This window comes from Aegilops tauschii, chromosome 7, assembly GCF_002575655.3.
Source record: "Aegilops tauschii subsp. strangulata cultivar AL8/78 chromosome 7, Aet v6.0, whole genome shotgun sequence".
Classification (NCBI taxonomy): Eukaryota; Viridiplantae; Streptophyta; class Magnoliopsida; order Poales; family Poaceae; genus Aegilops; species Aegilops tauschii.
The window spans coordinates 5,867,687-5,939,461 of record NC_053041.3 but is presented as its reverse complement, the minus strand read 5'-3'; the positions used below and the strand labels follow the sequence as shown (position 1 = coordinate 5,939,461).

The 71,775-nt window shown below is 45.4% G+C and overlaps 3 protein-coding genes and 1 long non-coding RNA gene across 4 annotated transcripts; 2 read left to right on the top strand and 2 right to left on the bottom strand.

Moving 5' to 3' along the window:
* Nucleotides 1–4,336: 4,336 nt before the first annotated feature.
* LOC120968075 (uncharacterized) lies at nt 4,337–7,431 on the bottom strand. The gene is made up of 5 exons (XM_040394515.3): nt 7,178–7,431; nt 6,640–6,713; nt 6,413–6,533; nt 5,930–6,004; nt 4,337–5,116 (listed from the first exon to the last, which is right to left on the bottom strand). Exons 1-5 carry the CDS (start codon nt 7,307–7,309, stop codon nt 4,970–4,972), a joined length of 549 nt encoding a protein of 182 aa, XP_040250449.2. The 5' UTR covers nt 7,310–7,431; the 3' UTR covers nt 4,337–4,969.
* Nucleotides 7,432–29,235: 21,804 nt separating this feature from the next.
* LOC120969781 (uncharacterized) lies at nt 29,236–30,840 on the top strand. The gene is made up of 3 exons (XM_040397045.3): nt 29,236–29,532; nt 30,164–30,273; nt 30,342–30,840. The coding sequence occupies exons 1-3, from the start codon at nt 29,251–29,253 to the stop codon at nt 30,481–30,483; spliced, it is 534 nt and encodes a 177-aa protein (XP_040252979.2). The 5' UTR covers nt 29,236–29,250; the 3' UTR covers nt 30,484–30,840.
* A 2,926-nt stretch (nt 30,841–33,766) lies between these two features.
* On the top strand, nt 33,767–35,993 carry LOC120969964 (uncharacterized). The gene is made up of 2 exons (XR_005764646.2): nt 33,767–35,446; nt 35,550–35,993. It is a non-coding gene; the product is annotated as an uncharacterized lncRNA (long non-coding RNA).
* A 5,613-nt stretch (nt 35,994–41,606) lies between these two features.
* Nucleotides 41,607–43,629, bottom strand: LOC120967923 (uncharacterized). The gene is made up of 3 exons (XM_040394215.3): nt 43,448–43,629; nt 42,130–42,212; nt 41,607–42,055 (listed from the first exon to the last, which is right to left on the bottom strand). The coding sequence occupies exons 1-3, from the start codon at nt 43,559–43,561 to the stop codon at nt 41,950–41,952; spliced, it is 303 nt and encodes a 100-aa protein (XP_040250149.1). The 5' UTR covers nt 43,562–43,629; the 3' UTR covers nt 41,607–41,949.
* Between the last annotated feature and the right edge of the window lie 28,146 nt (nt 43,630–71,775).

Genomic DNA, 71,775 nt, shown 5'->3' with positions numbered 1-71,775 from the left:
AAATGACAGTCCAAGATTTGAAAACAAGACTGATATGGGACCTGGTGGTGATTTATGGAGATGCTCAACCAGAAAGGAAAGCAATTTTTCTGGCTGAGTTATCCAGAATTTTTCAAAAATGTACTAATCCTATTTTGACTGGGGGTGACTTCAACATCTAGAAAAGTCGGTGAAAAAAACAAACCAGGGTCTCCTGGACACTGGAGTTTTTTGTTTAATGCCATTCTAGAACAGGCTGGGGTGAGAGAGCTTGAGATGAATGGGAGACAATTTACATGGGGGAATAATTTACCTATCCCCACCTTCGAAAAACTAGATAGAATTCTATGTAGTACAGAATGGGAGGAGGCTTACCCTTTAACCCAGGTTACAGCTTTGACTAGAGAGAAATCTGATCATACCCCTCTTTTCTTAGACTCTGGGGATATACAAAAAACTGATCCAATTTTCAGATTTGAAAATGCTTGGTTTCTGAGGGAAGGGATTGATAAAATTGTCCAGGAGGTTTGGAATGATCCAAGTGTCAATGGTGACAATATAGACAGACTGCTAGGTAAATTTAGGTTGCTTAGACCTAAACTCAAAGGATGGAACAGGAATATGAATGCCTGGTATATAGAGTTAAAAAAGATATTCTGATGAAACTAGATATTATTGATAAACATTGTGAATTGAATGGTCTTACAGCTGCTGATAGAAAAGAACAAATGGAGCTGAGAGCACAACTTGATAGACTTCTTCAACAAGAAGAGGCTAAATGGAGACAGAGAGCTAAGATAGATGAAATATTAGAGGGGGATAGTAACACAAAATTCTTCCATGCTAAAGCTAATGGGAGACTTAGAAGAAATAGAATCAATAGACTGGAACAGGATGAGGGGACTATTGAGGGAGAGAAAAATCTGATAGATTACATCACTGCTTTCTACAAAAACTTGTTTGGTCCCCCTGATGACTCTTCAGTCTCTCTTAACATTCATAACCCAAACAAGATACAAGATAGATATAGAGATATTCTGACTGAGGAATTCTCTTTGGAAGAAATTAAGAAGGTGGTCTTTAAAATGGCACATAACAAATCACTTGGCCCAGATGGATTTACAGCTGAATTCTATCAGCACTACTGGGAACTGGTGAAGTATGACCTCAAAGCCTTATTGGATGATTTTGTAAATAGGAAAATTGATATTAGCAGATTGAACTATGGGATTATAACTCAAGTCCCTAAAGGTAAGGATGCCAACAAAATACAAAAATTTAGGCCTATATGCCTACTGAATGTCTGCTTTAAAATTATTACAAAAGTATTGATGAATATACTAAATTTAGTGGTTGTTGATGTTATGTCCCCTGTCCAGACTGCTTTTGTCAAAGGCAGATATATTATGGAAGGGGTCCTAATTCTACATGAAGCTCTGAACAACATTAAAAAGAAGAAGCAAAGTGCTCTCTTATTGAAAATCGATTTTGAAAAGGCTTATGATAAAATCAAATGGTCTTTTCTTTTTCAAATGCTTAGATTAAAAGGATTCCCTAATAAATGGATAGACTGGGTGATGGAAACCATTAGAGGGGGGAAAGTTTGTGTGAAGGTTAATGAAGATTTAGGAAAATATTTTCTTACCCACAAAGGGCTGAGGCAGGGGGACTCTTTGTCACCTCTCAATTTTGATCTGGCTGCTGATGCACTAGCTATTATGTTAGATAATGCTAGGAAAAATGGTCTGGTTAAAGGGGTACTAAATGAAAATGTTCCAAATGGGGTCAACATGTTACAGTATGCAGATGATACTGTTTTCTTATTGCAAGATGATCTAGATAGTGATCATAATTTGAAATATATCTTATGCCTCTTTGAGCAAATGTCTGGTCTGAAGATCAATTTTCATAAGAGTGAGTTATTTCTATTTGGGGAGGCCATTGATAAAAAAAGATGAATATGCAAAAATCTTTACATGTCCAGTAGGTGCTTTGCCTATGAAATATTTAAAACTACCAATTGATAAAAATAGAATTGGTAATAAACATTGGAAACCTCCTGAGAGAAAAATGGAGAGAAAATGTGAAACTTGGCAAGGCAGATTACTTGCCAGTGCGGGGAGGGTTACCTTAATCCAATCTTCTTTGACAAGCATACCTTATTTTATGAGGTCGTTTTATGGGCTACCCATTGGGGTGAACGTATGGATTTTTTCAGAGCCAGAATTTTATGGCAGGAGAATGATCAAAATAAAAAATATCATTTAGTCAAACGGTCTGAGGTGTGTAGGCCGAAAGATATGGGGGGTTTAGGGATCCAAAACCTTACCCATATGAATAAAGCTTTGCTATGTAAATGGTGGTGGAAACTATACACAACAGAGGGGTTGTGGCAGGATATCATTTTGAAAAAATATATAGGGAATAAAAATTGGAGGGAGATCCTGAAACATAGAGATCATTTTACTTCTTTGTGTAAATTTACAGTGGGAAATGGGCAAAAAATTCGATTTTGGGAAGACTGGTGGATTGGATCTGCTCCCCTTAGCAAAAGCTTCCCTAGGTTATATAATATGTGTTTTGATAAGAAGAAAACAGTCAAGGAGATTTTGGATAATGGGATAGAAAATATGCATTTTAGGAGAACATTGACAGGGGACTCAAGAGAACTCTGGGAACACATCAAGGAAGCTTGCAGCTCGGTGACTTTGAATGAGGATAAAGATAAAGTGAAAAGGACACAAACTAAAAAAGGGATTTATACTGTAAAATCCTTTTACAAGCATTTGATAGAAAATGGTATCAAATACCCACACCTGTACATGTGGAAAACTAAAATGCCACCTAGAGTTAAAGTCTTTATGTGGTTGGCTCTTAGAAATAGCATTCTTACAAAGATAATTTGCTTCGCAGTGGATGGAAAGGTGATGAAAAATGTCCCTTCTGTGGGCATAAAGAAAGTATAAACCACCTCTTCCTTTCCTGCTCTGTTGCTAGGTTATTATGGAACATTTTAAAATGTGCTTTCAGTTTAAATGACATTCCAGAAGATCTTGACCTGGTAATGAGAACCTGGGTAAAGACTTTTGGAAAAGATGAAAGGGGCTTGGTTATGATAGGAATCTCAACGATATGCTGGACTATTTGGAAATTAAGAAATAGTGTTGTATTTGATAACAACAAGGTAAATGACCCATGTGTACCTGTTAATCTGCTTCTCAAAAATTTGCATGATTGGAATGTTTTGCAGAAAAACCCCGCAAGAAGTGAGATGATGGAGGCAGGAGTGAAACAAGTCGGCGAGGTGGCTGGAGAAGTGTTTAAAGCAGCACATGGATGGCGCCTGGAGACTAGGAGAATTCCGGGGTGACCAGTTTCAAACTCTTCGGGGATCACTCTCTGGTGCTGCAAAAAGATAGACGCTTCAACAAGCTGCATCAACTTACCTTCTGTTTCATCCTCCTCTTTGGTCTTTTGTTTCTTGGGGCAGAAATAAATGTATGGTATCTCAAAAAAAATGTATGGTGATGGATACCTGTGTTAGAGGGGGCTGTCTGTGTTGCCTCTTTGAACTACTTTGTGCTTCTAAAAACTTGCTTTAAGCCGGGTGCTGGGATCTGTTTAAGCCCAGGCCTTAGATCTCTTGTGGGTGCTGCTTTGGGGACCAAAGGGGGGGGGGGGGAAGGGATGGCTTTCCCCCTCCCTCAATAGTCTAGCGCGCACAGAGATATGCTGTAGTAGCTTTCTGTTTCTTTTACTTTCTCTGTAAGACATGGTGATTTCTCTTAATGGAAATCGGAGAGAGAGCTCTCTTTTATTAAAAAAAAGGACAATTATGATTTCGTTGAATTATCCAGTTGAAAATTCTGTTGAGAAAATCTTGAGTCTCAAAATATCACATGTGTATGTGGATATGATATTTCAGACTTTGGGAGCTATTTTCAAAGACATTAGATTCAGCTTCAGTTTAGCAGCGTATGGTGCTAAGCTGGCACATGTGAGACTTGGCGGTAGCTGGAGATTTATCCAGCTCTTAAAAAAATGAAGAGAGACTTCAGCTCTTTCTCTAAAATGAACTGAAAAGAGGCTTTGGCACGATGGCAACCTGGTGCACCGGAGTCCTCTGTTTCAAAGTGAGTGATCTTATTGTGATTCTCAATCCAATGTTCACGCTCTGATGAAGAACGAGCAAAGCATGTGTCTGGTAGATTTCCTTGAGAGGTTGCATGCTCAGGGATGAAGCACGCAAGGGTGTTTCATCTTCCAAATGGCCTTCCACATATATTCTTGATGACCCTGAAACTTGGTCAAAAGATGTTGTGTACATGCCAATAATGAACAGCAGAGGGTGAAGAAATAATCAGTAACATCATTCATGCAATCAACAGCATATGACCCAGTTCAATCTCCTCCCTCAAGTTTGTTTATCTAAAGATTATACACAAGTCAATGCCCTCAGGTTGACATCCGTCCAACAACACAAAGAAAGACATAGGCATAGGCATCAAACAGGTGAGGTGAGGCCAAGAAGCAAACAGATCCATTCGGTTTTGCAGCAGAAAACAATAAAGGGACCCTAGCTCATCTCCCAAGGAGTTTAATGTTCCCGATCTGCCAATGCATCAGCTTTGCAGCAAAAATAGAACCCTTTGTGCAACAATATGGCTACTTCTTGGCCGGAGCTTCGCTGTTCTCCGCCACCTGCTTCTTCTTGCTCCACTCAGCCTGCCATTCAAACTTCTCTCCAAGCCATGACCAGATAGTATACAGATAGCCTTTGTAAAGGGCCAACGTAATCTCCGGAGTGGCCACTCACATCCTCCACCACCCCCTTGACGAAGACATAGAAGTAGAACAATGCCAATCCTATCGCACCTACCACGCCCGCAGTCGTCCAGCCGAGTAATGCCACCTTATCAACAACCATCCGAACGTCCTCGTTGATGCGGCTAAACCTCTTCCTGTTGCTCTCTTCCATCCTCTTGACCGTCTAATTGAAGATCATGCTTGTCAGATTTGCCACACGACGCCCTTCCGGAGAGAGCTGATCGTACATGGCAGCTGCTGTCTTGTTGTCCAGCGGCTGGAATGGCATCTGGGCAACGCCCCTCCGCTGCTGCCCAGGCCCAAAGCGGGTCTGCACACATCATTACAGAGCAAAAAATTAAGTTAGCACGTCATCAGCAGTGGCGGAGTACGTGTGACAAGCAATTAAGGGGGGCAATTTTTGAAGTGAAAGCAAAATATGCATGAAAACAGATGTGAATCATACAAATTACATGGTAATCGAGCATATCTTGCTTCTTCCATCCTTTGGCAATCAGGCTCATTAATTGTTGGTTGCCGACCCGTCGTATTCCATGCATATGCAGTAGCAAGCAGACGGAAAATCTTTCTAATGCCAGCAGATACAACAAGTAGAGGGCGAATCCATCAAATGAACTACTCCCTCCGTTCCTAAATATAAGTCTTTTTAGAAATTTCAACAAGGACTACATACGGATGTACATTTGACATATTTTAGAGTGTAGATTCACTCATTTTGCTCCGTATGTAGTCTGCATTGGAATCTCTAAAAAGACTTATATTTAGGAACGGAGGGAGTAGCAAGCAAGCAGTCCGATGCAGCAACAAGCATGAAGCTTCTCGTACAACAATCGATCAAGCTGCTTGTGCTAACTAGCTATAGCTGTACATATGGAATTATGGAGTAGGGACTACACAAGTTAATCGGATTAAAAGGTAGTTAATCACCGATGGCCGGGCTGAAACACTTAATATGTATTACCTCATATATACGTATAGTAAAACAAATGCAGTTTTGGAAGGGGGGTCACGACCCCGTTTGGCCTCCACAAGGCTCCGCCGGTGGTCATCAGCATCCCATTGAGACTTTACAGGAAGAGAAAGCAAAATATGTAGTGCAGCTGGGAACACGCTCATTACTAACCAGTCCATAAGCAGTGGTGGCCGGACGCGACAAGCGGCGTGCCATAGGAGGAGCAGGCACACCAAAAGACATGACCTACAAGAAGAATGCGTATTTACTTACACATGAGTGAATGGACCAATAAGAAAAGATACTGCAAACTATTCAATTCTTGACATCAAATGCATTATTGAAATGGGAGGCTGTATCATCTGCTGCTAGCAGTATGGCTACCATTATTGCAATCAAACAAAGCATAATTTTATTTTATTTTTGAAAGGAACACAATGTATTCCATTATGTGCGCCAGCAACAACATTCAGTACAAAGCCTGAAAGGAGGTTGTGTATTCTGGGGTGGGCGAAATCAAAGGAAGAAAATCAAGTTCTGCAAGACATACTTCTTTAACATGGCAATCACTACAACACTCGAGGGACTAACTAGATGCAGCCAGTACAAATCCGACAGGGACTAAAGCACTCATGGTAAGAAGTGAGGACTGACCTGCGAAGACATCCTCCAGCAAAACATGGGCTGACCACCGGCCAGTGGGGTTGTGCGGGGCGCAGGTGGCGGCACACGCGGAGCAGAGGCATACCTGACAGCCCCATCCTCCTTGACATTCCTTCAGAAAAACAAAACAGGAAAAAGAAAAAGAAAAAAACCATATGTTGAGAAACATGGCGATCCAGATACGATAAGCAGGAAAAACAGACTGTAAATAAACTTACATCCACTTGGACTCACACAGGAGGTCAATTGGCCTCGCAGGGTACAAGTCAACTCCGTTGATCTGCTGCGCACCCTACGAATGCAGCATCGAACATAAATAGCGAGCTTGGACTGTAGGTGTTGCAAGCATCATCAAAAGAGCTTGGACTGTAGGCATTACAAATCTTAAGAAAGTAGCAAGCTTTCCTTAGTTTAACCTCAATTACTGTGTACAAGTTCTCCAGTTTCTGCATTTAAGTGGTATAATAAGAGAGACAGACAGACAGAGATGGAGGGTAAAATCACTAGCACCCAAGCTGTGTTCACTGCTCTGAGCACAATCATATAAGGCAAAATCCAGTCCTATTACCACAAAATCCGCCAATCTCCATAACAAATAGGCCAATCAATCAACTCCTACTAGTTGGAGCAACTAAAAATGGAAGATGGACACCCCTGGAACTAGATGCGACCGATACAAAGGGACTTCTGCCGAAACCAAAGCATAAGAGGTCTCGCTGGGAAGGATGGGAGAGGGAGAGGGAGGGGGAGACGGACCTGCACGGGCTTGCTGCTGTAGGTCATCGGGCGAGCGCAGGGGCAGGGTGCCGGCGGCGAGGTGCGGGGAGCCGCAGCCCGCACCTGGAGACCCGAGCCACGCACCCTGGAGGCAAGGCTGCGAAGAGCCATCCCTCGCGGAGGTCGTGGACGGCGGCGGCGTCGGCGGGGCGGCGGGGCGGCGGCGGCGGCGGCGACTAGGGTTGGGACTTGGGACAGGTTGGTGCTCGCTCGATTTCTCCCCACTTTCTGGAGAAAGGATCGGGCGCTCTCCCTGTATACTAAATAAACTAAGCGTCACCTCTCCATTCGGTTGATAAAACTCGGTTTGATTCTTATCTTTTTTAATATAAGTTTTTTTTTAGACATTTTAATACGGACTAAAATATAAATTTTGCTTCGTATGTAGTCTATATTAGAGAATTGGAAAAGACGTCAGCCAGAACCGACCAAGAGTTTTTCCCAAAACCTAAAGACGCTCTGGCAGCGACCAAGACGATTTAGGGTTTGTCGTGGAACCTGACGGCGCCCGTCCAATCTCGTTGGCGGGGTGATCTCGATCCTTGGGAGAAGATGGCAACGTCTGCTCACGGCAAGGATGCACCGGCAGCAGCCGGCTTCTCAAGCGAGGCTAGGGCTCGGCTGGAAGAAGCATTAGGAAAACTAGGCTTCATTGATGAGGAGGCTACTCCTCCGATCATTGATGATCGCGACGAAGGTGCTCCGGCGAAGTGCCTGATTGCAGGGAAGGTACTGTACCGGCATTTGTTCCATACAAACTATTACAAGCGCCCTTCGACCGGCCTGGGGTAATTCTCGCGGACTGCAATTCCGTTCCATGGGGAAGAAAATGTTTGTGGTGGAGTTTGAATCTCAGAGAGATCGCGATCGTATCTGGGAGGGTTCACCGTGGCACATAAGCAAGCATGCTGTGATATTGGCAAATTTTGAAGAACATATGTGGCCTGATGAGGTGAATTTCGACCGGCTCCATCTTTGGGGGTCTTGAACTTGCCCTATAATCTGAGAGATAATTCTTGGGGTAAAAAGATTGCAAAACAACTTGATAAAGATGTTAGCTCGGTGCAGTTTGACCATGTTGGTGTATACCTGCGTGCGCGAGTTATAATTGATATGGCGAAACCTCTTAGGAGGTGGATTCTTATTGATTCGGCAAAGAGGAAGACACAAGATGCTTATGATATTCAGTACGAAAATGTCCCTCACTTTTGCTTTTCCTGTGGACGACTAGGACATGCTGATTTGCTATGCCCAACTCCAGGGTCACGTGACAAGAATGGTGAACTCCCATTTGGTCCTAAGTTGCGGGCTCCGGATGATCACAAGAAATGCATCTGGTGATAGTTCTAGCAAAGAGCAATTTTCACCCCGGAGCTGTGCCGCGTCGTTTGGCCTGTCAAGTTCAAGCCAGACCTGCCTCCTCGCTACGACGGCACTCCTAACCCCGTAGAGTTCCTCCAGCTCTATGAGGCATCGAGGCGGCAAACGATAATGACAAGGTCATGGCGAACTAGTTTCCCATGGCCCTCAAGGATGGCGCGCGTTCTTGGCTCCTGAACCTCCCGGCGGGCTCGATCTCTTCATGGGACGAGTTGCGTGAGCACTTCATCGCCAACTTCCAGGGCACTCGCGACCGCGCTCCTGCAGCAGGCGACCTGCAGCGCATCAAGCAGCAGCCGGGCGAGACCTTGCACAAGTACATACATCATTTCACCAACGTTCACCTCAAGATCCCGAAGGTGTCGGACAAGGCAATCATCTCGGCGTTCTCCAATGGTGTCCGGGATGTCAAGATGAAAGAGGAGCTCGCCATCCATGAGGACTTGTGCTCGGCCCTAGAGATGTTCAACATGACCGGCAGATGCGCGAGGGCGGAGGAAGGACGCCTCTCCCTCCAGGAGCCTCCGGAGGTTGATCCAGAGGACAAGAAGGCCAAGGCTAAGGACGTGAAGCGCAAGGGCCCAGCCGTGCTCGCAGCTGAGCCTGACATGAAGCGCGGTTGCGACCACGCCGAATCCTCCAAGGGCAGCCGCCCGTTCTGCATCTTCCACAACATCCACAGCCACAACACCAATGACTGCCAGGAGCTCAGGGCAATCCACGACGGGCGCATTGGCCGCCGGCCCGACCACAACGACCGTGGCTACGGTCGCGGAGGAGGCCGTGGTGGCGGCCGCTAGGACAACCGCGACCACCGCCAGGACTGGCGCGATCAGCCTCGTGAGGACCGTTGGCAGGGCCAACCTCGCGACGGCCCCTGGTGTGACCAGCCTCGCGAGGATCGTCCTCACGCAAACACTGGCCTCCCTCCGCTGTCGCCGCCTCTAAGGAGGAACGACGACCATCGCCAAGATGAGGGGGCTGGGGGCTTCCAAGAGCCCCGTGCCATTGCTTGCATCTTGGGTGGTGCTCGGGCTCCTACGTCTCATCGCATCTTCAAGCAGTTCACTCGTGAGGTGAACGCGGCCCTCCCCAAGCTTGAGGCGTCGCGTCCCCTCAGGTGGTCCAAGTATGCCATCACCTTCGACTCTACAGACCAGCTCAAGTGTGCGGCCGCCGCCGGTGCGCTCCCAATGCTCTGCTCACCAACCATCAGCAATGTCCTCGTCACCAAGACTCTCGACGACGGTGGCGCGGGGCTCAACTTCCTCTCCATCGAAACATTCGACACGCTCCAGGTGCCATATGACCAGCTTCAGCCCACCAAGCCTTTCTCAGGGGTGACCGATGGCTCCACCGTCCCCATAGGGCAGATCCGTCTCCCTGTCACCTTCGGCAAGCACGACAACTATCGCACTGAGCTCATTGACTTCGACGTCGCCCACATTCGCCTCCCATACAATGCCATCCTCGGGTATCCGACCCTCGCCAAGTTCATGGCAGCAACTCACCACGGCTACAACATCCTCAAGATGCCGGGAAGTGGCGGCATCATCAGGGTCGCCTGCGATGAGAGGGACCGGTGTGCTCCCTCGAGCGCACTTACCAGGCCGCAGCAGTCGAGAACTCCGATGGCGAGGGTGCCGCCCTGCCTCCTGAGGCCACACCCAAGAAGAAGCAGATCCGCTCCAAGGGACTTCAGGGGGCTGGGGCACCCGGTGATCGTGCCTCAGGCCCCGCGCCCACTGCTGAGGCGCCTTCCCTCTCGCATAGGGAGGCGCGCCCGGCGCCCTCTCAGGACAGGCTCGGGGGCTCTCGTCAGGAGGGCCTCTGACCTGACCAGCGACACAAGGGAGGCGTTCGGGCACCATGTGGAGGCGTGGTCCGACGCTTGCTTTCGCGAGCAAGGCGCAAGGCGCCAAGCGCCAGGCGCTTAGGGGTTCATTACCAAGGCGATCAAGGAGCTTCAGGGGGCGCGAGCCATGCGTGGCGAGCGTCGCCCCACATCATCCAGTGCAGTTGCCGCCCCTGACGTAGGTAGCGAGCCGCGTGTCTACGTCAACATCCCAGGACTCAACAGAGCTGCTTCTCAGGAGCTCCTCTGGCCGTCCCGCGTCGGCCGGTGTGGGGGTCCCCCACACAGCTACGTCTGCATGCCTTTCGGTCTACCGAGCGTGGCTCCCTTGCACCAGCACTACATGCGGGGCATCCTGGCAGCTCATGACGCCAGGCGCCAGGCAATCCTGACAGAGGAGGTCTCGGAACCTCGTGAGCCCCCCGGACGTCCGAAGTCTCACGGGACTTCGGAGCTGGCTGGCCCGTGAGGAGCGACTTCTGCGGTGCGCATCTTCAGCTACTCCAACGCTTCTACAACGACGGTAACAGGTGACTCTTTGGTTTGCTCAGTTGAGGACACCCCTCGGGCTGCATTATCCTCAAGCTGTTAGGGCCCGCCCCTGCAGCCTGTATCGTTTTGCACATGTATCAGAACTGGCTTTGCCTTCGGTGAATTTCCTTAAACATTTAAACCTGCCTGTTCGGTGTTTTGACACCTAGAGTGTCGCCGCGCCCTAACTAGTGAGTCAGGGCGCGCAATCCGGTTCCTTTCTTGCGGTATGGGACGCCTCCGCGGGAACCGTGTGCCGGGGGCTCCTCCCGCGGTTTGTTGCATGAAGAAGCCTAAGCACGACGTCTGTGCTCGGGTCCGTCCCTGCAGCGTCGATAAACCCAAGGAACCGAGCTCTGTCTGGCGAGCCAGCCCCGTTCACGACATCTCCTGAGGTCCTTGGTGCTCAACCTTCTCATGCAATGGCCTCCGGAGGTTCATTTCGGCGCAGGTTACAGCAGTTACACAAAGAGCTAGAAGACCAGGCGCAACCCGCCTTGAGGTAGGGCCTCGTGAGTCCCGCGCTGGCTCACGGGTGCCCATAACACCTCATGTTGGGTTGTACACGCCCAGAGTAATCCCCCAGAGGGACCTCCCACCCACGCAGCCAGTGGAAACCCCATGCTCCGCGCTGGCGGACCACACGGTCGAGGAGCGGCTATGCCCACGCTCAGTGGAAGCCCTATGCTCCGCGCTGGGGATAAACAACTGAGGGCGCCTCCGGGCTGCACCACCTCAGGATGGCCGCTCGGCCGAATGATCAACCTCTCCTTGTGATGAGCGCGCGGGGGCGGGGGGCGGCGGCGACGACGACGACGACTAGGGTTGGGACTTAGGACAGGTTGGTGCTCGCTCGATTTCTCCCCACTTTTGGAGAAAGGATCGGGCGCTCTCCCTGTATACTAAATAAACTAAGCGTCACCTCTCCATTCGGTTGATAATACTCTGTTTGATTCTTATTTTTTTAATATAAGTCTTTTTTTTAGACATTTCAATACGGACTATATAAGGATGTACATAAACATAGTTTAAAGTGTAAATTTTGCTCCATACGTAGTCTATATTGGAATCTCAACTAAAAAAGAGTTATATTTAGGAAAGGATGGAGTATTACGTTTAAGAGCGAACCAACATGTGCTTTCGTGATTAGAAGGACTGTGGTATTCTCTGCCCACCAGGGTTGTAAGTCCCAGACTTACATTGGTGCTCGCATTTTTTTGAATTTTTGGCAATGTGCATTTAGTGGGAGAAGACGTTTTCATCGACTACAAAGACGTTTGTGGCGATTTCGTCAATTTCAAGATGATGTGCCGGTTCAGTCTCGCGGAGGTGCTCATAGAGGTAGAGTATGTGTGTGTGCGCGTTCATACATACGACTATATGCTTGTGTAATGTGAGCGACTTCCATTGTACCGTGTTAAAAGAAATTACATTTGATTTCTTATATAAAAAGTACTACCTCCATCTAAGAATGTACTCCCTCCGTTCCAAAATAGATGACAAGTTGAGTCATCTATTTTGGAACGGAGGGAGTGAGAGCATTTTTTTAGGCTATAGAGCATCTTCAATAGATGATGCGGAATACATCATCTAAAGCCTACAAATTCTAACAAATGATGTAAAATAGATGTTGCAAAATGCATCACGTTTGTCTTCTTGTAGGTGCCTTATTTTATATCATTTGTTCTAGCACTAGGTGATGTAAAAATAACACCTGGTGATGCAAATGTTGCTCCAGTCGCGTGGTCCCTTGGTGATGTAAAATTTGATCGAGAGCATCAAGTGATGCAAATTTGCATCACTTGGTGGCCTATTTTACATCAAAGTTGATTAAATTTGCATCACTTAATTGCGAACCTATCTGTACTTGATGATAGAAGGATTGTGGTATCCTCTACCCACCAGAGTTGTTAAGTCACAGACTTGCCATTGGTGCTCGCATTTTTTTAAATTTTTGACGATGTGAATTTAGTGGGAGGAGACGTTTCAGTCGACTACAAAGACTCCAGTAGACTACAAAGACGTTTGTGGCGACTTCGTCAATTTCAAGATGATGTGTCGGCTCAGTCTCTCGGAGATGCTTACAGGGGTAGGATGTGTGTGCGTGCGTTCATAGGAACGAGTGTATGCTCGTGTAATGTGAGCGACTTCCATTGTACCGTGTTAAAAGAAATTACATCTAATTTCTTATATAAAAAGTACTACCTGCACCTCAATGTAAGAGCTTTTTTCAAGGCTATAAGAGCATCTCTAATAGATGATGCAAAATATATCATCAAAAACCTACAACTCCAACAAATGATGTAAAATAGGTATTGCAAAATGCACAGCGGTTGTCTTCTTGTAGGTGCCTTATTTTATATCATTTTATTGTAGCACTAGGTGATGTAAAAATAACACCTGGTGATGCAAATTTTGCTCCAGTCGCGTGGTCTCTTGGTGATGTAAAATTTGATCGAGAGCATCAGTGATGCAAATTTGCATCACTTGGTGGACTATTTTATATCACACTCTCTCTCGAGTAAAAATATTTGCATCCACATCATCTATTGCAGCAGCATTTTTGCCACTGAAAAAAATAGCACGCTATAGCGTATTGAGAATTGCCTCGCTAAATATGTCGGTCTACAATGTCTCGCTAATAGCACGATATATCACGCTAATAGCATATTCTGAGGTCGGCGCTATTTTGCTGTAGCGCGCTATTTTTTTTCATTTTTTTGCCCTCTCGTGATGTAAAAAGTGGTCAGGCCTATTTATATTACCTATTGGAGATGCTCTAAACTAATCTACAAAACTCCATCCGTCTCAAAATGTGATCTTTTTTAGGCTAACATAGCCTAAAACCTAAGAAGTATTTTCATGTAAGACTGATAAAAAAAATATAAGAATTTTGGAGGACTGAATTCTTGTTAAAAAATACTACAGGTCTCTTTGATTCAAAGTATTTTCATAAGAATTTTGAAGGATTGGAATAATTATGAATTTTTGCTATGCTGGTAATTTGATTCATAGGAGTGAGTCATACATGGAATTACGAATGTGGAAACCAGATTGACCGCAAGGAGACACAAGTAGTAAGACAGGATTTCTTTGCCCTTATGAGATTGCGGGGATCATCGGGCCAGGAAGGGTTCAAGATGTCAAAACACCAAACACGTTCTCAACACATCTAAGCATATTTCTATCCAGGCAGATTTTTTTCAGGGTAGCAACCGAACAAACTCCCAGTGACTTGCCTTAGCTAAGACTAGCAGTTCGATGCTTCCAAAGAGATGTGAGCCAAGGAAGTTGTGGTGTTGGCTTTCTCCCATGTGACCTCTTAGCATCTCATTGAAAGCCAGAAACCACCAAATGTTTGGTTGTTTTACCCTTTGACAAATTATCTCTCGATGGTCCGATCCAATTAGATGGTGGACATAGAGGGGTAAGTTACCTAAATCCCTCTCCTTGGTCCAACCCAAGCGGTTAGTTATTTTCTTCCAAATTTTGTTGGATCTTACATTCAACTGGGTTCCAGTAGATAGGATGAGGAGGCCACCCGTATATATGGAGTCAATTCCTTGAGTACCTTGCTTTTTTTCTTGACCATACAAGGTTACCATGCTAATTTAGAGGCATGTTTCGTAAGACATGATTTTGTTGTCCCTAGATCAGTCTAATGAGATTGGATGGATCCTCAGGGCCAAAAGTTTGAGATGTCAGAACACCAAACCACCATGGCCTCAAGACATCACAAGCACATTTTCGGCCAAGATTTAGCAGTTCCACGCTTCCGACAAGATGTGAGGGAGGAGGAAGTCGGTGTTGGTTTCCTTCCGTGTGACCTCTTAGCGTCTCATCAAAAGCTAGAAACCAGAACCGTTAGGTTGTTTTATCCTCTGATTTTGATGAATTTATCTCTCCATCGTTGGATCTAGATTAGATGGTGGATATAGTAGGGCAAGTTACATATAAATTCCTCTCCCTTTTCCAACCCAAGCGGTTAAATTTATTTTTTCTGTCTAAGTTATGTTGGTTCTTACATTCCAACTAGGTTCAAGCCTCTACCACATAGGGTCAGGAGGCCGCCCATACATATTGAGGCAACACCTTGAGTACCTTGCTCTTTTTGTTGACCATGCAAGGTTACCATGCTAATTAATAAGAGGCATGATCAGTAAGACATGATTTCATTGTCCCTACATTAGGTTAATGAGATTGTGGGAAACCCGCAGCTATTGAGCGGCACATGGCGCCACTGGCAGCAGTGGAGAAGCGAGGGCCCAAGACCGCGGCCCCAACGGTGAGCGTCGACGCATCAGAGGTGTTGGGGCTTGGAGGAATGGCAGTAGGGAGCGGGGCAGATGCACAAACACATCCCATTCCCAAGGTCGTGTGAGCGCATCATGGGCAGGGACGATGGAGTGGAGTGGACCATGCCCACGGACGCCGAAACCAGGTTGACCGCAAGGACTCCACATGAGCCGCCAACTTGGAGGGGCTGCATGGGGAACTTGAAGAAGGCGTGCTCGCCCGCCTCGCCAGCGGCAAGAACCTCGTAGAAGCCATATATAGCCCATATGATCATCTTGGCCTTCGCCGGCTTGGAGAGAATGCGCTCACCGCGGACTGCGGGCAAGACGAGCTTGTTGCCCGCATAAGGGCCCCATGGCATGGGCAGCAAGGCATTGAGCAGGTTGGTGACCGGGGAAGAAACAGAGGCCATAGGCCGGACCGGTGTCGTTGATGGCACGAGCGCGTTGTTCTAAGTTTTCATGTGGCGGTGCGTTTTGTAAGACACTGGTAGCGGCCGGCTAGGTGTTTGTATGCAAGGTTCGGTTTCAGGAAATGAAACTAGGAGCCTTGGGGGCTTGTTTTATGAGGGGAAAACTCATATACATATGTGTATGAGTTTCCTTTCTTTCCCCACCTTAATAAACCAACCACAACGATTGGCCGTCCCATGCATAACCATACCACTGGTAGAAAATGGGCCTTTAGTCCCGGTTCGCAAAGGCCTTTAGTCCCGGCTGTGCAACCGGGACTAAATATGCGCGACTAAAGACCCCCCCTTTAGTCGCGCCTCTTACGAACCGCGACTAAAGGCTTTAGTCCCGGTTCTCGTGGCTAACCGGGACTAAAGGTCCGTCCTTTAGTCCCGGTTCTCGTGGCTAACCGGGACTAAAGGCCTCCTCCGCAGGTTTAGGGTTTTAGCCCCCCTAAACCTGGTTTTTTTGCGAATTTTTTTAATTTTTTTTATTTTCAAATTTCTGAATTATTTTAACCTCTAATCTCTAATCACCACCCCTTATCACTGCTCAATTTAACCTCTAATCTCTAATCACCCCTCATCATTCCAAATCATCTAACTTCCCGGACGGTCACCCATCCTCTCACTACTCCAGCCTGAGCACGCTTAACTTCCGGGTTCTATTCTCCCTCGTTTCCAAGTCTGCACTTGTTGTTTTCCTGACAATAGTAGGATGTCAATTCTATTAACCCTCAGGAATTTAGCTTGAGCATGAAGTGACACATTTCACTGTTTGAGTTTGAAACTATTGTTTTAAAAAACAATAATTATTTAGTAACACTAATATTTCTGGAATAATTAGTTTGACCATTGTTTGACCACTGTTTGACCACAGTTTGACCAGATTTGACCAAAATTTAAAAAAAACTAAAATAATTATTTAGTAACACTAATATTCTAGAATAATTAGTTTGACCATTGTTTGACCACGGTTTGACCACAATTTGAATTTTTTTGAATTTTTTTGCCTCTCCAGATCTTAAAAGCCCCGTATCTTTTTTTCTATTAGGTTTTTGAGGATTTTGAAAATGTTTAAGGGGTTCCCCCGGTAAAATTCGGATGTAACTTTTCGAGTAGATGATTTTTCATATAAAAAACTTTTTCATCCGAGTTCGTATGCAAAAGTTATGCCCATTTTAAGAAATTCCAGAGAGATTTTGCAAATAAAGTCGAAATTCATATTTGTTAATTTTTCCAACAACTAGACCACATATCACATGAGAAACTTATTTTATTTTATTTTTTTGACATTTCCATCATTTTCTTTTCGTTTTTCTAAAACTGAAAAGGCGGTCCACGGGGGGGGGGGGGGGGGGGGGGGGGTAGAGTTTGATGGGCCCTTTAGTCCCGGTTGGTCTGGCCAACCGCGACTAAAGGACTAACCTTTAGTCCCGGTTGGTCTGGCCAACCGCGACTAAAGGACTAACCTTTAGTCCCGGTTGGTCTGGCCAACCGCGACTAAAGGCCTTCGGGCCAGCCTGAGGACCTTTAGTCCCGGTTGGCCAGGCCAACCGGGACTAAAGCCCCTCCCGTCCGCCAGCTGTCGACCGAGCGCGCTGGGCCTAGATAGTTGGTCGCGGGTCTCCTCCCGAACCGCGACTAAAGACCCCTTTGATCGCGGTTCGATTATTTTGGGGACTAATGGGGGCGTATGGAAGCCTCTTTTTCTACTAGTGTACTTGGAGACGTCCTTGGTGAACTCTCTGGACAATAACCACTCTCTCTTGCAAAAGGAAATACTAAATAAAGAGTGTCTCTAAACATCAACGAAGGATGTATCCCAAGATGCACCGGCCGGTTGGTACTCTGTTCATTTTTATAAGACCTTGTTCATTTTTATAAGACCTTAAAGACATTTCAGACAATATGCAAAATAGCCTATTATAAGTTGTCTGAAAGGACTTACAAAAGTAAACGGAGGGAGTAGAATATATTTTCCACTGAAACAGAAGCTGGAGAGTAGTTTGCGCTTACATGATATATGTGGTCATCCATGAAAACGTGGGGCGATGCAGCTCCTCCTCAAGGTCAAGAAGGAACCTCCACGCACGGTAGCGCGTCGCGTCGCGTCGCCTCGCCGCCGGCCGGGTTTCCGGCGAACATACAGTACAGACGGATGTGATTAGACGACGGGTAGTTGTATGATGAACAAGTATGGCTAAAACAAACAAAAGAGAAAGAAATCCAGTGTGCTTAGATAGAAGAGAAGCAGAGAAAGAGAGAGAGAAAGAAATCAAAACCAAGCAAGATCTGATGAACACTAGAAGAAGAAGAAGAAGAAGAAGAAGAAGAAGAAGAGGAGGAAATTTGACCAAACCCAACGCCTAGAACTTACGTTGCTGCTTGTACCTAGATTTCAGCAGAGACAGCAGCTGGTCGCCGTGTATGGCCGACTGGCCGGATCAGATCGTATCCAGCCGGCCTTTTTTTTTTTTGAAAAGGGGGTTCTCCCCGGCCTCTGCATCAGAGTGATGCATACGGCCCTCTTATTAACGAAATAAAAGGTTCCAACAAGGTTTCAAAGTCTCCTACTGAAAAGGTAATAAAACGACAGCTCACACAGAGCTAAAGAGGCTTGGACACACAGACTAGCCAAGATAAGACGCCACAACCGGCTGGCTAAAGATAGATAGGTAAACTAATTGCCTATCCTATTACATGACCGCCATCCAAACCGGTTGAAGATATCCCGAGCTACCATCTCCCAGCGGATAGATCCAGTAACCAAATGCTCCCTGGCCTCCATCGGAGTGAGTGGCGACCATGAACGGATCACAGCCGTGGCTCGGAAAATAACCTGCAAAAAGTGAATACGTGATGTTCTGTTAAAAACCAAATCATTTCTGCAAGTCCAGATAGTCCACAACAAAGCGCAAACTCCAACGCGAATATGTCTCGCTAATTCAGGCTCAATCCCAGTGAGCCATGTCCCAAATAACATAGTGACAGAATTCGGTGGAGTAATATTAAAAGCAATGTGAACCGTCCTCCAAAGTCCTCTAGCAAACGGTCAATCAAAAAAGAGATGTTTGATCGTCTCTTCCCGATCACAGAAGCTACACCTCGTAGGTCCTGTCCAATTACGCTTAATCAAGTTATCCTTGGTTAAAATAACCTGTTTATGAACAAACCACATAAACACCTTTATTTTCAAAGGAACTTTGAAAGGCCAAACATGCTTGGAGGTAGGAATGGAGCTCGAATTAATTAGATCAATATACATTGATTTAACCGTGAATACTCCAGACCTAGTCAGTTTCCAGCGTAATACATCGGGTTGTTGAGAAAGATGGACATCCATTAGTCTCTGAACTAGACGGAGCCAATCTTCCCAACGATTGCCTACTAACGATCGTCTGAACTGAATATTAAGGGGGATGGATTGAAGCACCGTAGCAACGAGCATCTCACGTCGTTGAACAATGCGATATAAAGACGGATATTGAATGGCCAAGGGTGTCTCACCGAGCCAAATATCCTCCCAGAAGCGTGTACTAGCGCCGTTGCCAATAACAACCTTTGTCCTAAGAAACAGAGATTGTTTGACTTTCATCAAGCCTTTCCAGAAAGGCGAGTCAGTTGGCCTGACTGTGACCTGGGACAAGGACTTTGTCTGTAGGTACTTGCTGCGAAGGATTTGGGTCCACATGGCATCAGTCTCAAAAGAAAGCTTCCACAGCCACTTGCTAAGAAGGCATCTATTCTTAACTTCAAGATTCTCAATACCAAGACCCCCTTGGTCTTTCGGTCTACAGATGATATCCCACTTTGCAAGTCTGTATTTTCTTTTTAGATCATCACCCTGCCAAAAGAAACGCGGTCTATAAAAATCCAGTCTTTTCCTAACACCAGCTGGGACTTGAAAGAATGATAAGAGAAACATTGGCATACTCGTAAGCACCGAATTAATCAGAATTAATCGACCTCCATATGACATGAGCTTGCCTTTCCAGCAACTCAGTTTCTTCTCAAACCGGTCTTCGATGCACTTCCATTCTCTATTGGTTAGCTTTCTATGGTGGATTGGAATACCTAGGTAAGAGAAAGGTAAATTCCCCAAGTCACACCCAAACAATTGCCGATAAGCCTCCTGTTCGTCTTTGGCTCTACCAAAGCAGAACAGCTCGCTCTTATGAAAGTTAATCTTTAACCCGGTCAATTGTTCGAAAAGGCATAACACCAGCTTCATATTTCTCGCCTTGGCCAGGTCATGCTCCATAAAGATGATTGTATCATCAGCGTACTGAAGGATGGATACACCTCCATCAATCAGATGAGGGACCAAACCACCCACTTGACCATTCTCCTTAGCCCTCCCTATCAGGATGGCTAACATGTCAACCACAATGTTAAACAAGATAGGGGACATCGGATCTCCTTGTCGTAGGCCTTTATGTGTCTGGAAGTAATGACCAATATCGTCATTCACTTTAATTCCCACACTCCCTTTTTGCGTAAATGATTCAACCTGGCGTCGCCAGGCTTCATCAAAGCCTTTCATACGCAATGCCTGTTGGAGGAATGGCCATTTAACCTTATCGTACGCTTTCTCGAAATCCACCTTAAAAATGACACCATCTAACTTCTTGGAATGGATTTCATGGAGCGTTTCATGAAGGACAACCACCCCTTCAAGGATGTTTCTATCCGGCATGAAAGCAGTTTAGGAATGCTGCACCACAGAATGCGCAGTCTGTGTGAGCCTATTAGTCCCGACCTTGGTGAAAATTTTAAAACTAACATTGAGAAGGCAGATCGGCCTGAACTGCTCAATTCTCACAGCATCCGTCTTCTTCGGAAGCAGTGTGATAGTTCCAAAATTCAAGTGAAATAATTGAAGCTGTCCAGAAAACAGATCATGAAACATAGGAAGCAAATCCCCCTTAATAATATGCCAGCACTTCTTGTAGAACTCCACCGGAAATCCATCTGGTCCGGGAGCCTTATTATTTTTCAACTGTGCTATAGCATCAAACACCTCCTTCTCCGAAAACGGGGCTACCAGAATATCATTTTCAGCAGCCGAAAGTTGAGGCACGTCCTCAATTCTGGACTCATCGAAGGATACACAATTATCCTCCGGAGATCCAAATAACTGCCTATAATACTCGGTTATATATGATTTTAGGTTATCCTGTTCAAATAACCGGCCACGAGAAGCGAAGCTAGGGCTCCCGGCGACGGCAGGTGGCCGGCGAGGAGAGGAAGAAGAAGCCATGGCGCGGCTGAGATCCAAGGGAGAGATGTGGCGTGTGCGGGAGTCAACGGCGCAGAGGGGCAGGAGGAAGAGATATGGATCCCATCCGAGAGAGAGAGAGAGATAGGGTTAAGGGAACGTGATTCCTTGTTACTATATGCGCGTGAGGGCCGGCCAGCCAGACACGGAGACCCAGCCGGAAACGCTAATTGCACTCGAAACTCTAATTGCGAATTGAGTATGGCTGGTCCTAGGTACTACTAGTAGGATTATTATAGTAATATAAGTATAATTTATGTAGTACGGAGTAATAAGTAAGTTGAAAAAAAACTGAATTCGTCTCGGCTCGGGCCGTCCAGCTCGCGTGATGGGTGGATGTGACCAAATTAAAGTGCGGTAGGTGGCCGGCACGCCGGGCCACACTCATTCATGCATTGTCGTCCTTTTCCTGGGTGCCAGCCAGGCAGCAGTTCTGTGGCCCACCAGTAATAGTAATACTCCTCGCTCCGTTTCTAAATATATGTCTTTTTACACACTTCAACATGAACTACAAACACGGCGTAAAATGAGTGAATCAACATTTTAAAATACGTTTACATATATTTTTTGTATCTAGTTTTTGTACTGAAATCTCTAAAAAAAGATTTATATTTAGAAACAGAGGGTACTAGTACTTACTCTACTCGATCGATTCGGTAGGACATGCACTCTTTGTGCCTAGATACATCTGTATGTATGTATGTATGTAGACAAATGTAATAAAACAAAGTAATTTAGAAAGGAGGGGGTATAAGATGTTTTGGCAGTCAAGGTAGTAGCATTCATGTGCATGTCCAATAGGTACCGATTCTCCTTTCTTAGAGATATAATACTCAATTTGCAGTATATTAAAATTGCTACACTTATTTTAGGTATGGGACGAGAGGCAGAGTGTGTGGTGAGGTTGAAAGGCAAGAAGGCGAAGAGAGAAGTGATTGAAACAAGCAGCATGCATGCATGCTGCAACAAGTAGCTCTTGGCCTTGGCAGGGGATCACAGCGTGACAAATGAAGCATCTAAGATCACCGATTTTCCCACTAAGCTGCTTCTTGTCGACCAGCATGGGCTAACTAGGTTGCTCTGGTTACACTCGTACTGCTCTCGTGGGAAGTACGTTACGTAAAGCAAGGAGTGAGGTGCACCATTGACTATTCTTACTCGTACTTCCCCGTAGTACTAAGCGAGACTGTAGATAGATGCTCTTTGGAAGAGAGACACGAGCCACATCTCGGCCGGCGGGAAAGAGAGGACCCTTTGCATGCATACAAAAATGGCCCTCGCGCATGCATGCACGCACGCAGAGGCTGTCGGCAAAGCAAAGCAAAAACAAGAGAGATCTCGACGACCGTGCGCATCATGCTCCCTGCTACTCGCTTCGTTTCGTAATACTCCCTTCCTATGTATAGATACATATGTACGTAGTTTAGAGCATCTCCACTCGATCGATCGCCCCCACCGCATAGGCCGGCTCTCTTTGGGCGCTCGCTCGGGGATTTTTAGGCCTTGAGTGCGATCTACGTCCCAGCCACGTCCTCAGGTGTCGCCTCCAAGGCGTCGCAAATTCAAATTTGGTCCATTTTCGCTCCTAGAAAAGCGCCACAAGTCCAGCAATCAGCGCCACGGTTCGGCGATCACCTTGTCACAATTCGGCGATCAAATAAAAAGTTCGCCATGCAAAAGAAAGGACGGACGCGTAGTCAATGCATCAAACGGCGGTGTCGGCCTCCGGCGTCGGAGGAGTCGGCGTCGACGCGGCTTCTGTGCTGGGCGTCGTTGAGGCATCATCGCTCGGGCTTGGCGGCGGCGTAGGCGTCAGCGTGGGAGTTGGCACCGCGGTCGACGGCATCTGGTTCAGAATGAGGCCATGCTCCGCCAAGTACCACGCCTTGAGCTGCTCGTCGTCGCTCCGGAGCATGTCCGCCCCCCTCCCCTCAGGAAAGCCAGGTCGGTGTTCCTCTTCTTCGCGGCGACGTTGGTCCGGAGCAGGTCGAGCTTGACGGCACTGTTCTCATCAACGCCGACCACCGCACCTCAGTTTTTCTCTTCCCGCTGGGCGGCCCGGGTCTGGGCGTCGGCGAGGCAATGCTCGATGGACTCTTGCACACGCACGGTGGCCGAATTGGTGTGTTTCGCCGACTTGGCCCTTTTGTTGCCGTCCGGACGCTCGTCTGCCGCGCCCGGCGTCAGCGTGTCCGGCTTGTACGTCTCCTTGGCCTTGGCGAGGGTGCGCTGGACATGTGCCCACTTCTCGCACTTCTCGATCCGGGAGAAGACATGAAGGTACTTGAAATCTTGGTCGCTGGTGTCCTGGCGATACATGGCGAACATCCGCACCAGCTGCGCCGAGGAAACAACAGTCGGCGGCGCACACGACGAAAAGGAAAGGGAGAGACCGGCGTGTCATACTTGATCCTCGATGCTGGTGCCGCTCTCCGGGCGAGCCGCGATCTCCTTGACGATCCCATGCCATTTGTTGTACGCGTTTGGATGAGCACCCAATGGTTCGCCATTGCCTTCGACCCGCGCTGCATGTAGACGCCTTTGAAGTAGGGGTCGACGAGCTTGCGCTCGTCGAACTCGGCCTTAATGCACTCCCAATACGTGTCGACACTCTGGTTCGTGCCGGTGATCGGGTCGAGGCAGGCGACTTTCCACGCTTCGACGAGGCACTCGTCCTCCTTGGACGCCCACTTGACGCGCGGCTCGCCGGTCCTGGCCGCCCACTTCTTCTTCTTCCCTTTCCTCGCCGGAGCTGGCGCCGGCTCCTCCTCCTCCTCCTCCTCCTTGCCGTAGTCGAGCTCGCCGTCCATGTCGCCGTTGAGGTCCATTGTGTCGTCTTGGGCAGTGAACCCGGGGGAGGCGGCGGCCGAGCCGGTCGTGATGATGTCGGCCATGTCGGCCTCAGTCGCGTCGGTGTCGCCGAGATGCGACGAGGAGGCTTGTGAGAAGAGCAGCGCGCCACGGCGGAGAGGTGGCGTCGGGGAGGCTGCTTAGGCCGGCGGCGAGTAGGTGTACGGAGGGTACTGCACGCCGGCGAAGGTGAGCGAGGGCGTGAGCTGGGCGGGGTGACCATGGGGGAAGGTGATGTTGGGGTTGAACCCGCCGTGCGCGTCGCTGTCGGCGTAGCCCGGCGACGGGGTGCAGCCCCAGGGTTGTGGCGACGACAAGAAGCTTGCCGGAGACTCGATGCTTTGCTGGCTCCAGGACGCGTACAGGTCGTGGCCGCCCGGTGGATTCATCATCCCCGCGCGAGCCGCCTCGGCATGTTCGGCCGCGCGCTCCGCCTGCTCCGCCGCCGCCGCAGCCGCGAGCGCCGCCCTATCTCGGGCCTTCTTGGCGTTGGCCCTGTTCCGCCGGTCGGTGGTGACAGCCTCCCGACGCTGAACTTTCGCCCTCCAGTTGGCGTTACACATGCCCGGGGGCTTGGACGGCGGCACCCTCTGCTTCCTCTGCTTCGTCTGGGTGGCGGCGGCGGTGGCGGTGGCATCCGTCGCAGCGCGGGGGGCACGTACTTCTTCGGCGGCATGGCGGCTGGCTGGGACGGGAGGGGAGGAGGAGGAGATTGGCGGGAGGAATGGAGGAAGTCGAGGGAGGAAAGCGGGAGGAAACGGCGGGAAAAGGGCCTCCTCTCGCCGACAGAGCGGCCCCACGCCCCTTTTCGCTTCTGCCGGCGCCCCCAGGCTACCCTCGGGCGCTTGGGTTCAGCTCGGGTTCGTCGGCTGTTATTTCGGCCCAAACCGACACTAAATGAGATCCTGGGGCGCGACTGGGCCGATTTTCGGGCGCCGGCGCTAAAAAATGCCTTGGGGGGGGGCTGTTGGGGGCGCGGCTGGAGATGCTCTAAATCTTATATTAGAGCATCTCCAACAGACGAGTGGTAGCGCGGGGCGATATTTTTTTTACAGCGCCGAAATAGCGTTGTAGTGTGCTGGGTTGGTGTTTTGCTTTACCAGAAGCGCTATAATATTTGCGCGCCGCAGATAGCGCTCTAGCAGGCGCACTAAACTCCAGCACACGTTCAGCACAAACAACATTTCCACTCAAACATAGAACCAAGAAGATCAAACACGCAAAAGAAAATCAATAATAAATACTTCAATTATTATTACAACTCAAACAAATAGTTTATCTTCAATACAACAAATAGTTCATGAATAATACAACAAATAGTTCATTAACAATACAATAAATAGTCAACAATACAACAAACATACAACATCAAACTAGTTTTGTTGCTCATTCCATGTCCACCACTCCTCGACTAGATCATTTTGAAGCTCATCATGCGTTTCGACACGTCGAATGGCATGATAGGAGGCAACAAAGTGGGCCACCCTCACAGCCCTTCTCCGCACTAGCACGGGATGTCCCATCAACTCATACTGAGAACAGTCTAAATCTTGCCCACACTCATTCTCGATGATCATGTTATGCATGATCACACAATCGTTCATGATGTACCAAATGATTTTTTGATCCCAAAATCTAGCCGGTCCCCTCACAATAGCAAATTGGGTTTGTGAAATCCCAAAAGCTCTCTCCACATCTTTCCTAGCCGCCGCTTGAGCATTGTGGAAATTAAGATTTTTCTTACCTGGTGCCTTCAACGGCTTCACAAATGGTTGCCAACTTGGGTAGATGCCATCCGCAAGATAGTAGCCATAGTTGTATTTGTGGCCATTTGCTACAAACATCATCGGTGGAGTTTCACCATTTGCAATCCTATTCATGAGTGGTGACCGTTGAAGAACATTGATGTCATTGCAAGATCCAGACATTTCGAAAAAAGCATGCCAAATCCAAGTCTCATGATCGGCCACCGCTTCAAGGATTATAGTGGAACCGTTTTTGTGGTCGTGGAATTGTCCATGCCATGTCGCAGGACAGTTCTTCCAACTCCAATGCGTGCAATTTATTGAGCCAAGCGTACATGGGAACCCGCGAGCTTTTTTGACCTCCAAAAGCCTTGTGGTGTCTTTGGCATTGGAAGCTCTCAAATATTCCGGACTAAACACCTGCACAATTCCAACTGCGAAGCGCTTGACACACATGATGGCTTGACTCTCACCCATGGCCAAGTGGTTATCAAGTAGATCCGCCGGAATACCATATGCCTGATGGAAATATGCCCTAGAGGCAATAATAAAATGGTTATTATATTTCCTTAATCATGATAAAGGTTTATTATTCATGCTAGAATTGTATTGACCGGGAACTTAAATACATATGTGAATACATAAACAAATATCGTGTCCCTAGTAAGCCTCTACTAGACTAGCTCATTAATCAAAGATGGTTAAGGTTTCCTAACCATAGACATGAGTTGTCATTTGATGACGGGATCACATCATTGGAAGAATGATGTGATGGACAAGACCCATCCGTTAGCTTAGCATTTGATCGTAAGTTTATTGCTACTGCTTTCTTGTATGTCAAATACATGTTCCTTAGACCATGAGATCATGAAACTCCCGGATACCGGAGGAATGCCTTGTGTGCTATCAAACGTCACAACATAACTAGGTGATCATAAAGATGCTCTACAGGTATCTCCGAAGGTGTTTGTTGAGTTAGCATGGATCGAGATTGGGATTTGTCACTCCGAGTGTCGGAGAGGTATCTCTAGGCCCTCTCGGCAATACACATCAAAAGAAGCCTTGCAAGCAAATGACTAATGAGTTAGTTAAGATGATGTATTACAGAACGAGTAAAGAGACTTGCTGGTAACGAGATTGAACTAGGTATAGAGATACCGATGATCGAATCTCGGGCAAGTAACATACCGACAGACAAAGGGAATTGCGTATGTTGTCATAACGGTTAGACCGATAAAGATCTTCGTAGAACATGTAGGAACCAATATGGGCATCCAGGTTCCGCTATTGGTTATTGACCGGAGATGTGTCTCAGTCATGTATACATAGTTTTTGAACCCGTAGGGTCCGCACGCTTAACGTTCGTTGACGATATAGTGTTATATGAGTTATATGATTTGGTGACCGAATTTTGTTCGGAGTCCCGGATGAGATCACTGACATGACGAGGAGTCTCGAAATGGTCGAGAGGTTAAGATTGATATCTAGGACGATGGTATTCGGACACCGGAATAGTTTCAGAGTGCACCGGGTACTCATCAGGTCACCAGAAAGGGTTCCGGGCACCCCCGGCAAGTGTATGGGCCTTATGGGCCAAAGGAGGGGACAGACCAGCCCACTAGGGGGCTGGTGCGCCCCATCCCTTGGCTAGCCGACCCTAGGGGAAGGAAAGGAGAATGGGTGGCCCCTCCTGCCTTTCCCTCCTCGAGGGAGAAAGGAAAGGGGGCGCCTGATACGTCTCCAACGTATCTACTTTTCCTAACACTTTTCCTCTTGTTTTGGACTCTAATTTGCATGATTTGAATGAAACTAACCCCCTGACTGACGATGTTTTCAGCAGAACTACCATGGTGTTGTTTTTGTGCAGAAATAAAAGTTCTCGGAATGGAACGAAACTTTGTGAGGATTTTTTATACAATAAAAGAGAATTTCTGGAGCCAAGAGTCACCTGAGGGGGGCACCTGGGTGAGCACAACCCACCAGGGCGCGCCGGCCTCCCCCAGGCGCGCCCAGGTGGGTTGTCCCCACCTGGTGGCCCCGCAGACCCTGAAACCGATGCTATAAAATCATATTTTTCCAGAAAAAAAGGGAGAAAGAATTATCGCGATCCACGAGATGAAGCCGCCTTCACCTCCGGTTCTTCATCGGGAGGTCAGATCTGGAGTCCGTTTGGGGCTCCGGAGAGGGGGGTCTTCGTTCTTCATCATCACCAACCCTTCTCCGTCGCCAATTCCATGATGCTCCCCACCGGGAGTAATTCCTTCGTAGGCTCGTTGGTCGGTGAGGAGTTGGATGAGATTTATTATGTAATCTAGTTAGTTTTGTTAGGGCTTGGTCCCTAGTATCCACTATGTTCTGAGATTGATGTTGCTATGACTTTGCCATGCTTAATGCTTGTCACTTTGGGCCCGGGTGCCATGATTTCAGATCTGAACCGTTTATGTTATCACAATTATATCCATGTTCTAGATCCGATCTTGCAAGTTATAGTCACCTACTACGTGTTATGATCCGGCAACCCCGGGGTGACAATAGTCGGGACCACTCCCGGTGATGACCGTAGTTTGAGGAGTTAATGTATTAACCGTGTGTTAATGCTTTGTTCCGGTTCTCTATTAAAAGAAAGGCCTTAATATCTCTTAGTTTCTAATTGGACCCTGCTGCCACAGGAGGGTAGGACAAAAGATGGCATGCAAGTTCTTTTCATAAGCACGTATGACTATTTATGGAATACATGCCTACATTATATTTATGAACTGGAGCTAGTGTCGTCGCCCTAGGTTATGACTGTCGCATGATGAATATCATCCAACAAATTACCAATCCAATGCCTACGAATTTATCGTATATTGTTTCTGCTAAGTTACTACTGTTATCGTTACTGTTGCACTTGCTACAAAACTACTGCTATCATTGTTACCGTTACTATTGCTGCTGTCACTACTATCAAAACTATCATATTACTTTGCTACTGATCACTTGCTGCAGATAATCAATCTTTAGGTGTGGTTGAATGGACAACTCAGCTGCTAATACTTGCAAATATTCTTTGGCTCCCCTTGTGTCGAATCTATAAATTTGGGTTGAATACTCTACCCTCGAAAACTGTTGCGATCCCATATATTTGAAATCCTAGAATTTGTTTCAAAACGCGAATAGTTTTTTAAATATGTGTTTAAAAAAATCAAACATTTTTTGGAAATGTGAAACTATTTTTTTTAATACTTCAATTTTTTAAACGAGATTTTTTTTATAAATTCTCAAACATTTTTGAAGATTTGAAAATTTGTAAATAGAAAAACAAAAAGGGAAGAAAAAGGAAAAATGTAACCCGGAAAACAAATAAGAAGAAAACATGATTGGAACGTTCCCAAAATTTAATTTGATTTTTGAATCTTCCAAAAATTTAGTTATTTTGCATGTGAAAGAAACGCCTATTTGGGCCAGGCCATGTGCGTTGCTCCTTGTGTGAAGGAACGACAGTTTGACGCAGAATGCATCATATAGGGAATTCCATTTATATCACCATCAAGAAGAGTGATTTTATTATATCACCCTCATATACAGAATTGCATTTAGCTTTTTGTTTGGACACAAAGGCACTGTTATCTTTAGCTAGTGATTTTCTCACTTAAAAAGAAATACGTGGGAGGGAAAGAGGGCATGAGGCCAGGAGTAGTATTATGGGCGGCCCAAGAAGATGAGCAGGCCGAGGATCGCAAACGTGGCCGTCTCGCTCTCGCAAACCCTAGCCGTCCGCCGCCGCCGCCGCCGCCGTCCCCGCCCCCGCCCCCGCCCCCGCCCTCTCGGCGAGCCATGGCGCTGCGCACACTCTCCGCCAGGATGCGTTCCTCCGCCCTACGCGTGCCTCCGCCGGCTCCCCGCGACCTGCCGGCGCTGGCGGCCCGCGTTCGTCCAAGGTTCTTCTGCAGCACCTCCGCGCAGGTTGCCCTCCCTGATTGATTGTTGATCCTCACTTCGTACCACGAGTTCCTGTCCGATTTGTACTGGAGTGGTGTGGTGATGTGCCTTGCACGACTTGATTTCCTTTCTCTGGCTTCACCCACCGCAGACAACACAACTCCTTGCTAGTGAGTTTACTTAGTTTGCTCATACCACATCTCTACCTGTGTTGTAATTGTATGCGGAAACTCAACTCTTTTTAGAAGCCACAAAATGCTCTTTGTTTCAAGGCAATAATGGAAGCCATACTGCTAGCAGATGATAACAGCCTCTCTACCAACCCAAAGCTTTTTTAAGAAAGTTTAAAAGCGAATTTCTTTGAAGATGGTATTACCCCACCCAAAGAAAACCATGAAGAATTGTAGGGTATAATATGCCTGTGTAAAGTGCTCAGGACATATGTGTTCAAGGATGAGCCGTTATAGTTCTAAATTATCAGGCTTTCATATTTTGATGCTTGCAAAATACTGTCTAAGCATCAACTATTATAGGGTATAATATGCCTGTGTAAAGAAAGCTCATTCTTGTTATGCCCTTGATTATCATGCTTTCAGATTTTGATGGTTGCAATGCTGTCTATAAGCTATTTACGCTTTCGATGCTGCGTTTGTAGGGTGGACAGCAGGGCAAAAGACTTGATTTGAACAAGGCAAGTCAAGAGGAGGTCCTGCGTGAGGTCGAGTTGATTGGCAAACAGATAGATGAAGCCTGGGAAGGAGTGAGGTATAGTCTTCCTCATGATCCTTAAATTATATCTGCGCCCAACGCTATCTTACTAATTTTTTCTCTAGGAGGGAGAAGGAGAAGGTGCCTTACCTGATGAAGGACATGTTTGGAACAGTGAAGAGATGGTTTAGCGCTGGCATTTTTTTCACGGCCATGTTGACCGCCCCCAAGTTGCGCCCTGCAGCTGAAGCTCAACCAGAGCAGTGACTTGCGCTCATACTGCTTATGGCGTAGCTGGTAGCTGTATGTCTCTACTCTACTGCCAGCGCTCTGAAGTAGTAGTACTAATATATATATATATATATATAAATTATGTAACAGAACTCCAGTTACGGACGTCTCTCTACTCTCACTGGGTTTAGCTTGCTTCTCTTCTGAAAGAGCAAATGCAGCACTGCTGCTGAGTTGAAACTTACTCGACCCCATTTTCGATTTGGCTGTTAAGATGTATGATTCCTAGACCTACCCGTTGAATCAGCTGCCATGCCAGCGGAAAAACCAGACAATATGTTGTTTCGCTCATACCTTTTGTAATGTAATCTGAATGTCTAATTCGTGGCACAAGTTTTCTTCTCCTTTTGTACAACAATTTACTGCACTTCTTGATGACACAGTTGTGGTATCCCTGTGCTTGATAACCATTACTTAGTTTTAACAAGTCAACCTTTTGCCTTAGAGTCTTTATAGGAGTCCAAATTTCTCTGAAAAGCAGGTTTATTTATTGTTCATACACAAAGCAGCCACGGACGCGGAGTTTGTGTGCACGAGCGCATATGAGCTCGTTATCCATAGCGCCGTATAGCATGTATGTGGTCGGCCTGGTTGTGGGCCAGGTAAGCGGTCTCCGTCATTTGTGTCCGTCGTCGCCGAGATTTTCCTGATCCTTGGATCAGGACGTTTGATGAGGTGTTGGTCCGTAGACCAGAAAGTTTGCTTCTCCACCTCGGGTTGGTGATGAGAGTAATTGTTCGCACAGTCTTCTGTTGTTCGGGGGCCGCTCAGAATTTGTGGGGAGCTGTTTTCGGAGCCGAGTTCGTCCGGAGGGGAGGGTCTCGATTTCCCGGCGATGGAGTTTCTCATGCAGCCAATTAGCAGGTAAGAGCCTTTGATTTGTGTGGTTCTAGACTCTGGAGGATTTGGCCCTTGGTCATTACTTTGCGTTTTGACTGAATTTCCCTTCGATTCTTCTGTCCTCATGTGACGGGATCCAGAATCTCCTCGGTTGAGGATGTTGATGAGAGCACTACCCCATGGATCTGGTGGCGTGCGGCGCAGGAGGTGTAGTTCCGCTTGCCGCGGACGGCTCGGTGCCTGCTGCTGTCGCCACAGACGCCCAGATCTGTTAGGGAGAAGCGACCGGTGAGATCAGGCATCCGAGCTCTCCACTGGCAAGATAACCCACAGACCACTGGTTGGACAAAAAGGTGTGTGCAACAGTGAGTAAGCTTTTTTTCGCATTTTCCCTCTACATATATATAGCCTAGAATGCGTCGGTCAAATATGGATTTGCTAGGACATATATACTATGTTGATGCCGGAAAATTTGCTAGGAAATATTGATTTCCTAGTAAACATACGACCCTGTTAATGTGTAATGTGCAGCGAAAATTGTTGCTTTGTGTTGATGCTGAATTTGTTCGAAATGAAAAAGGATTTGTTTGCAATCATCAGTCTGTACCGAAAAATTGATGCTATTGTGATGATGAGCTACTGTGTTTGAACTAGGGTGGGTCGCTAGGAATCATTACAGATCTAAGACTAGTAAGTACAGGCACATGACATAATTAGGAACAGAAAAGCTATGGGTATCAGGGGAGGTAATAGAAAGTTAAAACCATGAATATAAATCTAATTTAGAAAGGAAGGAAAACACTTGAGAATGAATATAAATTTATTTTAGAATCAGAGTACCTATTAGGTAAGCAGTGCATAAGGTGGGGCTGTGTGATGATATAGGAAGGAATACACTTGAGACCGAATAATTTAGAAACAGAGTAGCTATTGGCCTATTGGGTAAGCAGTACAGAAGGTGAGGCTGTGGGCTGATTTGGTACGAGGCGAATACAGAAGGGGTATTGAATTAGGAAAGTTCAGAGATACTAGTAGACAGCAACATGGTTTCATTTGCTGGTGAACATAAAAAATGCAGGGTATGCCGCGGCGTTTGTTATGTGTACCTGCTAGTGCTAATGGCAGAAATGTTGCAGGGTGAGGATTGGAGCAGCAGTGCCTTGCTGGACACTGTGACCCTCACACGTTACTGCATTTGAGAAATCAGTGAGAGTTTTGTAGAGAACCCTATAGAAAATGTCATTATGCCGGCCATTGGGACAAGTTTTGATTCGCTCAGGGAGGCGTATGACTTTTGCAACCTATATTCATGAGAAAAAAAAATGTTTGGAATAAGATAGGGCAAGAGCAGGGTTAATGTTGGGAGGACTAAATGCGTGCAGGAGATTGTCTGCGGTTGTTTGGTAAGCACGAACCTATATAGATGCCAGATAGTTCATCGGTTCCTATCTGTTTTTACCACTGCTTATTGTGTTGTTAAAGTCTTGTCTGTTCTGAGATTTAGTGTGACTACTGTGCGGGGCAAAGCGGGAGTCAAGAACACCAGGTCATGTTGCTGCGAGTGTCCCGTGCTCATAAGACTACTTAGAACAGAGGACAATGGATGGTACTTTGCTGAGCACAAGCCACAACCACTCGCTGTCGCCACATTTTGGAGAGACGGTTCACTGACCATCCCATAAGCACATTGATGTGTAGTTGGGAAAAATGGTGCGGGTTATCATACACGATGACAGTGTTGGATGGCGCTAAAGAGTTTGAGTGTGAATGCAGCCAGCTTGCACATATGGGATTGCTGTGCAACAATGTCTTGACGGTAAAGATGATATGCACAATTTATTCCTGTTAGATCGGTGTTGTCAGGGGAGCTTAATTCAGGCCACTGTTCAAGCAACAAGCACGGCTGCGGTGATGCGGGACTGGGAGGGCTCGGGCATATTCTCTATATGTGCGTACTTGGAAGTGCTGTGAGGATGCTGAAGAAGCCAAAGCATGGACGCGGTTGTTCTGCTCGCGAGCACAAGTGCGATCGGTATCTGGGCGGCTTGTTTTGTCATCGGGATGCGTCACATTTAATTACTGAGCCAGTCGGTGGATCGTTTTTTAATTAGGTGAGGAGGAAATGCGGTAGACGGCGGGGGCATACGTGTTGCTGGTCACGGCGCGCGCAGATGCGGCCGTGATGGAAGAAGAGCAGAGCCGTAGCTCGGGACTGTGATCTTTTCCTGATCCGTAGCTCAGGAAATCGGCTTTCCGGTAGGCGGCGGTGCCCTATGGTAGTAAATGAGGAATGGATCCATGGCGGGGCTGTCTCCTACCTCTTGCTACGCCTGTTGGATCTCCATTGACGACTGTGACTTCCTAAGGTAACCCCCCCCCCCCCCCCCCCTCTTTCTCCGCCGCAGATCCTTAGTGCAGTTTATGTTTTGTGGATTTTCCAGGGAGAATCTGTGTCATAGTCCCAAATCTGGCTGGTGCAGGACCACCGTGATGGAGGAGGTGAACGACAACGAGCTTCCAACCGAGCCGCTGCACTACCCCACGGTCGCGGTAGGACCTGAAGAGCTACCCCCCATGGCGACAGGTACTAGCACACAGCAGATGATAAAAAAAGCAATACAAAAAGGTTGGTTGCTTTTTCTGGATACTAGATTCCAATATAGCACAATTCAGTTGGAAACTTTTGATTACAGTCTTCAGATGGACACATTCATAGCGGGTGTATCTCGTAAATGGAAAAAAGATGACGTATGAGGTGCCAAAGACAAATGAATGTAGAGAGAAAAAACATCATCTAGGTTGTTTTGGAAAAGGATTTTAGTTGTATTTTTTTCGAATAATGAAATCGTGCTGAAACTACAAAAGGTAAATAGATTTTGCCAGAAACTGTTTTGCTTTTACTCCTAACCAGTAATGAATATACACTAGCATCCATCACATGATGTACAATAAAAAAATAGCAATGTGGGTTGGTTTCCTTGATACTGGTTACTGATATGAGTGAGTAAATAGCAGAATTGAGCTGACAAACTTGTAATTACAAACTTAAATCCTAAACCCAAGAAGTCTAGGATGGCCTAGAAGGTAATCTTTTGCATATAGATGTTTGGATTCCACACTGTTTGCCTGATTTAGGTGAGATGAGATCAGAGGAAAAAGAAAAGTGTCAAACCAATGAATGTGTACATGAGGAAGCATCATCTGTGATGTTTTATCAGAAAACAAGATGTGACAGTTTGATTTTTTATGAAACGCAGGGTGAGAATTGGAGCTGCTGCTCCAGGAAGGGCGGCCTTGCCCTGGGCGGCCCAGCGCCCTTGAGAAAGCAATTCGTGGATTCGCTGATAAACCGGGTGAAAATGTAATCGTGCCTGCCCTGGGTACAAGCTTTGATACACTCGGCGAGGCCTACGATTTTTACAATCTCTACTCGTGGGCAGTGGCGGAGCTTCGAAGAAAAACCTGGGCGGGCCAACTCAAAGGAAAGCACAACTATATACAGTATCTAGCTAGTCTGCAATTGCAGACAAGAAGGCGGCTCACCACTGCAAATTTTAGAATGTAAAGGATAGTTGAGCGAAAAAATCAGGCCATGAGTTAGCGAACTCAGAATTTGGGGAAATAAATTAGAGTAACTATTCTGTATAGACTCGCAATTGCAAGGGAATTGAAGATGCACTGCTTGGTTGCTGCCTTGGCCGCCGGCTGGACGCTGCTTGCTATGAGGCTGCTCCTGCATGGCTGTTGGACCTATGGCGGCTGCTCTCTATTTTGTGCCAGCACTAAATCTAGACGAGCAGATGCATCTTGTTGCGCATGTATAACGCTGGCCTCCGCCAGCGGGTACTGCGTCTCCTCGAACCCTGCTGGCTTTTGCATCGACGAGTAGTAGCCTGAATATAGGTTGCATGGTTACTGGGCTGGGCTACAAAAGTATAGGTATTATTTTTTTTGTCAAAATCTTGGGCGGGCCATGGCCCAGGTCTGCCCCAACTAAGCTCCGCCCCTGCTTGTGGGAGAAGGGGTTTGGAATAAGGTATGGCAAGAGTAGACTGAATGTGGAGAGGAATGCATGCAGGGAATTGTTTGTGGCTGTGCGGTACGCATTTGTAACTTATATCTGGACTAAATCTGTTAATCTTTTTGCTCCTGGGTGTTTATTAAACCTGACACATGGTGCTTGTTTGAGTATGGTTTTGCAGGGGAAACCTGGGATGGAGAACATTAGATTGTGCCGATGCGAATGCCCTGCACTAATAAGAGCTCTGAAGAATTTGTGTGGTAAAATTAGCAGGGAGCAAACAGAAGATGATGTTAGGAAAATTATGGAGGTTTTTGCTGAACTTGGTTCGAGAGATCTGCGCTTCACTTATCGTGTGCAAGCGGACAAAGATGGGCGGATAATAAACTTTGATGTGGGCAAATGGGAGCAGCAGTTGCAGTACACGTTCTTTGGAGATGTTGTTACAACCTTCGTTTCTTTACTGTAGACCATTGTGTTGTGTAGCTAAGAGTGTGCGGCGAGAATGTGTTTGATTTCCTGTAGAATCTGACTTGTTTGCATGCTTGCTCAATGTATTGCTGTGCTGATGGATGTGTTAATGACTCGTTTCTGAATAAAAATGAAACTCCTGTTCAAACTGATACCAGCTTTGGTATGGATGATGTCTGTTTCTGAATTTTTTGTCAGCATGGGCATGCATTCTGAATTTTTTGACAGTATGTCGCACATTCTGAATTTTTTATTGTCAGTATGGGCGTGCATACTGAATTTTTGACTGAATGCTTGTGCAAACAGAGTGGCGACATATTCTTGTTTGAATCTTGACCTTGTTTCAGTATATTGCTTAGAGGTAGCATGTCATGTATGAATTTAATTTCCAATGAGTGGAAGCATTTTATGCTCTTAACTTTCATCTGCAATTAAGACTTTCCATTTTGGCTTTATAAGTCAACACATGCATTGCATGAACACGATTAACAGGGACAAAATGCCAAACACTTAAGGGTGCACTTTATTATCAGTTCAGTCCACATGGATTGTGCAACGTTTTGATGTAAGAGTGGATTCAGATGGAAGTGAAGAGGAAGGAATACGAGTATTAAATAGGTTATGTGCATTCTTTACAGAACTTTTTCCCTTCTGTTACATGTTTTAGTTATATGGAATCATCCACCACATCTGTATCACTCGACTGCAAGCTTTGATTGGTTTGATGCTGCTCAATTGGACTTGTTCTGCGTTTCCTTGAAACATGGTGTTTAAGCTTTTGATTGACCTGTAGCAGTTAGCTTGTCTTCTTTCTATTTGACCAGTTAGCAGTAAGCTTTTGATTGGCTTTCTATTTGACCAAAATTTCTGATGAACTTTCTTGTACTATATAAATTTTACATGAAACTACAAGACAAGCAATTAGCCTTGGTCTGCTTTTCGTATGGTCTAAATTCAATTAGACATGACTGTTCGTAATACTTTGTTGAAGTCAAACTAGGCAGCAGGGTCAGGGTGATTGTTGTTTCATGTGTCATGTTATATGGATTTTGCTGCAATCACTAATTCTGAAGATTCCGTTGTCCTTGTGCCCACTTAACGTTGTCAACTAGATCCTTTGTGCATTAGAATTCAGGTCGTCATATTTTTTCGCCTACCGCGTCCATTATGTTGTCGAGTGATGTTGAATTAACAGTTGAGTACATCATATTTGTTTCGATTGGTGATCCTATTGTAAGTCATATATAACATTTTTGAAGTTAAAAAATGCCCAAATTGCCAGGATGGTCAGAGGGTATTACAAAGAGTGAGAGAGATACATGGAAGGACATATTACATAGCAAGGCACAGGGCACAGCATCACTTATGGGCAGCCGAGCGAAAACAGTCGACCCAAGCAAGGCCCTCGTGGCGGCGGCCGGCACATAGCAAGGAGTATATTCTTATTTTTAATGGCTAATTAGCTAATCACAGTTGCTGCATAGCGGTTCCGCTTGCCGGCAACGGTGAGGTGACGTGGAGATTGCCGTAAGACACGTATATTTCTGAATTCAGCAAAGTTGTCAAGAGCTAACATGTCTTCTTTATATTTGTAAAAGGCATTTCCAGTAATTCTAGATACATGTTTGAAATTTTGGGTCCAGATATTTCTAAATTTGTGGTGACTAAGTGAGCTTTCATATTGCATTCATCATAGATTATCCAATGTGCCGTAGACAATGCAACATAGACGGCTTAGAAGGGTTCTATAAGCAAAGATTTTCTTTGAGGGAGACGTGCATTGCACGTGCAAGCTTACTAGTATATTCAAACAACTGTATTGCACCTGAATTTTAAAACTGAGGTAATCCAGGTATGTTTGCCTGCTGGAATGGGCCACGGGATTCTAGAGTCAGAAAAACGTCTTACAGACAAAGTGCATGCATTTGTGTGGTCGCACGCTCATGCACCACACGGGACGACACTTTCGGCCACAAATATGGTAAATTTTAACTTTACTACTCCCTCCGTCCGAGAAAAGTTGTCCCCAGCAAGCGTATTTATTTTTTTGCAAAAAAAGCCTCAGAGTTTTAAACCCGTCAGGAATAACTCCTTCTTCTTCCTTCGTGCTCCCCCGTCGCCCGCGCCTCGCAGCCATCGCCGGCTTCCCACCTGCGCCGCGACCAACACCAGCGCCGCCGCCCGCCAGGACGTGCGCCGAGGCTTCCCACCTGCGGCGCCCGCCGCGAAGGCAACCTGCGCCGCCGGCCCCGTTGAATCTCGCCGCACGCGGTCGCCCACCTGCGCCGCTCGCGGTCGCTCACCTGCGCAACCACCTTCGCCGCCCACGGCCACAAACCTGCGCCTCCAACTTCGTCCGCTTCGGCCGCCGGCGCCGTGGACAATTCCGGCCACTCCCGCCTCTGATGTTGCTACTGCTGGTGGGCGACGCCGACGTGGACCTCTGATGATGCTTCTTCCCTTTCCCTTGCCCCGACTCTGCTCGTACTGGTGCTGGTGAGTCTGCCCCGCCCGCCTCTGCTACTGCTGCTGTTCAACTAGTGGTGTGAGTCTGAAGATTATTGTTGTGTCTGGAGAACCTGCAAGATAATTGCTGAATCGAGTTGAGGTTAGTTGAGTTGAGTTGTCATGCTGAAATGGTGCAATGTTGATACAAAAAAAATTCAGTTAACTTTTCAACACAAGTTAACTGCATTCAGATCTCTTGATGCTCAAAACCTGTCAATTTCTGTCAGCTTTTATAGTTCCCCAAATCAAAAAACTGGATTCTAAACAGTGCATCTGATAATTTTTAAGGACAGACCAAAGGAATCAGTTGTTACTGTTAATTGATTGGAAAATGCATGCTTCCATGAGTGCACTGAAAATTCAGTGAACACACATGGAGTATGCAAATTTTTGCAGGCAATTCGATGGATGGCTCGCTCACCTATTTGGACCAGAGGGAACAACTTCTATCTATACATGGTCATGCAACAGAACAACTGAAAGAGGGAACTGAAATCAGTGCAAGAGCAGCGTAGGTGAGTGCGAGAGTAACAAAGTCAGGACATGGTGATATACTCCCATCTCTAGATAAATACAGTAACAAAGTTAAGAATATGTTGAGCCATCAGTCAGTCTATGTAAATGCATATTCCAGCATGGTCATATAGCAGCACCACTTCATATAGCAGAAGAACTTAAATGATTCCTAGATGCACTAGTAATCATTTTGTTTAAAACTTAACAAGGTTCAGTAACAATTGAAACAACAGCTTTAAAAAACAGAGAGACAAGATGTAGGGTTTTTAGCTGCTGCCACAACACAAAGTCTATAGATGCTGAAGTTGTCAGTATAAAATCATTCAGAGTAGATGATGCAAGCAATCAACATTCAGTTTTGACCAGAACAGAGATGTAAAAGATGTTACTCCACACATTCAGTGTCATACAATTACAGAGATGTTACTCCAACACACATAACAGCACCACAATCAGTGTCATACAATTACAGAGATGTAGAGTTGTCAGTATTAAATCATTCAAAATTTTCCTGTCAAAATTTTGAGTCAAGCACAACTGATCATGTAACTTTAGAAGATTGCTCCAGATTTTGGAAATAATCAATTACTCCAGATTCTGTCAATTACTTGTGTCAATTAATCATGTCAATGAATAATTATTGGAGTAGATCAAATTCAGTCATTATAATGTTTGATGCCAGCATCAACAATTAGTTCTGATGCAGATCAAGAAGTACAGGAACCAGAGAGTGAAGAAGCAGATCAACAGCAGGAGAAATAGCAACAGTAGATCAAGTAGTACAACAGATCAACAGAGCAACAATGGTAACTGAATTTTCAACACTTCTCTATACTGCATAAACATTCTGTGTTTGATCAAATGATTGTCAAGATTTACGCAAATGAAGATCACAGTATGCTGCAGCTACGCATAGGTTCTGCAGAAAATGCACCAAAAGAGTTACACACAGGTGAAGTAAGTGGAAAGCAGCATTTAATCTCCACTTCTTTTCTTTTGGTAGTGAAATTCAATCTAAATTTTGTAAGCACAGAAGCAATGTAGTGACTGTACTCCAAGTTAAATTCAGTCAATGTGTACATAAAGTAGTGATTTTGTCACCAACTGAATTAAATTATCACCAATATTGTTCATACTGAATTTATACTGTATGTTTATCTACGGTATGTTCACAAATACTGAAAGCATACAAAGTGCAAGGCTAACTGAATCTTTACCGTATGTTCACCAATACTGAACATTTATTCCCACCTTCACCACCATCTTGTCAGTTTTGACAGTGTGTGTATGGAGTAGTTTTGACAGCAGTATAATTGTGCCGGGGAACAGCACATTACTCTAGTAATGGCTCCAATAGTGGTGCTAGGGGTGTTTGTCACAGAAAAAGAAATATTTCTTTTATGTGTGTATGGAGTAGTTTTGACAGCAGTAATTTTGACACAGTACAGAAGATATCTTATTCAATATTCCAAGCATTATTAACAGCAGTGTCAGTATGGAGTAGTTTTGACAGCAGTATAATTGTGCTGTATGTCAATCAGTTTCTACTCCAAGCATTATTAACATGACGACATCAAATTCATACTCCAAGCATTATTAACAGGACGACATCAAACATCAGCGATTGGGCAGCAGATGAAAACACCCTGCTTGCTTGCAATGTTGTGAATTCACACAATACAGTACTCCCTGTACTCCCTGTACATTAGCTCACCTGAAGCAGTTGCATAGTGGTCCTGATGGGTCGTCTATACCACCACGCCGGCAGCTCCTCCGGCTATGATGCCCACCCCACCATCCAGCTTCAATTGTTTGGTTCATCATGGGCAAAATTCCAACAAATTCCAACAACAAGTAATTCAGTCAAGCATGACAGTTTGGGGACAGTTTGGTTCATCATGGGCAAAATTCCAACAACAGTCTGCTCACATTTGCTCTGTCGACGGGGGAAAGTGGAGAGCTTGTGCCGACGGGAGGTATGCAGGGGAGCGAGGTGGATGAGGTTGGCGGCAAGGTGAAGGATCTGGCGGGGACCGGCTCCGGCTCCAGCAACGCGGCGGACGCGTGGGGCGGGGGAGCTCCGGTGGTGAGAGGGAGGCGGCGTCTGGCGGTGGGCGAGGCGGCGTCCGGCGTGGAGTCGAGCTCGAGTAACCTGGCCGTTGTCACCTCGGAGAAAGGGGGGGTTTTTAGGGGCTGTGCGGCACGAGGGAGCTGCGGGGGAGCGCGTAACGGTGGTGCGGGGGATATGTGCGGCAGCGCGGCGTGGTGGAGCTGCGCGGCGGTGCAGAGCGGTTGCGGGGAGCTGCGCCGCGTTGGAGTCGGCCGGTGTCGGAAGAAGATGGAAGGGGAGTGCGGGTTTGATCGGGCAAACATGAAGGGTTTTTTTTGAAAAAATGCCGCAGAGACAACTTCTCTGGGACGGAGGGAGTATGATTTAGAACTAGATTGAATAGCGTGCTTACTTCAAGTTCCAAGCGATCTGTTGTGTCTCATGCTTTGCAATCTTCATTCACACTTAAGCCAATTTGGTGGGCCACATGATTCGCTCGATGCAAGCCACGGCCGCTCGGTTTGACGAGATAGCGGGCGCATGAATTTGTAATTAGGTAAAAAGCCAGAGCAGCTCAAGATTTTTTTTTTGACATGGACCAAATTTCCATTACTCAACGAGCGAAACCAGATCGACATGAGCTACCTTATTACAGTTTCTAGGGACATAAATAACTGAAAAGACTGGAAGGTCTAAAGAAACAAATACCTTAATCTCCCTGAACAACACAGCACTTAATGGAATAGAGTTTTGGATTACATCAAAGCTACTTCAACAAGCCAAGGCAAACTTATATCCAAGTGCCTGTATCAGTGCTCAACCATGATAATAGACGTCTGACTTGGCGACCTAACATAACATACGCCATCCAAGCAACAAAGTGCCTCCTTCATAAATACATAATACTGCCTCCGTAAACTAATATAAGAGTGTTTAGAATACTAAAGTAGTGATCTAAACGCTTTTATATTAGTTTACAGAGGGAGTACATGCCATATAGATAGATAAAACAGAGCAGGGCATAATCACTTCTCCTCTAACCGGCGATCGCTTTCAGGATAACAGCCACGGTGAGAATAGGCATAAGCAGCAAAGACCAACTCAGACACTTGTTCCCCTTCTCGAGAAACCCAACGCGCGCCCTTCAGAAAGGAGGAAATGGGATTAGGATAGTTTCACTTAAGAAATCACGCAACAACAAACTCTAGTTCCATACCTCATAAATTCCTGGTGTTTCTTCACTCGATCAAGTGTAGCTAGATTCTCTTGGTACAGCCTTATCGCACTTTCCCGATCTTCCTGTTCACACCAAATTAGTGAAAAGAGAACATTAGTCCGCGACGAAAAGAACAAGTGAATAAGGAGGCAAACATGCTGCTGAACGTCATCTTCAATCATATCATGTCTCGGGATTACAACATGACAGATATACTGAAGCAGGTCTGATTCCTGCAATTATATATAACCTGCAACACAGTGGAAGTAGTTGCAAGCTAATGTGGTCTTTCTTGCTAACAAAACAAAAATAGGCTATAAGCGTGATTCTTTTGAAACCACATATTGCCATATGTTTGATCTAGCTTGTAGCTACCGAACACATCTTTATTGGCAAGTGGCAAGAGAAAATCACTTATGATGCACCTAATGCAGTGAATTATTTGTATGACGCGAAGAGACCTATCAAAACAATAAGAACTCATATACGCATGAAGCCTACAAAATACATAATATATGCCATAATAGCAATAGAGCTCCTGTACGCAGAAACAAGAGAGCTCCAGGACATGAGCAAAGTAAAACTGGTAGGTCCATAGTTGTCCGATGCCTGAGAGGGTCAACAGCCCCATCCATGCTAACAAAGCAAGATATCTAGACCCTGAGCCGAACAAATGTTGACTGTAATCAGAATGCATCACACAGGGCAGATAATAGAAAGTTGACTGTAAGAATAAAAGTTGCAGCTTGGCAGTCTATGCAAAGCAGCTAATTAATTACTCCGACAAGCTACAGCGACTCTGTACTTTCAAACTAGTTGGTGGAGGTATTTAATAATTTAAGACCCGGTATAATAATAAACATGGCATCATTCAACTTGGTTTGTCAAACCCTTGTTGAGCTTCAACCTTGAGGAGGATAGACCCCTGTGATTTGCAAATGCAGGTCGCTGGTTGGCTAGTCAAACATTGTTCTCAATATCACTAGGGAAATGTTGAGCAGAACCGGTATGAGAGTTATCACGAAATATACTTGCAAGATGTATATTTGATAGAAATCGGTGGCCAAAGTGTTAATTTGGAGACTTGTACAGATTGCAATCAGAGAGAGAGTGAGGGAGTACACGCACACTTGCAAGGAGAGCGCGTGATGATCTAGGGGCCGGACCGCGGGGAATCAAGCAATGACGCGACGACGGACGGACAGACGGACAGGTCGGAGTAATAAACTAGGGCAATCGCCGGCAGGGATCGCACGGGGCGGACGGAAATTTCTCGGACTTTGACGGAGCGCGGGGAGCAAGGGGGCGGGCAAATTACCTCCAAGGAGCTGAAGAGCCTGAAGCGGAGGGGCGGAGGCGAGACGCGGGGACGGAGGACGGCGGCGGCAGGGGACCGCATCCTCGTGGCCAGGTTGCGCAGCGCCATGGACATCTGGACCAGATCTAGGGTTACCTCTCTCACTCTCTCACTCGCTCGAAGCTACTGCCGTCGGGCCTTGGCGTCGCGGGCTCGCGGCTAATAATAATGTAGAGAGACCGACCAGGGCGTGCGTGTCCGTCTCGGTCTCGCCATCCCCACGTCATGGGCCTGATGGCTGGCCCGAACCAGCGGGCCTGCTCACTGTTTTCCTTGCCTTTTTTTATAGCGCCGCTTAGGCTAGTGGGTGCTCGAAGGCGAGCCATAATGCGCCGGGCGGGCTACCCCTTTTTTTCGTTTTTGTTTTTAACGTTTCCTTTTTTATTTTCTGTTTTTGTTTTATTCTATATTAAAATAATTCGGGATTGCATCTAAAATTCAAAATATTGCGAATTGTCATCAAAACAGTTCTTGAATTCAAAAAATATTTGCGAATCAAAAGAATGATCATTTTTTAAATTTTAATGAAGATTTTTTACATTTCATGAACAATTTGGAAATCAATGAACAAATTTTGAGTTTGTAAAACATTTTTTGCAAGTGATGAACAAAATTTTAATTTAATGAACATTTTTTTTGGTTGTCAAATAATTTTTGCATTTTGGTGAAGATTTTTAAAATTCGATAAACAAAAAAGTTGACTTCGATGAACATTTTTTCTAAATCGGTGAACAATTTTTTAATTTTAGTGAATTTTTTAAAATGATGAACAAATTTGGAATATAATGAACTTTTTTTAGATCGGTGAACAAAATTTGAATGTTGGTGAATTTTTTTTAAATCTGATGAAAAAAAAAGTTGAATTCGATGAACATTTTTTAAAATGATGAACAAATTTTGAATTTAATGAACTTTTTTTTATATCGGTGAACAAAATTTGAATTTTGGTGAATTTTTTCAAATCCGACGAACAAAAAAGTTGAATTCGATGAACATTTTTTGAATTGTTGAACATTTTTTTAAATGATGAATTTTTCTTGAATTCAGTGAACGAAATAGTGTTCGTGAATTTGAAAAGAAAATTTGCAAAAAAAGAGTGAAAAACTAAAGAGGAAAGGAAAAGGAAACCAGAAAAAAAAGGTAAGGAGAAACGAAAAAAGAAAAAAGTTCACGTATTAGAAAAAAGAATAAACTATCGGGGACCTCACGCCCCACATGGGCCGGCCTAGAAGGAGCGCGGGTGAGATGGGGGTACGCGCCACGGTGGTAGGGGGTCGCCCTACGCGCCATATAGGATCTCGCCGATTTTACCGTTGTTTCACTCCCAGTTAGGATTTTTTGAAAAAGGAAAACATAAATATGAAACATAATTCATGAAATTAAAAAAATCCATCGATTTTGAAAAATGAATTCAAATATTTCTTAAAAAAGAGTTAACAAAATCGAAAAAAGTTCACCGGATTCTGACGAAATGTTCAAGAAAATTTGAAAGACATTCACTGGATTTTTGAAGAAAAGTTCACGTATTAGAAAAAAGTTCATCAATTTGACAAAAATGTCTGCGAATTTGAAGAAAGTTCACCGAAATGTGAAAAAAAGTTCACTGATTTGAAAAAATTCATCGATTTTGATAAAAAAAAGTTCACAAATTTTAAAAAGTTCATCGGTTTTGAATAAAAGGTTCACGGATTTTCTGAAAAAGTTTACGAATATTAAAAAAGTTCATCAATTTTGAAAAAAGTTCACGAATTCTAAGAAGTTCACAGGTTTTGAAAAAAGTTCATCGATTTTGTGAAAAAAGTTCATGCACCTTTTAAAAGAGGAACAAGAAAGAAAGAAAAAGAAAGGTAAGAAAGGAACAACAGAAGGAAAGGGAAGTAACGAATCACATGACATGGCTTGTCTAGTTGGTTAAAGTAGCTAACCCCGAACGAGGAGGTTGCGGTTCGAATCTCAAACGTGCAGATTTGTTTGCCCTTTAAAACAGCAAAAAGGGACAGATGGGCCGGCCCAGCATGGAAGGGGAGGTGTGCGCCCGTTTGTGGAAAACGAAGTAAGCGGCGCCCCTTTTGGAATCACATGACATGGCTTGTCTATTAAACGTGTACGACCACCAATCTGAACCGCCACTCGGCAATCTTCCAACCAAATCTCAGGTTTGGATTCGCTTGTGAACTTGCTGATCCCCGTGGTTAACCTAAAGTTGTTGGGAATCTCAGCTGCTCGTATGTAACGGCTGAAGCACTCTGGACCTGATGGTACAGAGCCACCCAGTACATCGTGATCTTGACCCTCTCGTAGGGCCCGGCCTCTGTCGACCAAGCTCTGAGCGAGGATTGACCCCGTGTTGAACTTCGGGTCTCGAGTGTCCCTCATGGGACGAGTGGGACTCGGCCTGCGATCGCTGTTGTGTGACCGCCTGTCGTTGTAGGGCTGGCGCCCGTATGCACCATCTCGGTGGAGGCATCAGGGCGCAGTCGTAGTCGTCATGACGCCGGGGCGACATGACTCGATCGCGCCTCCAATCTTTGTGGCGATCCCTCGAGAAGGATGTGGCTCGGCGCCTCCCGGAGCCGAGTGGGCTGTGTGCTGACTGAAAGGTTTACGCGCACACCGATGCGATGTGGATCCGATCTCTGGACTGACTCATCGCCGCATTTTATGGCTGCGCCGTCGTGAGGAGCGCCTGGATCTGCCGATGCACTTCTCCGGCCGTAGAGCCAGATGGCTGGATGGAATCCGTGATCCGAGTGGCAGCCGCCAGATTTTGCAATGGAGTACTAAGGACTTGGTACTTACGAGGTTGGTCACATGAGTAGAGCCGACACTTGTGTCGACTGGAACTGGGTTGACGACGCTCACGCTCGTCCAGCTCCCTTTGTAGACGTTTGAGGCGATCGTGCTCGGCCAAGGTGGCCAGGCGAGTCGACTCCATGGCCAGCACCTCGAGAGTGGTTCCGGTGATGGGAGTGTTCAGGAGTTGGTCATTCCTACGACAGAGCTCGTCCCGCTGCTCCCGAGTGAGAGCCTGGGGTACGTACGGCTCATGGCCATCGGCGCCGCCGTTGGTGTTGTGTGATGCACCCGCGCGATCGGTCGGGTCGGTCGGGAAGTACTTGCAGTGCTCGAAGGTTAGCAGAACGAAGGAGTGGGAAAAACATTTCCCAGCTCGGTGAACAAGCGAACCAATCGTGCCCCCCGCTCAAGGTGTCCAGCGATATCGTCGCTAATCATGCGAGGATGGTGCCCGGTACCAATCCTGGAGATTACCTGCCCGGCGATGCACATTTGGTATAATGGAGGTGGACGAATTCAAATACCGGCACGGGAAGCCTCTCGTCAAACCTGGTCATCCTCCTCTAACAACGATGATGCGAAGATTACATGAGTGGTACATGGACACCTGCAGTGAGTCTGGGAAGGATACTTTGACGCTGAGAGTTAAAGAGGAGCACGCCCTCATTGGAATTGATCTGTTGTCTGTTTCATTTGAGGAGTTCTTCCAGTTTTTCAATCAAAAGGCCCTCGATAAAACAATCGTCAGTTGCTACTGTCTGTAAGTACTACTTCTGTAATTAAGTCTCTATATATAGCTCAACTCTTTCATTGCATGTATATATAATTATCCTCACTATATTATGCAGATTGAAGATCGTCGAATGCAGAAAAGCACAAATCTATGATATTGGGTTCATTAACACAAATCTCATAGATGAATGGATGGTTAAATATGATGCCAAACAAATTGAGGCCAACTTGCTATGATTGTTGCTTCAAAATCAAAACAAAGATAAAATACTCTTTCCTTACAACTTCAAGTGAGTGTTACTGTCTTGTGCATATTCGGTTTCCCTTATTACTCGAGGTTATAGTAATGTAATTGATGAGTTATGCATATGCGTGCGCAGGTTCCACTTTATTCTGCTAGAGATTAAGCTTGAGCAGGGACTAGTAACCGTCATAGACTCGAGACGAAAAGATCCTAAGGAGTATGCGGCCATGACTAAAATGCTAGAGAAGTAAGTTCAATCGATCATTATCGCACCATATCGGCAACTTTATTCATTTCCTGATTTCAAGTAATTATTTTCTTTGTCTGGCAGGTTTTGGAAAGAGTTCACTGCAGAAGCCCCGGGACTGCCGGGGAAGCTGCGATTTACACACCCGAAAGTAAGTACTACTAGCTAGTTCCGCGCATCTCCCATTGATTCTAGCTAGTTTCATCGATACCATTTAGGATGCTTGCTTATCAGGTTGATTGACCTCTATTTCTTGTAAAGTGGTTGTGGTAGGAACCCGGGAATAATTACTGCGGATACTACGTTTGCGAGTTCATCCGCCACACGACCTGTGAGCGGGGCTACTCTCCAAAACAATATGAAGTGCGTAAGCAATAATATTCACAATTTTATTTTATTACCATCATTTGTGTTGAGTTTCATTCATATATATGTATTGACCCCCTTCTTCAAATTAGATGTTTCAGATGCGGGATGAACTCCTACCACAAGATCGCATACGAGCAATTCAAGAGGAATTGGCGGGATTCTTTCTTGACCACGTCATCAATAAAGCCGGAGAATAGCATGTGGAACTTGAGTTCAGAAATTAGGGGATTGTAAGAGATCTTACATTGTATATATATGTAGCCAGTAGCGTCGGATAGATATACGAAAACTTGTTGTTCGACCAATCTCTCGGAGAAGGAGAGGTCGATCACTTCTCTGTGTATATGTTCATGACGATCTTCTGTACTTAATGGTTTCCTTCATTTGCTTACTAGCTAGTGCGTCGAGTCCTCTCTATACGTATAGTACGTAGCGTCGACCAAGCACGGAGATAGGAGAGGACACTTCTCTCTATTAGCTAGCTAACACAATATATGAAACCCCTAAATTAACCCTACAAAACCCCCAAAACCCCCAACCCCCCCCTTAAAAAAAACAAAAACCCCAGCCCCTGAACTGTTGACGCATGGATGCCTTTTGGTCCCGGTTGGTGCTACCAACCGGGACAAAAGGACCTCCTGCTTGGGTAAGCCACAACGGCCACGTGGAGCCCCATCTGTCCCGGTTCGTAGGTGAACCGGGACTAAAGGTATTGGGCTTTAGTACCGACCCTTTAGTCCCGGTTCCGGAACCGGGACAAATGGGCTTTTTTCTACTAGTGACACTTGCCCGACAGGGTTTGCCTCGGGGCCGCAGCGACTACGCATGTATGGTGGCTTAGGTTCATCAACTTTTCAACCCCTCCTACGAGTGCCATGGGCCGCCTTTTATAGATTAAGGGGTCACCACAATGGCAAAGTGGTCATTATCCACTGATATGATAGCAAACAGTGCTATCATACCTAACTCTGCGGGCTGATAGGGTGCATTAAATGCACCGCTTAGCGTCACATCACTGGTCGCCCGACAAGGCTTGCCGGGCTATCTTGCCAGCTCCGCACCTGTTCTCTTGACACGTTGCAGGACGGGTGTCATCTGTGGGTTTCTTCTGTAGGAAATGGCTGCCACTTAATCATGTTGCGGCTTGACACCGCACTGATTGACGACGTGGGTCGCGCTTGAGTGGTTGGTGGGGTGGTTCTGCCCCCGCGAGCCCTGGCAGGCTCTGCCGGGGAGCCTTGGTTGCTTACTTCTGGTGGTGGCCCCGCTCCTTGCCGGGCTCGCCTGCCCGGCAAGGGAGGCCCTTTTCTTTTTGATATCTTGCTTTTCTGGCTCGATCTTGGTCTCTCTGGGCTGCGTGTTGGTTTTTCAAATCTCTTGGTTTGGCCTTGGTCTTGACTATGCACAAGTCAGGGGAAAACATATATCCCTGTATATTTTCCCCGACAGTGTATCAACGGCTAAGATTAGAAAAGCACTACACGTCAGAAAAGTTGAAATAAGACAAGTACTACACATCAAAGAAAAAACTCGACGAAAATCCTGATCGTACACGTCTAAAGATTAGGCAAGTATTACAAACGTCCAAGAAAAACTGAAATGTGCAAGTACTACACGTCGTACAAGTCTAGAAAGATTAGACAAGTACTGCACATGTAAAAAAAACTGAGGTAGACAAGTACTACACGTCAAATAAAATTCTATAGGAAGCCGAATCGTACATGTCTAAAAAACATTATATAACGTGCATCAATCACGTCCTACTAGCAATCTCTCATAAAAAAGAAAAATAAGTACTCTGCATGTACATGCATACTAGGAGTCCGCTGCTGGATGTATGTGTTTTTTTGAGGGAAAATCAAAAGTTCTGCATGTACGTGTGAATTAAAGGCTCTAATTTTCTCCTCATACGGATTGGACACTCATCCTCCTGGGAATACTCACCCCCAAGTTAAAGTCCAAAGGCAGCCATACGTCCCTACATTGATAAAAAAAACAGTCTCCTACGTCTCGGCAGATACCAGTGATCAGATTGTTGTAAAAAATACGGGCCAGACTGTTCTGAAAAAAATTACCGGTTGGACTTTACACCAATATAGGTACATACCTGTTTTATTTTGCCGAAAAATAGATACATGAAACAAAATACTTTCCGTTGATTTGAATTATAATGTTCGAGGTTAAAGGATGGAAAGTTTACGTACAACATATGTCGCGTACAAATAAGTATTTTATTTTTGCGGGCAACATAGAAACAAGTCTTATGATTTTTTGCAGGCAACATAGAAACAAGTCTTATGATTTTTTTAGGGTAATAAGTCTTATGATTGACAGATAGAACCGAGTCTCTTATGTACACGTATTGAACAAGATAACCTATACAAGGAAAAATACAAATGGGCCTCCTAGACATATGCATGTTGATGAAAAGAACGGAACGGCTGATGCGCTATCAGTGTTCTCCATGCACGTAGTGAGAAGACGAGCTGGAGTTCAATTTGTACCAGACTGTTCTTGCACAAAAGTTTGTTTGGTTTCCCATAGGACAAACAGAGGATATTACTAAGAATTCGAAGTTGATGGAAAACTAAATATGAAATATAGTGTGAACGAAACCTTGGATTTTTTTAAAAATTATCTTGAATCAAACATACCATGGACTATTGAATCCGATTTTTGACATCGGCTCTATCCCAGGGAGTGTTTTGTTCTGACTATTACAATATGTACATCATTGATACACATTAGTAACATTAGTACAATGTAATACTGAAGAAGATTACTAAAATATGAATTTAATAATGATAAATACTTTTAATTCGTAAATATATTATATTTAGACGATTTATAATAGCCAAATGGAAAAATAAAAATAAATAATTTTAGTAGTGTGCAGAAGGAATTAGTTTTCTCCATTACATATTAATTTTCCTGATCGTCTATATTTTCCAAGTAATGTGCTAAGTTGACAAACAATTAGTCGAGGTTGAAAAGAGGATGCTTTTTTTTATATTACTAACTATAACGTTTTTTTGTTGGTTCAATAATCAGCTCAGAAATCATGGAGAATCAATCATGCATACTATACTTATAAAACAAACTTCCCTATAATCGTCAGTGCTAACAAACTAATGTACTACTGATATAGGCATGAGTGAAGGATAACATACAAATACACAAGATTAAAAACATATGGGGATTTCTATTATATCTTCTATGTATTTTGGCTATTTTTTAGTAATTAAACTTAAATCTTGCTGTGGTACTAAAAACTCAAGATGTAATTCCATAGAGAATTAAATTAATTAGAAGGTAGATGGAATACAAAGAGTTGACATGACAAAATTAACATAGTATATGGTAATAGATGATAATTCTAGCGGCGCAAATGCGTGGGTCATCCCGCTAGTTATTATAACAGCAACAACCTTAAACATAAAACTTTTATCATAGACTTCTCATAAATAAGTAACAATTCATCACAATATCGAAGTATAAAGTATAAACTCTATTGGAAACCAACAAACTATGTTCTCAGTCAACTTTGCAACTATAATTCATCATCTTCTCAGGAAGGGTCACGTATTGGAGCCTTTAGGCAAGTGCACATACTCAACCATCATATAGTCTTTTATGATTGCTAACACTCACCGCATACACATGAGCAAAATGTTTCAACCGGACACGTAGAAACATAGGGGCTTATAATTTCGCCTCCCAATGTATTCACCTCAAGGGTGATGTCAACAATAATAACTCATGCTACCCACATCCAATTGGATATATGTGCTTAGATCTTTCCTCACCACATAATGCTTGCCAAAAGAGAAAATAAAAGGAAAATAGAGAAAACTTGACTCTTGCATGAAAGTAAATACATAAAAGTAAAGTATAGGCCCTTCGCAGAGGGAAGCAGAGGTTGCCATGCACTTCTTGTTTGTATGCTCAACCCCTTAGTGCAAAAGAACGTCACGTCATATTGCCCCTTATGATGGCAACACTACAAAAAAATACACTTCCGTGATGATACGTGTTTGTCACAGTAGGTCACGTTTTCTGTCATGCATGTACATCCATGACGATTTTATGACAGAATCAAGATAGTCATACCTGTGCTGTCACAGAAGTGTTCCATGACATTACCAAAATTATCATCACGGAAGTGTCCACTTTCATGACGATAAATCGCGCGGCATAGAAGTGCTTTCGTCAAGGGTGACCGACACGTGGCATCCACCATAATGGGTCATCGTTAAGTTATCAGGTTCCGGTTTGGATCCGATAACCCATTAATAGCTGGGACCAATGAGGATTTTCCACATGTAAAATTATCATTGGCTATAGCAACCACGTGTCAGCACCACGAAAGGACAGATGTCAACCGCCCAATGGACAGGAGGCGCCTATGATACGTAGACACGTGGCAAGGCCCAACAACGGCCCATTTAGGTTAAAAAGGCTGGCCCAGTCAAAATTAGGGGGCCGACCCATTCACGGCCTGCTTGCAGACGGCCCATTTGCAGTTAAGTCCCGTACGGCTAGTGTCAAATCGGCCCGTCAACAGCCCGTCCTAAACTTATCATCATCGTGGCCCATGGTCACTTCTGGCCCGTTAACAGTCGGCCAAGTATTTGGGCCGAATTACGACCCAGTGTGTTTCCGGCCTGTTAAAGGACCTGCTTCATTTGGGCCAATTTATAGGCCATTGAAACTTTCGGCCCATAAACGACCGTGAAGGATTTGGGTCACATTCGGCCATGTCTGAGGTTCGGTCTGTTAGAGGCCCACTGTAGATTTGGGCCACTTTCAGCCTGTTGTGATTTTCGGCCTGTTAACGTCGGACGAAATCCATGGGCCATATGTGGCCCACCGTCACATCGGGTCTATTAACGGCCCATATAAAACTGACACTAATAAAGCCCGATCAAACTTCCGGCCTGTTAAAGGCCCGTGTAGTAGGTCGGTTCATTTACGGCCCGTCTGAATTTCGGCCTGTGAACGATCCGCATTGTAAATGGGCCACCACGAGTTGAGATACATTCCGGCCTGCTAATGACCAGTGGGTTATTTGGCACAATCAGGTCCCAATCTCACTTTCGGCCTATTAAAGGCCCATGTTTTTTATGGGCTCGAGATATTTACACATGAAAACGGCCTATTGTTACTGAGGGCCCAAATTATGTTTAGGCCTATTAAAGGCCCACTGTGGGCACATGCCTACCAAAAAAAATATGGAAGCTTATGCTGATTTAGGCCCAGATATTTTTAGTGGAATACATGCAAATTACGGCCCATAATCGTTTTTAGCCCAATTGGAATGGGCCCGATGAATGTTGGCATGTTGGGCTCCTACGAAGCTTTCGGCCAAATACATTACTAAGATAACATACACTATACAAAAATAGCGTTGTAATTTCTGCACCTTTGGCAGCACCATAAATGTTTTATCACAACAAAATAAATTCCAACCATACAACAAAAGGCCTGTTGGCATAAAGTTTACCATCCTTGCAGATAAAAGCACCATCAGATGTATAGAAGCACAAATCATTTGACCTGAGTGCTAATGTTTCAAGCTGTAGAATCTGATGGAGTAGCATGATCTTCCCCTTTTTTTCTGCCATTGCTCTTGAACAACGAAGCCAACGTCTGATAGTCTGGTTTCAAAACCATTCATATCTTGACGACATTTGTCAACCACTATTCTTGTTTCCGAAACAACGTCCATTAGGGATTGAACTTGTGTCTGGAGCACAAATATATCACTCTGTCTAGCGGGAAGATTTTGTTTAGTAGGCGATTTGGACGAGGTTACCTTGACAACCAACCCAGAATTACGCAGGAATGTGCTTTTTGCACTGTTAGTGGAGAGATACTGACGCACTGCAGCAAGAGGTGACATTGTGCCAGTGGTAGCCTCGTCACCTTCAGGTAGTTGTGGCTGTTGAATCATTTGTTCCATAGCTTGCTGAAAGTTTAAACTTGTAGATTAGTTTACCAGATAAGTTACTAATGAGACAAAAACGAACAAAGTAGGTTTCATGTTTATACATAACATATTTTAGTGAACTACTGTAATACATTATCATGTATTGTAGTGCCAACTACATAATAAAATCACTTTCGGAACATATGTCCATGTAGCATGCCTGCTGTATTGTCTATTTCCTCACATTTGTTGACATCTGAGGATAAAGAGACATGGTTTAAAGTAGGATGAACATAGTATGACATCATTCATATCATGTGCAAACAGATATAAACAAACAAGCTATTGTATCATTGTGTGGGCACGTGAACATCACAACTAGATTACAGATCAAGACCAAAAGAATATCCTTCATCTCTTTTAAACCATGTAAGATGAAATGATACGTTAAGACAACCATGTATAAAAGTGAACAGAGTAACTGACACTGGCTGCAAACCAAGCAGTTAAATGAACACGTCACAATACCAATCAGTTCAAAGGCAGGAGGAGTAAGGACTTACAACAATGGCTTGAACTGGTGTGCTCATGCCCTTCATCTTGCTAGTGTGGCAATCCTTGAAGATTTGCACTGCATTCGGTTCAGGTTCTTTTTGGTCCCCACAGGCTTTCCTCTGTATTTGCAACAAGTCAATATAGATATGATAATATGGCACAGAAAAAAGAAGGAACTAGCAGCTATTTACAAGAGCCTCGCAGTGTGCAATATAGCTATGAGATCCTGTTGCCTATTGGAATATTCACTTTAGAACGGTTGGTCTTGTTCTTCAAACAGTTAGCCTAGAAGAATATACATTTGTAAGGCACATACATAAATACAAGTTCAATATGTGATCTGATCAAATACATATACCCTACCTGATACTCTCGAGAACCCTGTACACATCGTTTGAGGCCATGATGGAAACTTCGGCCGAAATTCCCTTGCGGGTTCAACCTCAGATAGGCGATAAACCTGGACTAGAGTCTTGTGTGGTTAGTCAGGTCGTGGCCGACACCCTCGCCAGGCTTCCGCTTGAAGGTTGCCAAAATACATGACGTGTACATGGCGGTAAGTGGCGAGAGCATGTGTGAATAAGTACACCCCTGCAGGGTTAACATGATCTATTCGAATAGCCACGTCCGCGGATATGGACTACTTGGATGCTTATATGGTACATAGACAACTTGAAGTGGATACTCTAAAATGCTCAAGAGAAGTGTGAGTGGTATGGATGGCTTTCTCGTAGGGAGACGGGATAGAATCCATAGTAGTGTATTGATGTGGTGATTAGTGGACTCGTGTGCGCTATCTCACCTCAAAGAAGTTACTCGTAGTCGTAGAACAGGATAGCCACTGAGTCAAAGCTAGCTTATTGCAACTAAACCCCACATTGCCTTCTTGATACTAATGCATGTATGATAGGATCTGATGTAAGTCTTGCTGAGTACCTTTGTACTCACGTTGCTTAATTTATGTTTTTGCAGAGGAGACTTCTGTCTCACTAGTAGTTCCGCTTGGACTTCGACAAGTAGCTTGTTACCTCAGCTACGATCTTGTACGGGTGTTGTAGATAGTCAGGCTTCTCAGCCTTTTTCATTTGTAGTTGTCTGTACTCAGACATGTTATGCTTCCGCGTGTTGCTTGTATGCTCTTTATGTTGGGTCATGTGACCCCTGTTTGTAATAAATGCTATGATGGCTCCTCTGAGCTTTATCTATATGAGTTGTTGAGTTATGTTGTGATTCCAAGTTGTAAAGCACATACTTGCGTGTTATGCGTACGTGTAACGTGTATTGCTATGTGTGGGATCCGACACCTAGTTTTTTATTCTTGGTAGCCTTCCTTATGGGGAAATGTCTCCTAGTGCTTCCACTGAGCCATGGTAGTTCGCTACTGCTCTGGAACACTTAGGCTGGCCGGCATGTATCCTTCTTCGTTCCTCTGTCTGTCCCTTCGGGGAAATGTCACGCGTTGTTCCTTTAAGTCCTTGTAGCTTGCTACGACTTGGGTTCATACGTTGACGACCGACACGTTCGTTGCTGGGTTATGTATGCCTGTCCCTGTAAGTTTGTGCCACCTTGGGTTTACGACTAGTCATGTCGGCCAGGTAAGGTGGCACCCGTGGGAATACCATGCGTGAGGCCGCAAAGTGATATGAAGTGTCACATGCTAGATCGGTGTGACTTAGGATCGAGGTCCCGACAGCTTTGGTATCACAGCCTGACTGCCTGTAGGATTAGTCAGCCAAACTGGTCGAAGTTGAGTCTAGAAATTCTTTAGTTATGTAAGGGAATTGATTGTGGAAGGGAACGTAAGGCTCTTTTTACTCCTTATACCTATGTCCTTCTGATCTGAGTCATCCTATCTTTCCTACGGGGTTAAGGAACTAGGCTTTCTCTTTCATCTATCAGGATCACGTGTTACTACTCCGTAATCTCTTAGGATTGGTTGATCAGGGTCATATTCCAGTTTTCGAGTATTTCCGGTGTAGTTTGTTTAGTACTATCACAGAACCTTGAGTGATGATGTTGAGTTGTTGTACTACCCCCTATTGCAGGATGTCTCATATTTTGAGCATTTTACTGCCGTTATGCTACCGAAATTGTCCTAGGAGTTTGAGAGATACTATTTCCCTTGTACCACATTCTACATCCTTATGTTGATGCTGAATCCATCCTTGTTTTCCTTGGTTGGTCCTTCAGAATGTTGCCGGTTAACCGGAGTTCTGTTGCTCGTAGCCGGAACCACGGAGGTGGTAGGGATGAGGAGGATCCTCCCGACCAGTCTTCGTTGGCAGAGTTCATGTTAGAGATGGAGAGGAACAAGTGAGAGTCTAACCGCTTGTTAGCACGTATTGAGGAGAACACCGCTCATCAGTGCAAAGAGTCAGCGACCATTCATGACTTTATTGGCCTAAAACCACCTACCTTCCATCATTCCATCGAGCCACTCGATGCAGATGACTGGCTCCGAAGCATCACTCTTAAGCTACATTCTGCGAATGTAGCTGAAGGTGACAAGGTCACCTATGCTGCATATCACCTAGAGGGTCCTGCTAGTCTTTGGTGGCAGAACTACGAGGCTATGATTCCAGCTGGCCAGATACCTACCCGGAGAGATTTCACTGAGGCTTTTCGCGAGCATCACATTCCTGAGGCTCTCATTGATCGCAAGAGAGAAGAGTTTTGTAGTTTCACCCATGGTAAGATGGTTGTTGATGTTTACAGTAGAGAGTTTGAGAACCTCGCCCGTTATGCTACAGAGGAGGTGTCCACGGATGCCAAGAAGCAGGCAAGGTTCTGGAAGGGTCTCAACCCCAAGTTGCGTCGCGATCTCCACTTGCATCATTGCAATACATTCCAGGCTCTTGTGAACAAGGCCATTAACGCAGAGACCGCTCAGCTCACTTACGAGGAGTCTCGTAAGCACACCCATGATTTGGGTTCTTCCTCCGGTTCTAGTTCTCAGAAGCGCCGAATTTGGGTTCCAAACTCCGCTCTTCCACCCGGATATTCACCAAGGCCATCTTATGCGGTGCCTCCCCCAGTTAAGCAGTATGCTCCACTCAGGCCTATTGGTAGACCGCCTGTCAATGCGAGTCCACGTCCTACTTCAGGGAATTGTTTCACATGCGGAGAGCCAGGACACTATGCACGTGACTGCTCTCAGGCCAGTTATGCTCCACCCCAGCCCGAGAAGTCTGTTAGCCGTGGTAAGCCGTCACGCAAGATGATCAGTGTCAAGTCAGCTCCCATTGAACGTGGACGTGTGCATCATGTCTCAGCTAAAAACGCTCATGATGATCCGGATGTCGTTCTTGGTGCACTCCTTGTCAACTGTCATCCATCATCGGTCTTGTTCGATACTGGAGCATCTCATTCTTTCATTTCTGAAAGCTATGCCCGCTTGCACGACATGTCATTTTGTGATATGCCAACTCCGCTTGAAATCCAAACTCCAGGGTCTAGATGGCAAACTACAAGAATAAGCCATGGTAATGAAATCCTTGTTGACAGACTTGTATTCCTTGCCTCACTTGTAGCCCTTAAGTCTTCAGATATTAACATCACTTTGGGTATGAACTGGATGACAGCTCATCATGCCAAGATTGATTGTTTCACCGGGTCTGTTCAGCTTACACACCCATCTGGCAAGATAGTCACTGTTTCCACTAGAGTTGCCAAGCGTCAACTCTATTCTCTTAATGCCAGCCCTCTCCCAGACCTTGAAGATATCCCGGTAGTCCGTGACTTTCCGGATGTCTTTCCAGAAGAACTGCCAGGTCTTCCAACTAACAGAGATGTAGAGTTTGTCATAGATCTTATCCTAGGAACCGCTCCAATCTCTAGGAGACCTTACGAGATGGCACCCTTAGAACTAGCTGAGCTTAAGAAACAACTTGATGAGTCCTTGCAGAAGGGTTTCATCTGTCCTAATTCTTCTCCTTGGGCTTGCTCCGTCCTCTTCATCATGAAGAAGTATGGAACGGACCGGATGGTTGTAGATTATCGTCCCGTTAATTTGGTCACGATAAAGAACAAGTATCTGCTCCCCAGGATCAACGACCTGTATGATCAGCTCGTTGGATCCTCAGTCTTTTCCAAGATGGATTTGAGGTTAGGCTACCATCAAATCAAGATTAGAAATGGGGACATTCCTAAGACGGCTTTTGTCACTCGTTATGGCCAGTACGAGTACACTGTCATGTCCTTCGGTCTAACCAACGCTCCAGCCACATTCTCCCGCTTGGTGAACTCGATCTTCATGGAGTACTTAGATAAGTTCGCCATGGTTTACCTCGATGATATTCTTATTTACTCGAAGAACGAGGAAGAGCATGCCGAACATCTCAGACTTGTGTTAGAAAAACTCTGAGAGCACCGCCTTTATGCCAAGTTCTCCAAGTGTGAATTTTTGTTGCCAGAAGTGACCTATCTAGGCCACGTAATTTCTGGTAAGGGCATTGCTATCAATCCCGAGAGAGTTCAGGCCGTTCTTGATTGGGCTCCGCCTGAAACGGTTAAGAAAGTTAGGAGTTTCTTTGGTCTAGCCAGTTATTGTCGCCGCTTTGTTGAGAACTTCTCTAAAGTGGCCAAACCTCTCACAGAACTTATCAAGAAAGATAAAAAGTTTGAGTGGTCCCCAAAGTGTGAGCACAGTTTTCAGGAACTGAAAAGACGCCTGACTTCTGCTCCCATACTTGTGCCACCGGATTTCATTAAAGACTTTATTATCTATTGTGATGCCTCATGACAGGGACTAGGTTGCATTCTTATGCAGGATCACCATGTGATTGCTTATGCATCTCGACAGTTGCATCCACATGAGGAGAATTATCCTACACATGATCTAGAGCTTGCAGTTGTAGTCTATGCACTTAAGACCTGGCGACATTACCTTCTTGGTAAACGTTGCGAGATCTACACCGATCACCAGAGTCTCAAGTATATCTTCACCCAACTAGATCTGAACCTTAGGCAAAGATGTTGGTTGGAGTTGATCTCAGATTACGATTTAGGGATCACCTACACCCTAGGCAAGGCCAATGTCATGGCTGATGCACTAAGTCGTAAGTCCTATTGCAACAATCTCATGTTGCAGCAGGGCCAACCACTTCTCCATGAGGAATTCTGTAAGCTCAACCTTCACATTTCTCCTCACGGATTCCTTTCTACCTTGGTGGCCAAACCTACTCTTGTGGATCATATCATAGAAGCCCAGAAGCATGATACGGGGATTACCCGAATCAAGAGAAACATCGCAAAGGGTATTGCTGCTAGTTTCTCAATAGATGATCGAGGTGTTGTTTTCTTCCAGAACCGCCTAGTGGTTCCCAAGAAGCAACATCTTCGGCAATTGATCCTTAAGGAGGCTCATGAATCTCCTCTCACGATTCATCCCGGTAGTACTAAGATGTATCAGGACCTACGCCAGAGGTTCTGGTGGACTAGGATGAAGAGAGAAATTGCTCAGTTCATTGCTAACTGTGACGTTTGTTGTCGCGTTAAGGCAAAGCATCAGAGGCCTACTGGCACCCTTCAGCCTTTAGCTATTCCTGAGTGGAAATGGGATAAAGTTGGTATGGACTTCATCACCGGCTTTCCCAACACCAAGAGAGGAAATAATGCTATTTTTGTAGTCATTGATCGTCTTTCCAAAGTGGCTCACTTCCTACCTGTTCGAGAGAGTATCACTGCTAGTCAGCTCGCTGACTTATATATTTCTCGAATAGTGTCACTACATGGTGTCCCACTAGAGATTAATTCAGACCGTGGTTGTCTTTTCACTTCTCATTTCTGGGAGAGTTTCCAGACATCCATGGGCACCCATCTTTCCTTCAGTACCGCTTTCCACCCTCAGTCGAGTGGTCAGGTGGAACGGGTCAACCAAATTCTCGAAGACATGCTTAGAGCTTGCGTTATCTCATTCGGTATGGATTGGGAAAAGTGTCTTCCTTTCACAGAGTTTGCTTATAACAATAGCTACCAATCCAGTATCAAGAAAGCTCCTTTTGAGATTCTCTATGGACGAAGATGTCGAACACCTTTGAATTAGTAAGAAACTGGTGAAAGACAATTCTTTGGACCGGATATGATCCAGGAAGCAGAAGAGCAAGTTTGCGTCATTCGTGAGAATTTGAAAAACAGCCCAGTCTTGTCAAAAGAGCCAGTATGACCGTCGTCATAAGGAAGTGGCTTATGAAGTTGGCGACAAGGCTTACCTTCGGGTTACTCCTTTGAAGGGTACCCATCGTTTCGGTATCAAGGGCAAGTTGGCTCCTCATTACATTGGTCCTTTTCACATTCTCGCTAAACGAGGAGAGGTTGCCTACCAGTTGGAACTACCCCCACACCTTTATCGAGTACATGATGTCTTCCACGTTTCTCAACTCAGGCGTTGCTTCTCGGATCCCATCCGCAGAGTGGACCACGAAACGCTTGATCTCCAAGATAACCTCACATATCGGGAGTACCCTGTTCGCATTCTGGATCAAGCAGAGCATGTCACCCGACGTCAGAACATCAAGTTTCTCAAGGTTCAGTGGTCTCATCACTCTGAGAGAGAAGCTACATGGGAGCAAGAAGATCGTCTTCGACTGGAGTACCCCACTTTCTTTCCGCCAACTCCTGAATCTCGGGACGAGATTCTTCTGAGTGGGGGTGAGTTGTCACATCCCTAGTCTGGTAATGACCTAGGCTAGCCTTTCATGTGAGCATCATGTTTAAAATTTCATGAAACTTTGAAATGGGGATGATCAAACCCTAGCATCAAAAGGAATTAAATAGGTTCAACTAAAATATTTTTTCAGTGAACCCAAATGGCCTTAAAAAATGTTCATCATTTTTGGAAAATGCTGGAAACAGTAACCAGAGGTGATGCACATTTTCCCCTGACATTTTGGATTTATGAATTAATTCATATGGTATTTGAATTGGGGCTAATAATTCATATAAATATTTATTAGCTCTAATAACTATTTTAATTGGTGAGGGGCTCTAGAATGATCCACCTAGCCCCTACAAAAATTACCAGAATGAAATAAATTGATTTGGTATTTTTACTAATCAGAAACCAATTACAGAAAAGTAAAATAGAAAACAAAAACAGGAAAAAGGAAGGGGAAACCTACCTGGGCCACTTGCTGGCCTGGCACTGTGCCGGCCCAGCTGTGCTAGCCCAGCCCACTGGCAGCCCATCAACCGGCCCAGCCGACTGGCACTGCCAGTCGTCGTCTCCACCGCGCCAGGAGGACACCGAGCACGCGCTCGCCGCATGCGGCCACGCGCCCGGCCACCTCCTGCCTCTCTGCTTCCTCCCGCGACTCCCTGAAGGCGCCACGCAACCCCCCGGCTCCCCTCGCTCTCATCCGTGCTCATCCCCTCCCCTTTCTCTCTCTCACGAGCACCACCCGAATGAGCCGTCGCCGCCGCTCGCTGTTGCCGTGCCCACCGCCACGGCCTCGCCTCTCCAACGTGTCCACGAGCATCGCCACACCTTCCTCGTCCTCTCCGTCAAGCCACGAGTCGCCGGACGCCCCGTGGAGCCGTCACCGCCGTCGTCTTCATCGTCGGCCACCGAGAAGCGCCGTCGTCAAATTCGTCGGCTGCAGGTCTTCCCCGAGCTCTCCGAGATCCTCTGCACGATCGCTGTGAGCCCTGCGTCGACCCCCCTACTTCCCTGATCTTCCGATGCCTCCTAGCCGTAGTTCGACCGGAGCCGAACTCCAGTCGGCGCCGCGAGCTCCGCTCCGATGTGCTCCGACCTCCCCGCGTCCTCCTGTCGCCTCCGCTGGATGCGGACGAGCCCGGGCTACGCCCCGGTGCTCTCAGCCGCCGCTCCCGTGGCCTGTGGCGCGGACACCGCCGAGCCCCGTGGTCGCCAGTGAGACCTCGCCGTCATGTGCCACCGCCATGTGGGCCCGGCCTGTCAGGAACCTAATTAGTACTAATCCCCCCCGTGACACTGACAGTGGGCCCCAGTGCCCTATTCTTTTAGTTAATATAAACTAACCCTCTTATAACCCTCTGTCCCTGACGTGTGGACCCCACACGTCAGGTTTGACCCCAGTCAGCGCAGTTGACCTGCTGACGCATGCATGACGCAGTGCTGACACAATAAAGCTTTTCTGGTTTTAAAATAATTCAGGAAATTCCAGAAAATAGCCAAAACTTCAAAAATTCATAGAAAAATAACCGTAGCTCAGATTGAAATAATTTATATATGAAAAATTATCAGAAAAATCCAATCTATCGATCTGTACCATTTGCATGCATGAAAAACCAAGTTATACCTACTGAATATATGAAAACACATAAATGGCATTTTAAAGGGTTTAACTTGGAGTTGCATTTGAACCTTTGGTTCAAATGGACTTCATGCAAAATGCATGCTAGTTGCGTTAGCACAAACAACATCACATCTACATGCCATGTTCATGCATCATATTGTTGCATATGATTGTGTATTGATCGCCGACACCGTCCTTCTTGATAGGTCCTGCTTCAGTGATCGTTTCAGAGTACCTGTCAGAGGAGTAGTGCCCCCCTATTGATCTTCCAGGCAAGCAAAAACCCCTTGTTCATTCCGATACAATCCCACTCTCTCGCTCCTACTCTCTTTTATTGCATTAGGACAACAACGATTCAACTGCTACTTTATGCTACGGTAGTTGAACCCATTCCTCTGCATGACCTATCATTGCCAAAGTAAATAGTTGAAACCCACTAGCATGTGTAGGAGTTGAATGAGCCATGTTGTGTTCCTGTTGGGGAACGTAGTAATTTCAAAAAATTTCCTACGAAAACGCAAGATCATGGTGATGCATGGCAACGAGCGGGCAGAGTGTTGTCCACGTACCCTCGTAGACCGTTAGCGGAAGCGTTATGACAACGCGGTTGATGTAGTCGTACTTCTTCACGATTCGACCGATCCTAGCACCGAACGTACGGCACCTCCGTGTTCAGCACACGTTCAGCTCGATGACGTCCCTCGTACTCTTGATCCAGTTGAGGCCGAGGGAGAGTTTCGTCAGCACGACGGCATGATGACGGTGATGATGAAGTTACCGATGCAGGGCTTTGCCTAAGCACTACGAAGATATGATCGAGGTGTGTAACTATGGAAGGGGGCACCGCAGACGGCTAAGGGAATCAACTTGTGTGTCTATGGGGTGCCCCCTCCCTAGGTATATAAAGGATGGAGGAGTAGGAGGCCGGCCAAGGGGGAGGGTGCGGCCAAGGGGGGGAGTCCTACTCCAAGTAGGAGTAGGCTCCCTCCTTTCCAAGTCCAACAAGGAGAAGGGAAGGAAGGGGAGGAGGAGAAGAAGGAAAGGGGGGCCGGCCCCCAACCCAATTCGGATTGAGATTGGGGGGGGGGGCGCCCCCAACCCTTGGCTGCCTCCTCACTCTTCCACTAAAGCCCATTAAGGCCCATGTACTCCCTGGTGCTGTTCCGTTAACATCCCGGTACTCCGTTATTTATCCGGTGACTTCCAGAACCTTTCCGGTGTCCGAATATAGCCTTCCAATATATCAATATTTATGTCTCGACCATTTAGAGACTCCTCGTCATGTCCGTGATCACATCCGGGACTCCGAACTACCTTCGGTACATCAAAACTCAAAACTCATAATACCGATCGTCATCGAACGTTAAGCGTGCGGACCCTACGGGTTCGAGAACTATGTAGACATGACCTGAGACAATATCCAGTCGATAACCAATAGCGGAACCTGGATGCTCATATTGGCTCCTACATATTCTACGAAGATCTTTATCGGTTAAACCGCATAACAACATACATTGTTCCCTTTGTCATCGGTATGTTACTAGCCCGAGATTCGATCGTCGGTATCCTCATACCTAGTTCAATCTCGTTACCAGCAAGTCTCTTTATTCGTTCCGTAATACTTCATCCCGCAACTAACTCATTAATCACATTGCTTGCAAGGCTTGGAGTGATGAGTATTATCGAGAGGGCCCAAAGATACCTCTCCGAAACACGGAGTGACAAATCCTAATCTCGATATATGCCAACCCAACAAACACCATCGGAAACACCTGTAGAGCATCTTTATAATCACCCAGTTACGTTGTGAGGTTTGATTGCACACAAAGTGTTCCTCCGGATATTTGGGAGTTGCACAATCTCATAGTCTGAGGAACATGTATAAGTCATGAAGAAAGCAGTAGCAATAAAATAGTAACGATCATAATGCTAAGCTAACAAATGGGTCTAGTCCATCACATCATTCTCCTAATGATGTGATCCCGTTCATCAAATGACAACACATGTCTATGGCTAGGAAACTTAACCATCTTTGATAAACGAGCTAGTCAAGTAGAGGCATACTAGGGACACTCTGTTTGTCTATGTATTCACACATGTATCAAGTTTCCGGTTAATACAATTATAGCATGAATAATAAACATTTATTATTGCCTCTAGGGAATATTTCCTTCAGTCTCCCACTTGCACTAGAGTCAATAATCTAGATTACATTGTAATGATTCTAACACCCATGGAGTCTTGGTGCTGATCATGTTTTGCTCGTGGAAGAGGCTTAGTTAACGGGTTTGCAACATTCAGATCCGTATGTATCTTGCAAATATCTATGTCTCCCTCCGACACTTGATGACGGATAGAATTGAAGCGTCTCTTGATGTGCTTGGTCCTCTTGTGAAATCTGCATTCCTTTGCCAGGGCAATTGCACCAGTATTGTCACAGAAGATTTTCATTGGACCCGATGCACTAGGTATGACACCTAGATCAGATATGAACTCCTTCATCCAGACTCCTTCATTCGCTGCTTCTGAAGCAGCTATGTACTCCGCTTCACACGTAGATCCCGCCACGACGCTTTGCTTGGAACTGCACCAACTGACAGCTCCACCATTCAATAAAAATAGGTATCTGGTTTGCGACTTAGAGTCATCCGGATCAGTGTCAAATCTTGCATCGACGTAACCGTTTACGATGAGCTCTTTGTCACCCCCGTAAACGAGAAACATATCCTTAGTCCTTTTCAGGTACTTCACGATGTTCTTGACCGTTGTCCAGTGATCCACTCCTGGATTACTTTGGTACCTCCCTACTAGACTTATAGCAAGACATACATCAGGTCTGGTACACAACATTGCATACATGATAGAACCTATGGCTGAAGCATAGGGAATGACTTTCATTTTCTCTCTATCTTCTGCAGTGGTCGGGCATTGAGTCTGACTCAACTTCACACCTTGTAATACAGGCAAGAACCCTTTCTTTGAATGATCCATTTTGAACTTCTTCAAAACTTTATCAAGGTATGTGCTTTGTGAAAGTCCAATTAAGCGTCTTGATCTATCTCTATAGATCTTGATACCCAATATATAAGCAGCTTCACCGAGGTCCTTCCTAGAAAAACTTTTATTCAAGTATCCTTTTATGCTATCTAGAAATTCTATATCATTTCCAATCAACAATATGTCATCCACATATAATATTAGAAATGCTACAGAGCTCCCACTCAGTTTCTTGTAAATACAGGCTTCTCCAAAAGTCTGTATAAAACCATATGCTTTGATCACACCATCAAAATGTTTATTCCAACTCCGAGAGGCTTGCACCAGTCCATAAATGGATCGCTGGAGCTTGCACACTTTGTTAGCACCCTTTGGATCGACAAAACCTTCCAGTTGCATCATATACAACTCTTCTTCCAGAAATCCATTCAGGAATGCAGTTTTGACATCCATTTGCCAAATTTCATAATCATAAAATGCGGCAATTGCTAACATGATTCGGACAGACTTAAGCATTGCTACTGGTGAGAAGGTCTCATCGTAGTCAACTCATTGAACTTGTCGAAAACCTTTCGCGACATGTCGAGCTTTGTAGATAGTAACATTACCGTCAGCGTCAGTCTTCTTCTTGAAGATCCATTTATTATCTATGGCTTGCCGATCATCGGGCAAGTCAACCAAAGTCCATACTTTGTTCTCATACATGGATCCCATCTCAGATTTCATGGCCTCAAGCCATTTTTCGGAATCTGGGCCCATCATCGCTTCCTCATAGTTCATAGGATCGTCATGGTCAAGTAACATTACTTCCAGAACAGGATTACCGTACCACTCTGGTGCGGACCGTACTCTGGTTGACCTATGAGTTTCGGTAGTAACTTGATCTGAAGTTTCATGATCATCATCATTAGCTTCCTCACTAATTGGTGTAGGCATCACTGGAACTGATTTCTGTGATGAACTACTTTCAAATTCGGGAGAAGGTACAATTACCTCGTCAAGTTCTACTTTCCTCCCACTCACTTCTTTCGAGAGAAACTCCTTCTCTAGAAAGGATCCATTCTTAGCAACGAAAATCTTGCCTTCGGATCTGTGATAGAAGGTGTACCCAACAGTTTCCTTTGGGTATCCTATGAAGACACATTTCTTCGATTTGGGTTCGAGCTTATCAGGTTGAAGTTTTTTCACATAAGCATCGCAGCCCCAAAATTTAAGAAACAACAGTTTAGGCTTCTTGCCAAACCTCAGTTCATATGGTGTCGTCTCAACGGATTTAGATGGTGCCCTATTTAACGTGAATGCAGCCGTCTCTAAAGCATAACCCCAAAACGATAGTGGTAAATCGGTAAGAGACATCATAGATTGCACCATATCTAATAAAGTACGGTTACAATGTTCGGACACACCATTACGCTGTGGTGTTCCAGGTGGCGTGAGCTACGAAACTATTCCGCAATTTTTCACATGAAGACCAAACTCGTAACTCAAATATTCTCCTCCACGGTCAGATCATAGAAACTCTATTTTCTTGTTACAATGATTTTCCACTTCACTCTGAAATTCTTTGAACTTTTCAAATGTTTCAGACTTATGCTTCATCAAGTAGATACAACCATATCTACTCAAATCATCTGTGAAGGTTAGAAAATAATGATACCCGCCGCGAGCATCAACACTCATTGGACCACATACATCAGTATGTATGATTTCCAAGAAGTCAGTTGCTCGCTCCATTGTTCCGGAGAACGGAGTTTTAGTCATCTTGCCCATGAGGCATGGTTCACAAGCACCAAGTGATTCATAATCAAGTGATTCCAAAAGACCATCAGCATGGAGTTTCTTCATGTGCTTTACACCAATATAACCTAAACGGTAGTGCCACAAATAGGTTGCACTATCATTATCAACTTTGCATCTTTTGGTTTCAATACTATGAACATGTGTATTATCACGATCGAGGTTTAGTAAATATAGACCACTCATCAGGGGTGCATGACCATAAAAGATATTATTCATATAAATAGAACAACCATTATTCTCTGACTTAAATGAATAGCCGTCTCGCATCAAACAAGATCCAGATATAATGTTCATGCTTAACGCTGGCACCAAATAACAATTATTCAGGTCTAAAACTAATACCGAAGGTAGATGTAGAGGTAGCGTGCCGACGGCGATCACATTGACTTTGGAACCATTTCCCACGCGCATCGTCACCTCGTCCTTAGCCAATCTTCGTTTAATCCGTAGTCCCTGTTTCGAGTTGCAAATATGAGCAACAGAACCAGTATCAAATACCCAGGTACTACTACGAGTATTAGCAAGGTACACATCAATAACATGTATATCAAATATACCTTTTGCCTTGCCATCCTTCTTATCCGCCAAATGCTTGGGGCAGTTCTGCTTCCAGTGACCAGTCCCTTTGCAGTAGAAGCACTCAGTTTCAGGCTTAGGTCCAGACTTGGGCTTCTTCACTTGAGCAGCAACTTGTTTGCCGTTCTTCTTGAAGTTCCCCTTCTTCCCTTTGCCCTTTTTATTGAAACTAGTGGTCTTGTTGACCATCAACACTTGATGCTCCTTCTTGATTTCTACCTCCGCAGCCTTTAGCATTGCGAAGAGCTCGGGAATAGTCTTCTCCATCCCTTGCATATTATAGTTCATCATGAAGCCTTTATAGCTTGGTGGCAGTGATTGAAGAACTCTGTCAATGACACTATCATTAGGAAGATTAACTCCCAGTTGAGTCAAGTGGTTGTGGTACTCAGACATTCTGAGTATATGTTCACTGACAGAACTATTCTCCTCCATCTTGCAGCTATAGAACTTGTTGGAGACTTCATATCTCTCAACTCGGGCATTTGCTTGAAATATTAACTTCAACTCCTGGAACATCTCATATGCTCCATGACGTTCAAAACGTCTTTGAAGTCCTGATTCTAAGCTGTAAAGCATGGCACACTGAACTATCGAGTAGTCATCAGCTTTGCTCTGCCAGGCGTTCTTAACGTCAGCAGTTGCTCCTGCAGCGGGCTTTTCACTTAGCGGTGCTTCCAGGACGTAATTTTTCTGTGCAGCAATGAGGATAATCCTCAAGTTACGGACCCAGTCCGTGTAGTTGCTGCCATCATCTTTCAACTTAGCTTTCTCTAGGACCGCATTAAAATTTAAAGGAACGGTAGCAAGGGCCATTGATCTACAACAACATAGACATGCAAAATACTATCAGGTACTAAGTTTCATGATAAATTAAAGTTCAATTAATCATATTACTTAAGAACTCCCACTTAGATAGACATCTCTCTAGTCATCAAAATGATCACGTGGTCCATATCAACTAAACCATGTCCGATCATCACGTGAGATGGAGTAGTATCAATGGTGAACATCTCATGTTGATCATATCTACTATATGATTCACGCTTGACCTTTCGGTCTCAGTGTTCCGAGGCCATATCTGCATATGCTAGGCTCGTCAAGTTTAACCCGAGTATTCCGCTTGTGCAAAAACTGGCTTGCACCCGTTGTATGTGAACGTAGAGCTTATCACACCCGATCAACACGTGGTGTCTGGGCACGACAAACTATAGCAACGGTGCATACTCATGGGAGAACATTTATACCTTGAAATTTAGTGAGAGATGATCTTATAATGCTACCGCCGTACTAAGCAAAATAAGATGCATAAAAGGATAAACGTCACATGCAATCATAATATGTGACATGATATGGCCATCATCATCTTGTGCTCATGATCTCCATCACCGAAGCATCGTCATGATCTCCATCGTCACCGGCGTGGCACCTTGATCTCCATCGAAGTGACGTTGTCGTCTCGCCAAAGTTGCTTCCACGACTATCGCTACCGCTTAGTGATAAAGTAAAGCAATTACATGGCGTTTGCATTTCATACAATAAAGCGACAACCATAAGGCTCCTGCCAGTTGTCGATAACTTTACAAAACATGACCATCTCATACAACAACTTATATCTCATCACGTCTTGACCATAGCACATCACAATCATACCCTACAAAAACAAGTTAGACGTCCTCTACTTTGTTGTTGCAAGTTTTTCGTGGCTGCTACGGGTTTAGAAGAACCGATTCTTACTTACGCAAAACCACAACGTGGTGTAGTGATTGCTTTTTGATCTTTCGAAAAGAACCCTCTTCATTGAAACCGGTTCAACTAAAGTGAGAGAGATAGACACCCGCCGGTCACCTTTAAGCAACTAGTGCTCGCAGCGATGAAACCAGTCTCGCGTAAGCGTACGCGCAATGTCGGTGCGGGCCGCTTCATCTCACAATACCGCTGAACCAAGTAATCAACTAGTAACGACAAGCAATATGTATACACCCACGCCCACAACTCCTTTGTTCTACTCGTGCATATAACATCTACGCATAGACCTAGCTCGGATGCACTGTTGGGGAACGTACTAATTTAAAAAAAATCCTACGGACACCCAAGATCATGGTGATGCATAGCAACGAGCGGGCAAAGTGTTGTCCACGTACCCTCGTAGACCGTTAGCGGAAGCGTTATGAAAACGTAGTTGATGTAGTCGTACTTCTTCATGATCCGACCGATCCTAGCACCGAACGTACGGCACCTCCGTGTTCAGCACACGTTCAGCTCGATGACGTCCCTCATACTCTTGATCCAGTTGAGGCCGAGGGAGAGTTTCGTCAGCATGACGGCGTGATGACGGTGATGATGAAGTTACCGACGCAGGGCTTCACCTAAGCACTACGAAGATATGATCGAGGTGCGTAACTGTGGAAGGAGGGACCGCACACGGCTAAGGGAATCAACTTGTGTGTCTATGGGGTGCCCCCTCCCTAGGTATATAAAGGATGGAGGAGTAGGAGGCCGGCCAAGGGGGAGGGTGCGGCCAAGGGGGGGAGTGCTACTCCAAGTAGGAGTAGGCTCCCTCCTTTCCAAGTCCAACAAGGAGAAGGGAAGGAAGGGGAGGAGGAGAAGAAGGAAAGGGGGGCCGCCCCCCCACCCAATTCGGATTGGGCTTGGGGGGCGCGCCCCCAACCCTTGGCTGCCTCCTCTCTCTTCCACTAAAGCCCATTAAGGCCCATTTACTCCCCGGTGCTGTTCCGTTAACATCCCTGTACTCCGTTATTTATCCGGTGACTTCTGGAACCTTTCCGGTGTCCGAATATAGCCTTCCAATATATCAATCTTTATGTCTCGACCATTTCGAGACTCCTCGTCATGTCCGTGATCACATCCGGGACTCCGAACTACCTTCGGTACATCAAAACTCAAAACTCATAATACCGATCGTCATCGAACGTTAAGCGTGCGGACCCTACGGGTTCGAGAACTATGTAGACATGACCTGAGACAATCTCCAGTCAATAACCAATAGCGGAACCTGGATGCTCATATTGGCTCCTACATATTCTACGAAGATCTTTATCGGTTAAACTGCATAACAACATACATTGTTCCCTTTGTCATCGGTATGTTACTAGCCCGAGATTCGATCGTTGGTATCCTCATACCTAGTTCAATCTCGTTACCGGCAAGTCTCTTTACTCGTTTCGTAATACTTCATCCCGCAACTAACTCATTAGTCACATTGCTTGCAAGGCTTGGAGTGATGAGTATTACCGAGAGGGCCCAAAGATACCTCTCCGAAACACGGAGTGACAAATCCTAATCTTGATATATGCCAACCCAACAAACACCATCGGAAACACCTGTAGAGCATCTTTTTAATCACCCAGTTACGTTGTGACGTTTGATTGCACACAAAGTGTTCCTTCAGATATTCGGGAGTTGCACAATCTCATAGTCTGAGGAACATGTATAAGCCATGAAGAAGGCAGTAGCAATAAAACAGTAACGATCATAATGCTAAGCTAACAAATGGGTCTAGTCCATCACATCATTCTCCTAATGATGTGATCCCGTTCATCAAATGACAACACATGTCTATGGCTAGGAAACTTAACCATCTTTGATAAAAGAGCTAGTCAAGTAGAGGCATACTGGGGACACTCTGTTTGTCTATGTATTCACACATGTATCAAGTTTTCGGTTAATACAATTATAGCATGAATAATAAACATTTATCATGAATTAAGGAAATAAATAATAATTTTATTATTGCCTCTAGGGCAT

Bases quoted from the DNA above. Each gene is read 5' to 3' on its own strand.
- LOC120968075 (XM_040394515.3), bottom strand. From the start codon at position 7,309: ATGGCTCTTCGCAGCCTTGCCTCCAGGGTGCGTGGCTCGGGTCTCCAG. The intron at 6,714-7,177 runs GTCCGTCTCCCC...CTGCATTCGTAG, and splicing joins ACAGCAGCAAGCCCGTGCAG to GGTGCGCAGCAGATCAACGG. The intron at 6,005-6,412 runs GTCAGTCCTCAC...TTCTTCTTGTAG, and splicing joins GCTGGAGGATGTCTTCGCAG to GTCATGTCTTTTGGTGTGCC.
- LOC120969781 (XM_040397045.3), top strand. From the start codon at position 29,251: ATGAGGCCAGGAGTAGTATTATGGGCGGCCCAAGAAGATGAGCAGGCC. The intron at 29,533-30,163 runs GTTGCCCTCCCT...CTGCGTTTGTAG, and splicing joins TCTGCAGCACCTCCGCGCAG to GGTGGACAGCAGGGCAAAAG. The intron at 30,274-30,341 runs GTATAGTCTTCC...TTTTTTCTCTAG, and splicing joins GAAGCCTGGGAAGGAGTGAG to GAGGGAGAAGGAGAAGGTGC.
- LOC120967923 (XM_040394215.3), bottom strand. From the start codon at position 43,561: ATGTCCATGGCGCTGCGCAACCTGGCCACGAGGATGCGGTCCCCTGCC. The intron at 42,213-43,447 runs GTAATTTGCCCG...TGGTGTGAACAG, and splicing joins GGCTCTTCAGCTCCTTGGAG to GAAGATCGGGAAAGTGCGAT. The intron at 42,056-42,129 runs GTATGGAACTAG...TCCTTTCTGAAG, and splicing joins AAACACCAGGAATTTATGAG to GGCGCGCGTTGGGTTTCTCG.